A 55321-nucleotide genomic window follows, 5' to 3' on the forward strand; every position below is an offset into this window, starting at 1 on the left:
TCTTAGGTCTGACCTTGTTGATGCAAAAGTTTGACGCAAAAACTAGACATAAACTGATAAAAGAAAGGTTCTGTGACGTTGATGGGCGCCACTGTCAAAAATGGTGCGAGCTTGCTTTTCGACCTTGTACACCCCAGATGTATAAATGCTTGTGAACTGTAAACAAGCGGGGGGAGTTCTCTTGTGAGTCCCCTTGCGCGCGGTAAAATAAACTTGGATAATCAATTCAGTTGACTTCCTTTATTGCAGCTGCCCGGACGGCAGAATTTCCACCACAAACCTAGGCTTGAAAACATATCACAGAGTGAAAAATACCTCTTAACTTACTTTAGAAAAAAACTAAACAAAGCGATGCAAAAAAAACTTCATTTTAAAAAGTTTTTCAACATTTAAAGAACCTGGCATTCCCAGGAGTTCTCCCATTCCAAGTTTACTAAACCAGGCCCAAGCCTTCTTAGCTTCCGAGATCAGACAAAACTGGCGTTCTTAAGCTGGTATGGCCGTAAGCAATCTCTGCTTGAAAATCTTGGACTTTAAACAACCTAGGCTTGAAAACATATCACAGAGTGAAAATACCTCTTAACTTACTTTAGATAAAAACTAACAAAGCGATGCAAAAAAAACTTCATTTTAAAAAGTTTTTTCAACAGTTAAAGCTTACAGCACCTGGTATTCCCAGGAGGTCTCCCATCCAAGTACTAACCAGGCCCAAGCCTTCTTAGCTTCCGAGATCAGACGAGACCGGGCGTTCTTGGGCTGGTATGGCCGTAAGCAATCTCTGCTTGAAAATCTTGGACTTTAAACAACCTAGGCTTGAAAACATATCACAGAGTGAAAATACCTCTTAACTTACTTTAGATAAAAACTAACAAAGCGATGCAAAAAAACTTCATTTTAAAAAGTTTTTCAACAGTTAAAGCTTACAGCACCTGGTATTCCCAGGAGGTCTCCCATCCAAGTACTAACCAGGCCCAAGCCTTCTTAGCTTCCGAGATCAGACGAGACCGGGCGTTCTTGGGCTGGTATGGCCGTAAGCAATCTCTGCTTGAAAATCTTGGACTTTAAACAACCTAGGCTTGAAAACATATCACAGAGTGAAAATACCTCTTAACTTACTTTAGATAAAAACTAACAAAGCGATGCAAAAAAAACTTCATTTTAAAAAGTTTTTCAACAGTTAAAGCTTACAGCACCTGGTATTCCCAGGAGGTCTCCCATCCAAGTACTAACCAGGCCCAAGCCTTCTTAGCTTCCGAGATCAGACGAGACCGGGCGTTCTTGGGCTGGTATGGCCGTAAGCAATCTCTGCTTGAAAATCTTGGACTTTAAACAACCTAGGCTTGAAAACATATCACAGAGTGAAAATACCTCTTAACTTACTTTAGATAAAAACTAACAAAGCGATGCAAAAAAACTTCATTTTAAAAAGTTTTTCAACAGTTAAAGCTTACAGCACCTGGTATTCCCAGGAGGTCTCCCATCCAAGTACTAACCAGGCCCAAGCCTTCTTAGCTTCCGAGATCAGACGAGACCGGGCGTTCTTGGGCTGGTATGGCCGTAAGCAATCTCTGCTTGAAAATCTTGGACTTTAAACAACCTAGGCTTGAAAACATATCACAGAGTGAAAATACCTCTTAACTTACTTTAGATAAAAACTAACAAAGCGATGCAAAAAAACTTCATTTTAAAAAGTTTTTCAACAGTTAAAGCTTACAGCACCTGGTATTCCCAGGAGGTCTCCCATCCAAGTACTAACCAGGCCCAAGCCTTCTTAGCTTCCGAGATCAGACGAGACCGGGCGTTCTTGGGCTGGTATGGCCGTAAGCAATCTCTGCTTGAAAATCTTGGACTTTAAACAACCTAGGCTTGAAAACATATCACAGAGTGAAAATACCTCTTAACTTACTTTAGATAAAAACTAACAAAGCGATGCAAAAAAACTTCATTTTAAAAAGTTTTTCAACAGTTAAAGCTTACAGCACCTGGTATTCCCAGGAGGTCTCCCATCCAAGTACTAACCAGGCCCAAGCCTTCTTAGCTTCCGAGATCAGACGAGACCGGGCGTTCTTGGGCTGGTATGGCCGTAAGCAATCTCTGCTTGAAAATCTTGGACTTTAAACAACCTAGGCTTGAAAACATATCACAGAGTGAAAATACCTCTTAACTTACTTTAGATAAAAACTAACAAAGCGATGCAAAAAAACTTCATTTTAAAAAGTTTTTCAACAGTTAAAGCTTACAGCACCTGGTATTCCCAGGAGGTCTCCCATCCAAGTACTAACCAGGCCCAAGCCTTCTTAGCTTCCGAGATCAGACGAGACCGGGCGTTCTTGGGCTGGTATGGCCGTAAGCAATCTCTGCTTGAAAATCTTGGACTTTAAACAACCTAGGCTTGAAAACATATCACAGAGTGAAAATACCTCTTAACTTACTTTAGATAAAAACTAACAAAGCGATGCAAAAAAACTTCATTTTAAAAAGTTTTTCAACAGTTAAAGCTTACAGCACCTGGTATTCCCAGGAGGTCTCCCATCCAAGTACTAACCAGGCCCAAGCCTTCTTAGCTTCCGAGATCAGACGAGACCGGGCGTTCTTGGGCTGGTATGGCCGTAAGCAATCTCTGCTTGAAAATCTTGGACTTTAAACAACCTAGGCTTGAAAACATATCACAGAGTGAAAATACCTCTTAACTTACTTTAGATAAAAACTAACAAAGCGATGCAAAAAAACTTCATTTTAAAAAGTTTTTCAACAGTTAAAGCTTACAGCACCTGGTATTCCCAGGAGGTCTCCCATCCAAGTACTAACCAGGCCCAAGCCTTCTTAGCTTCCGAGATCAGACGAGACCGGGCGTTCTTGGGCTGGTATGGCCGTAAGCAATCTCTGCTTGAAAATCTTGGACTTTAAACAACCTAGGCTTGAAAACATATCACAGAGTGAAAATACCTCTTAACTTACTTTAGATAAAAACTAACAAAGCGATGCAAAAAAACTTCATTTTAAAAAGTTTTTCAACAGTTAAAGCTTACAGCACCTGGTATTCCCAGGAGGTCTCCCATCCAAGTACTAACCAGGCCCAAGCCTTCTTAGCTTCCGAGATCAGACGAGACCGGGCGTTCTTGGGCTGGTATGGCCGTAAGCAATCTCTGCTTGAAAATCTTGGACTTTAAACAACCTAGGCTTGAAAACATATCACAGAGTGAAAATACCTCTTAACTTACTTTAGATAAAAACTAACAAAGCGATGCAAAAAAACTTCATTTTAAAAAGTTTTTCAACAGTTAAAGCTTACAGCACCTGGTATTCCCAGGAGGTCTCCCATCCAAGTACTAACCAGGCCCAAGCCTTCTTAGCTTCCGAGATCAGACGAGACCGGGCGTTCTTGGGCTGGTATGGCCGTAAGCAATCTCTGCTTGAAAATCTTGGACTTTAAACAACCTAGGCTTGAAAACATATCACAGAGTGAAAATACCTCTTAACTTACTTTAGATAAAAACTAACAAAGCGATGCAAAAAAACTTCATTTTAAAAAGTTTTTCAACAGTTAAAGCTTACAGCACCTGGTATTCCCAGGAGGTCTCCCATCCAAGTACTAACCAGGCCCAAGCCTTCTTAGCTTCCGAGATCAGACGAGACCGGGCGTTCTTGGGCTGGTATGGCCGTAAGCAATCTCTGCTTGAAAATCTTGGACTTTAAACAACCTAGGCTTGAAAACATATCACAGAGTGAAAATACCTCTTAACTTACTTTAGATAAAAACTAACAAAGCGATGCAAAAAAACTTCATTTTAAAAAGTTTTTCAACAGTTAAAGCTTACAGCACCTGGTATTCCCAGGAGGTCTCCCATCCAAGTACTAACCAGGCCCAAGCCTTCTTAGCTTCCGAGATCAGACGAGACCGGGCGTTCTTGGGCTGGTATGGCCGTAAGCAATCTCTGCTTGAAAATCTTGGACTTTAAACAACCTAGGCTTGAAAACATATCACAGAGTGAAAATACCTCTTAACTTACTTTAGATAAAAACTAACAAAGCGATGCAAAAAAACTTCATTTTAAAAAGTTTTTCAACAGTTAAAGCTTACAGCACCTGGTATTCCCAGGAGGTCTCCCATCCAAGTACTAACCAGGCCCAAGCCTTCTTAGCTTCCGAGATCAGACGAGACCGGGCGTTCTTGGGCTGGTATGGCCGTAAGCAATCTCTGCTTGAAAATCTTGGACTTTAAACAACCTAGGCTTGAAAACATATCACAGAGTGAAAATACCTCTTAACTTACTTTAGATAAAAACTAACAAAGCGATGCAAAAAAACTTCATTTTAAAAAGTTTTTCAACAGTTAAAGCTTACAGCACCTGGTATTCCCAGGAGGTCTCCCATCCAAGTACTAACCAGGCCCAAGCCTTCTTAGCTTCCGAGATCAGACGAGACCGGGCGTTCTTGGGCTGGTATGGCCGTAAGCAATCTCTGCTTGAAAATCTTGGACTTTAAACAACCTAGGCTTGAAAACATATCACAGAGTGAAAATACCTCTTAACTTACTTTAGATAAAAACTAACAAAGCGATGCAAAAAAACTTCATTTTAAAAAGTTTTTCAACAGTTAAAGCTTACAGCACCTGGTATTCCCAGGAGGTCTCCCATCCAAGTACTAACCAGGCCCAAGCCTTCTTAGCTTCCGAGATCAGACGAGACCGGGCGTTCTTGGGCTGGTATGGCCGTAAGCAATCTCTGCTTGAAAATCTTGGACTTTAAACAACCTAGGCTTGAAAACATATCACAGAGTGAAAATACCTCTTAACTTACTTTAGATAAAAACTAACAAAGCGATGCAAAAAAACTTCATTTTAAAAAGTTTTTCAACAGTTAAAGCTTACAGCACCTGGTATTCCCAGGAGGTCTCCCATCCAAGTACTAACCAGGCCCAAGCCTTCTTAGCTTCCGAGATCAGACGAGACCGGGCGTTCTTGGGCTGGTATGGCCGTAAGCAATCTCTGCTTGAAAATCTTGGACTTTAAACAACCTAGGCTTGAAAACATATCACAGAGTGAAAATACCTCTTAACTTACTTTAGATAAAAACTAACAAAGCGATGCAAAAAAACTTCATTTTAAAAAGTTTTTCAACAGTTAAAGCTTACAGCACCTGGTATTCCCAGGAGGTCTCCCATCCAAGTACTAACCAGGCCCAAGCCTTCTTAGCTTCCGAGATCAGACGAGACCGGGCGTTCTTGGGCTGGTATGGCCGTAAGCAATCTCTGCTTGAAAATCTTGGACTTTAAACAACCTAGGCTTGAAAACATATCACAGAGTGAAAATACCTCTTAACTTACTTTAGATAAAAAACTAACAAAGCGATGCAAAAAAACTTCATTTTAAAAAGTTTTTCAACAGTTAAAGCTTACAGCACCTGGTATTCCCAGGAGGTCTCCCATCCAAGTACTAACCAGGCCCAAGCCTTCTTAGCTTCCGAGATCAGACGAGACCGGGCGTTCTTGGGCTGGTATGGCCGTAAGCAATCTCTGCTTGAAAATCTTGGACTTTAAACAACCTAGGCTTGAAAACATATCACAGAGTGAAAATACCTCTTAAACTGACTTTAGAAAAAAACCTAACAAAGCCATGCAAAAAAACTTCTATTTTAAAAGTTTTTAAACAGTTACTTAACAGCACCTGGTATTTCCCGGATGGGTTCCCATCCAAGTCCTAACCAGTCCAGCCTTCTTAGCTGCCAGGATCAGGAAGGACCCGGGCCGTTCTCCGGGCTGTGGTATGGCCGTAAGCAATCTTCTGCTTTACTTTACTTTACTTTACTTTATTTGGGCAGACGCTTTTATCCCAAAGGACTTACTAATGGGAAGACACCAGCAATTCTCGTTCGATTTCTATAGAAATATCAAGTATACAAACTAAGAGCCCTGATAAGGCTTAGACTTGTCATTGTAAGAACATGCTCGGAGAGTGTGGGTGCTAGACTAAGAAAATTATAATGTATTTATACATTTTGTATTTTGTTGTTAAATGTGTATGCATGTGTATGTGTTAAATTTGTCTGTAATATTTTTGGAATAAGAGGGTTTTCACCTTCTTCTTAAAAGTGGTGATAGTCTCGGCTAGTCGTGTGGAGGAGGGTAGGTTGTTCCACCAGCCAGGGACAACAACGGAGAACAGACATGATTGGAATCGGAGACCCCGTGAAGAAGGAATTTTTAGTCTCCTTTCGTTTGCCGATCTGAGAGAGCGTGTAGGAGTGTATCTAGGTAGTAGTGTGTTGATGTAGGAGGGCGCAGTTCCATTTACAGCCCTGTAGGCAAGCATCAAGGATTTGAACTCAATGCGAGCAGCTACCGGGAGCCAGTGGAGGGAGGTAAGGAGAGGTGTAACATGGGTGTATTTTTGGCTGATTGAAGATGAGGCGGGCTGCCATATTTTGGACCATCTGGAGTGGTTTATGGTGACTGCAGAGGCTCCAGCCAGGAGAGAGTTACAGTAGTCGAGTTTGGAGATGACCATTGCCTGGACGAGGAGCTGCGTAGCCTGTTGTGAGAGAAAAGGCCGAATCTTGCGAATGTTGTAGAGAAACCTAGACTAACAAGAGTGAAAATGTTACTTTCAAAAAAAGCGAGATCAAAAAATCATTTATAAAAGTTTTCACAGTTGCTAAAGCACCTGGTATTCCAGGAGGTCTCCCATCATAAAGTACTAACCAGGCCCACAAGTTTCTTAGCTCCGAGACAGACGAAACCGGGCAGTTCTTGGGTAGGTAAAGCCGGCGTAAGCAATCTCTGCTTGAAAATCCCCCTTGGACTTAACAACCTAGCTTGAAAACATTCACAGGGTGAAAATACCTCTTAACTTACTTTAGAAAAAAACTAACAAAGCCATGCAAAAAAAACTTCATTTTAAAAAGTTTTTCAACAGTTAAAGCTTACAGCACCTGGGCAAGTCCCAGGAGGTCTCCCATCCAAGTACTAACCAGGCCAAAGCCTTCTTAGCTTCCGAGATCAGACGAGACCGGGCGTTATCTTGGGCTGGTATGGCGTAAGCAATCTACTGCTTGAAAATCTTGGACTTTAAACAACCTAGCTTGAAAACATATCACAGAGTGAAAATACCTCTTAACTTACTTTAGAAAAAAACTAACAAAGCGATGCAAAAAAACTTCATTTTAAAAAGTTTTTCAACAGTTAAAGCTTACAGCACCTGGCATTCCCAGGAGGTCTCCCATCCAAGTACTAACCAGGCCCTAAGCCTTCTTAGCTTCCGAGATCAGACGAGACCGGGCGTTCTTGGGCTGGTATGGCCGTAAGCAATCTCTGCTTGAAAATCTTGGACTTTAAACAACCCTAGGCTTGAAAACATATCACAGAGTGAAAATACCTCTTAACTTACTTTAGAAAAAAACTAACAAAGCGATGCAAAAAAAACTTCATTTTAAAAGTTTTGCAACAGTTAAAGCTTACAGCACCTGGCATTCCCAGGAGGTCTCCCATCCAAGTACTAACCAGGCCCAAGCCTTCTTAGCTTCTGAGATCAGACGAGACCGGGCGTTCTTGGGGCTGGGTATGGCCAAATAAGCAATTTCTGCTTGAAAATCTTGACTTTTAAACAACCTAGGCTTTGAAAACATATCACAGAGTGAAAATATCTCCTTAACTTTACTTTAGAAAAAAACTAACAAAGCGATGCAAAAAAAATCATTTTTAATAAAGTTTTTTTCAACAGTTAAAGCACCTGGCATTGCCAGGAAGTCTCCCATCCAAGTACTAACCAGGCCCAAGCCTTCGTAGCTTCCAGGATCAGACGAGACCAGTCGTTCTTGGGCTGGTATGGCCGTAAGCAATCTCTGCTGTAAAATCTTGGACTTTAAACAACCTAGGCTGCCTTGAAACATATCACAGAGTGAAAAATACCTCTTAAACCTACTTTAGAAAAAAACTAACAAAGCGATGTGCAAAAAACTCATTTAAAAAGTTTTTTCAACAGTTAAAGCTTAACAGCACCTGGGCATTCCAAGGAGGTCTCCCATCCAAGTACTAACCAGCCCAAGCCTTCTTAGCTCCGAGATCAGACGAGACCGGGCGTTCTTGGGCTGGTATGGCCGTAAGCAATCTCTGCTTGAAAATCTTGGACTTTAAACAACCCTAGGCTTGAAAACATATCACAGAGTGAAAATACCTCTTAACTTACTTTAGAAAAAACTAACAAAGCGATGCAAAAAAACTTCATTTTAAAAAGTTTTTCAACAGTTAAAGCTTACAGCACCTGGTATTCCCAGGAGGTCTCCCATCCAAGTACTAACCAGGCCCAAGCCTTCTTAGCTTCCGAGATCAGACGAGACCAGGCGTTCTCGGGCTGGTATGGCCGTAAGCAATCTCTGCTTGAAAATCTTGGACTTTAAACAACCTAGGCTTGAAAACATATCACAGAGTGAAAATACCTCTTAACTTAGTTTAGAAAAAACTAACAAAGCGATGCAAAAAAACTTCATTTTAAAAAGTTTTTCAACAGTTAAAGCTTACAGCACCTGGCATTCCAAGGAGGTCTCCCATCCAAGTACTAACCAGGCCAAGCCTTCTCAGCTTCCGAGATCAGATGAGACAGGGCGTTCTTTGGGCTGGTATGGCCCGTAAGCAATCTCTGCTTAAAAATCTTGGACTTTAAACAACCTAGGCTGAAAACATATCACAGAGTGAAAATACCTCTTAACTTACTTTAGAAAAAAACTAACAAAGCGATGCAAAAAAACTTCATTTTAAAAAGATTTTCAACAGTTAACGCTTACAGCACCTGGCAGTCCCAGGAGGTCTCCCATCCAAGTACTAACCAGGCCCAAGCCTTCTTAGCTTCCAGGATCAGACGAGACCAGGCGTTCTTGGGGTGGTATGGCCGTAAGCAATCTCTGCTTGAAAATCTTGGACTTTAAACAACCTAGGCTTAGAAAAATATCACAGAGTGATAATACCTCTTAACTTACTTTAGAAAAAAACTAACAAAGCGATGCAAAAAAACTTCATTTTAAAAGTTTTTCAACAGTTAAAGTACGCACCTGGCTATTCCCAGGAGGTCTCCCATCCAAGTCCTAACCAGGCCCAAGCCTTCTTAGCTTCCGAGATCAGACGAGACCGGGCGTACTTGGGCTGGTACGGCCGTAAGCAATCTCTGCTTGAAAATCTTGGACTTTAAACAACCTAGGCTTGAAAACATATCACAGAGTGAAAATACCTCTTAACTTACTTTAGAAAAAAACTAACAAAGCGATGCAAAAACACTTCATTTAAAAAGTTTTTCAACAGTTAAAGCTTACAGCACCTGGCATTCCCAGGAGGTCTCCCATCCAAGTTCTAACCAGGCCCAAGCCTTCTTAGCTTCCGAGATCAGACGAGACCGGGCGTTCTTGGGCTGGTATGGCCGTAAGCCATCTCTGCTTGAAAATCTTGGACTTTTAAACAACCTAGGGCTTGAAAACATATCACAGAGTGAAATACCTCTTAACTTACTTTTAGAAAAAAAACTAACAAAGCGATGCCAAAAAAACTTCATTTTAAAAGTTTTCAACAGTTTTAAAGCTTACAGCACCTGGTATTCCCAGGAGGTCTCCCATCCAAGTACTAACAGGCCCAAGCCTTCTTAGCTTCTGAGATCCAGATTATATCAGATTTGCATTTAGGCATCTAGACGTGGTGAAAACAATTTTCTGAAGTCCAAACCGGTCATTAGAATTTGGGTAAAAGAATATTTAAGTTGTTTTGGACGAGACACAGTTGGAGTTTTTAGAAACTGGTGATCTACTGTCATGCACAACCATATGTAGGGTTTACCAGGTCTGAAAAAGAGAAAAGATCCGGTTAGCAACAGTTGTGTAGACAAAAAGCCTTGTTTATGTCACAGGATATAGGGCAGACTCAAAATGTCAGAACAACCAATGTATGTGGACAGTGTTGGGGAGTGACGGAATGCATGTACCGTTTAAATGAGTGATAATCCGAATACAGTTACTTTGCTAAAATAAATGTATACACGGCTGTCTGATCAGCGCTGCCACCAGGACGACCATCTGCCCGTTCCAGAGCAAGCACAAGTGTGCGTAATAGTGCGCGTAACAGTGCTAAACGTTACCACAAAACATTCCATTTTCTCCAAGTACAGTATGAGTGCGAGGAATAATTAATTCATGCATTTTTATAATAATTTTTTTATAATTATCTCGGTATTGTTCACTGATAAGACCTGATAAGACCTCATTATTTAGTAAACTTAGTGTTTGTTTTTTTGTAAGCATTAGAAAAGCAGCACCTCATATGTTTATGCCAATTGTTAGCCAATTATTGGATTTTTTGGGGGGATTTAAGTTTTTCAACCAAACAGTTCAGCACTGACACCTTAGAGGGTTCTTGTAAATGGCCATGAAGTAATGTTGCTGGGTTGCATTAAAACATATATTGTCTTGTGTTTAAAAAGATATGTGGTGGTTGTCATATGTTGTCATTGTCACATCAAGTTTTAAATATCTGATTTGTATTGAAGGATCTTTAGTATTTTCAAGTTATTTGTGGAAGAGTAATATTGACAGTAAATGCCAAAAAGTATATTTAATTTTTTTTTTTATTCTACTTTATTAACTAGAAAACTGAAGACTGGAGAATTATCAAAACAATTTAACATTCTGTTGGTAGGGTCAAAATGTGGTGTAATCATTATGTAAGCATGGATGCATCCAACCCTGGATCTAGTGGTTCAGGCTGGTGTTGGTCTCTCAGGGGGGGGGGGCTGTCCATGTAACTACTGATTGTAAGTCACTCTGGATAAGGCTTTCTGATAAATACCATAGATGTACACATAAATTAGTATTGCTGCTGACATGTCCATTCCCTTATTACCACAGTGTATGGCTACTTGATGGCTACTTAAATACAGCATAATACACCAAGTCACAAAGCTCAAACTATCTCAGTCTAGTTACTTGAACATGACATTGAGTTCGCTGTACTCTACATTCACCAGGACTCAATCCAAACAGAACACCTTCGGATATTGGCTTCGGATATCATAGACAACCAGCAGACAAATCTGCCGCAGCTACATGATGCTATCATGTCTGTATGGCTCAATATATCTGAGGAATATTTCCACACCTTTTTGAGGCTATGCCATGAAGAATAAGGTGGTTCTAAAGGCATAAGGTGGTCCACCCGAGTACTAACGAGGTCTACCTAATAATATGACCAGCGAGAATCAATCATACAGATAGAAAATCTGCGAACAATGAAGCACTTCAGCATCAGAAGGATAAAAAATACAAATATACTGTAGAAAAAATATACAAATAAATAAACTTTAAATTCTTTGATATTATAGCCCTAAAGTTGCATGCCCCCTCCCTAAAAATCGCACCCCTTGATACGATTTCAGAAAATATGAAATTGTTAACATGAGAAATTTATTTGAAGTTACTTGATAATAATATTAAAAACCATGTCTAAAATATATATATGTCTGATGTGAACTATATTAAAAAGTGGTTAGAAAGTGAGTAGGTATATATTTTCAATATTATCATTACATAATCCATAGTGGAAAAACATGATTAAAAAGAATGTTGAAAAGTTTTTTCAATGTTCATAAATATATCAGTTTGATAAACAGAAGTCTGTGTGAGGTTCATTAAATAGAAATTATAGTTTGTTAACGTTTTTGTGCGGCATATCTTCTGAAAACCAAAGATGAGACACCTTTGGAGAACGGTTTGTTCATAAAACATTGTTACGATTAGTTTTTGTGTGGCATATCATCTGGAAACCATAGATGAGACACCTTTGGAGAAGGTTTGTTCATAAATCAGCATTATGATTAGTTTTATTTTGGCATGGAAAAGTCTGTTTGTGTGTGTGTGTGTGCGAACAGGTTATGTCCTGTGTCAATGGTGTGATGCTTCCTACATACCATTATGTGATGTATCTTTTGGAAAATGACTGATGGGATACCATATTCAGTAAGTATATTAACAGTGTTTGCATTGTATTAAAATTAGTATTGTGTTTAGTATGTGTTTAACACTGAAACAATAGGTTGAGTAAATCCTTGAGTGAAAAACAAGGTTTCTGTTTTAAAAGATAGTCTAAGGGTGTGTGAACTGTGGGTCTGTGTCATTGATATGAGGGGTTCGTAAACCACCAACAATGGTCATTTTTGCAAACATCAGTTTCAAGCGAGCACTAAATAGTAGTTGGTTATCTGCTGGGTGGTGAAGATCTTGTTACTGCCAATGAGGAGCGGTCACAAGCTGGGATGGTTTCAGAAGAAATTAACATTGTTAATAAATGTAGGATTTTTTTTTTTCTGAAAAGAATCTTGAAAAAAATATTTCATGTTCATAAATATATCAGTTTGATAAACAAAAGTCTGTGTATGGTTCAACTAAATAAAAATTAGAGTTTATTAACGTTTTGTGTGTCATATCATCTGAAAACCATAAATGAAATACCTCTGGCTTGTTCATAAAACAGCGTGACGATTAGTTTATTATTATTTTAATAAGTTATTTTAGCAAGGAAAAGAAAAAGTATGTTGTGTGGGTGTGTGTGTGTGTGTGTGTGTGTGTGTGTGTGTGTGTCAATCATACAAATAGTAAATATACGAACAGTGAAGCCCTTCAGCATAAGAAGGTTAAAAAAATAACTGAAACTTTAAATTCTTGATATTATAGCCCTAAAAGTCACAACCCCCCTCTCTAAAAATCACACCTCTTGATACGATTTTAGAAAATATGAAATTGTTAACATGAGAAATTTATTTGAAGTTACTTGATAATAATAATAAAAAATCATGTCTAAAATATATATATATCTGATGTGAACTACAACAACTACAAAAAGTGGTTAGAAGTGTGTAGGTATATTTTTCAATATTAAATGTTAGGTTTATCTGTCAGTCTAACATTTACTAAACAAAGAGAAGAAAGACACAAAGCATTTGAGTCCATTTTACTTGCAAGGAGAGCGAATGGAAGTCACGCCTTACAACAGGCCTCCAAAAGCTCAGGCGTCCTTCATCGCATCTCCTTCTTTTATTTGGTAGGTTCATTAGGGTTCACATAAAATCACACCATATTAGTTAATAATTGTGTATTACACGTAGTCTTATGAATTGATCTTGGGTCGAGTCATGGTGACATTCTTCAGGTGATTGGACTCTGGTTCATCATAGTCTGCTTGTTGTTGGTCCTCAGGTCGCGGTCATGCTGTCCTGCAAGCTTAAAACCTTTGCTCTGAGATTTGTTAATGATTAAGAGTTGTCAGTAATATTCCAAGGATTAATACATATTCGTGCTTAAAGGATATGAATAAAAGAAGTAATTACATGATAACATATATACATTTTTCCAACAATTATCATTACATAATCCAAAGTGAAAAAAAAAACAACATGATTAAAAAGAATTGTGGTTTTCAACGTTTTAAAGTAGGATTTGAGAGTTTTTTTTTCATGTTCATAAATATATCAGTTTGATAAACAGAAGTCTGTGTGTGGTTCAATTAAATAGAAATTATAGTTTGTTAACGTTTCTGTGAGAAAGGTTTGTTCATAAAACAGTGTTATGATTAGTTTTATTTTAGCAAGAAAAAGAAAAAGTCTGTGTGTGTGTGTGTGTGTGTGTGTGTGTGTGCGTGCCAGTGATGTGATGCCTCCTACATACCATTGTGTTATGTATCTTTTGGAAAAACGACTGAATGTGTTGTATATTTAAAATAAGTATTGTGTTTAAACTTGTTTTTCTTTAACTAGAAATCCTTTTAAACCATATATCATTAAAATATGGTTTTAAAAATAGTCTAAGTGTGTGTGTGTGTGTGTGTGTGTGTGTGTGTGTGTGTGTCAATATGAGACTCTGCAAGGTGTCGGGGAAGAATGTGAGATGAAACCGGGAAGGGAAGTGCGGTGGGGAAAGGGATGGCTTTGGGAGAAATGGGGTCATAAGCCATTAGCAATGGCCATAGTTGTAAACAAGTGATAAGACATCTGTTTTAAAAGTTAGTCTAAGTGTATATGACATCTGTAATGTGACACAAGGGAGAGAGCGATAGAGTGGGGCGAGAAGGTTCTGTGATGCTTCCTACATACAAAATGGGATTCTACCATATTCAGTCAGTATATGAATAGCGTATGCGTTTGTATTTTTAAAATAAGTTTGTGTAAGTATTGTGTTTAAACGTGTTAAACACTGAAACAGTAGGTTGAGTAAAACCATACACTTAAAAATAAGGTTTCTGTTTTAAAAGTAGAGGTATACCGGTTTATGACCTCTCCCACAACAGCCATAGTTTGTAAACTAGTGATATGACATCTGTTTTTTTAAAAGCTTGTATAAGTGATTATATGACATCTAAGACTGTGAGAGGATGCGCTGGGTGTCCAAGGGTGAGAGAGGGGAGAGGGAAGGAGGTCATAAATTACGCGCTGGGTGTCCGGTGGAGAAGGGGAGAAGGTAGAAGGGTAGGAGGTCATAAATAACGCGCTGGGTGTCCGGTGGAGAAGGGGAGAAGGTAGAAGGGTAGGTGGTCATAAATCATGCGCTTTTTCCTTATGCTGATATGTCATCAATCATTTTTGACATAAAGTATATTTTAATCGCTACTTATACAGATACATATTTATGTTATTTTTTTGTGATGCTATTACCTTCTGCTTCTGTCACTTTCTGCCGTGACAAGTGCAATTTCCCACTTGTGGGACTAATAAAGGTTTATCTTATCTTATCTTGCACTGGGACTGCTGTACAGGACCTCAATTTCGTCGTGCTGTAGTACTAAGTATGATTGTGCAATGACAATAACGTCTTTAAACTTAAATTTTCTCTGGCATTAGATTGAACAATGAAAGTCTCAGAAACGTCAATTTGCACATGTCAATAAATGTTTTTGTTCGGACTCAATCGATTAAAAGTGATTAGTCACTAATAGGGCTTGCCATGATGCATATTTAAAACTATTTTCAATTTGTTACTTTTAAAAGCTATTTAAAATACAGAGACTTTTCCCGTCCACGTCGAATGGTGTAATATCATGCAAGTTAAAGGGAATAAATTGGATAATGAATCCAATGAGTGTATGCAAATTTTTCGACCAATGGTCTCCATGGCAACAGGTCAGTAACGGTCAGTCCGATTAATCAACGTGCTCCACTTCCACAACTCTGGTCGACCCGAAGCGGTTTACCTGCGCCAACAAAGCGAGACTGCGAGCGGGTCTGCAGATCCTCCCCGACGTTGAGGTAAACCAGACTGTGATTTGTTCTGGAACTGTCTCTGGAACGTACTCAGCTCTTAGTGATGGCACACAGCTTCACGGTTAGAACTCTGTCAGGTTCTACAAGTGAAAGTGAAGTGATTGTCATTGTGAAACACCGCAGCACAGCACACGGTGAAACGTGTCCTCTGTATTTAACCGTCACCCTTGTGAGCAGTGGGCACCATCACAGGCGCCCAGGGAGCAGCTTGTGGGGACCGTGCTTTGAACCAGGGGACCTTGGTGGTTCGGCATCCACACCTGCAACCTTCCGATTACGGGGCCACACTTGGACCGTGTCGCCATATCGTATTACAGCTAAAAAACTCAATGTTGCAGGTGAGAACTTAAACAGACCAATCAGGACATGAGAAGAATCATGTCTAGCTGCCCTAAATAGATCTTTCATACAAGACACAGTTAGAAATGATGATGAGCACTTTATTACACCGCGTCATATTTACAATTACGGCATTTGGCAGAGCGACTTACAACGTGCTTTCAAGTTACCATTGATGAAGAGATCAATTCCGGTTCACTAGGACCCCCAACTATGAATACAATCTTTTTATTCATTCTGTTGTAGATTCTGTACACAAGTTTGACAAGAAGAAGGTTACAAGTTCATCTAAATATTCTCTAAAGAAGTACTGGAGGCTCGGAGTATACGAGGTGCAGTGCGAGGTGTAATAAGGGCTGTGAGGTAGGATGGTGCTACTCCATGTTTGGCTTTGTAGGCCAGCATCAGTATTTAGAACCTGATGCGTGCAGCTACTGGGAGCCGGTGGAGGGAACGTAGCAGAGGGGCGGTGTGGAGAACTTGGGAAGGTTGAACATCAGTCGTGCTGCTGCGTCCTGTATGAGTTGTAGAGGTCGGATGGTACATAGAGGTAGATTATTTTTTACTGCCACTTTCACTTTTTAATCATTATTATTGGTGTGTTTTACACTTGGCCAACACACTCGCGTCTGAACCAGAAGAGCACCAAGTTCCAGGTTCAAACCCCATCGTGTCCCTCTGTCCCCAGGGGGACTGTCCCGTCACTACTGAATGTAAATGTGTTGTTACGGAACACGTAAAATAATATAGTTGTATATAATCCAAGTGAAATATAGTACATGGTGAACTATACAACATGGTTTTTAATGTTTGTCTTGTGTTTTGGACGTGTGAAGCTCAAGAAAGTCAAAGGAGATTTCATTCATCTTTTCTATATAGATTCTTTATTTGCATTTTGTAATAACGCTCATGTTACGCTCGCCTTTGCGATGTCCGCATAGCTGCGTCCTGTTCACCAGCCTCCCAGATCAACCTGGACAGCCTGGTTCTTGTACTGTTTTCTTTTCTCCACGTCTCCTTGTGAAGCTTCTCGAAGATGCTCCAGTGCTGCTCTCATGTACGCGGTCTGCACGAGTTGCCCACACAGTTCCTTCTCCCTTCTGAGGAGGACCTTCAGGGCTTCCTCAATCTCCTGCCTCTTGCTTGTATTGTTTAAGTCCTGGAAACGTTTTTCCAGTTCGTTCCTGGTAGATGTTTCTTCAAGGAGCACTTTTTCAAGTTCTTCTCGTGCTCTGTGCTCATGGTCACGTTCGGCTGTCATCATCTCAAGTTCCTTTTTCATTTGCTGGAGCGTCTCCTCGTGGAGACTGTCTTTGCTCTCCAGCTGATGACGGAACTTTGTCTCTGTCTCCAGGAGAAGCCTCTCTGCCTCTTTCCTGCTTTCTCTTTTTGCTTCAAGCTCTTTTTCAGCTTTCTCTCTCCTGCTCTGCTCATCTGTCATTTGACTTCTCAGCGTTTCCTGCTCCTTCTTCTCGTTCTGCAGCGTCTCTTCATAAAGAGCCTGCATGCTCCCCAGCTGCGTATGGAGCTGTGTCTCCATCTCCATCTGCTTTCCAGTTTCTCTCACGTTACAGAAACGCCTTTCTGCTTCTTCTCTGTTGTGTCTCTCCACGTTCAACTGTGCTTCAAGCTCCTCACATTGCAGCCGTTCCAGATCTTGTTCTTCTCTCAGTCTTTCTTTTACTTCATTCTCAGCCTCCTGGATGGCAATTTGCCTCAGCTCTTCACGCCAAGCCAGGCTGTTCTGTGTCGTGTCACGAATAGCCATCTCCAGATTGTTATTAGAGGCCATGAACATCTCCTCCACTTCTTTACGATGACCGGGATCCCTTTCCAGGAATGTCTCCGTCACCGCCTCGAGTGTGCCGAGCTGTTCCCCGAACACCTCAACCTGACCCATCTGAGCTGATTTCAGATCGGTCATTTTGGGCTCAACGGAAACGTCCTTCTTGAAGAAGCGACGCTTGGTCCACCTAACAAACTTCTTCCACGCCTTCCACGCCTTCATTTCTCTACCTCTATACTGAACTCTCGTAAATCTGAAATGATTAAGCTCTTCACGGCTCACCTCTTAAATAGAGCGAAGCTGATGATGTCACTTTTTTTTCAGCCAATCAGATGGAGGAACAAGATCTTAAGAACATTGTGATTGGCTGGTTTCACTCAGCTGATTACGCTACAGAACAAGAGCTCAGAAACATTGTGATTGGCTGAAAAAAATTATATCAGCCAATCACATTAATTCTGGGCTCTTGTTCTTGCTGAAAAAAAAGTGCCTCTCTGGACAGTGAATCAGGAGGAAACCCACACCGAGACAGAAGAACATGTAAACTCCACACACACAAGGTGCTGTCAACGCTATTTGTCCCAAATCAAATTACTGCCACTTTCACTTTTTAATCATTATTATTGGTGTGTTTTACACTTGGCTAACACGCTCGCGTCTGAACCGGAAGAGCACAAAGTTCCAGGTTCAAACCCCACTTACTACCATCGTGTCCCTGAGCGGGACGCTTAACCCTGACTGTGTCCCCCGGGCATACCTGTCAAGTATCCCGTTTTGGCCCGTTCATTCCCGCCGTCCTCCCGTATTAGTATTTTCCCGTAAATCTCCCGTATTTTAATCTGCGTTATTTAAAAAAAATAATCAGAGTTGTGTCGCTAATCTCGCGATAAGTGCCGCCTGCAGTAGCTACTACAGGTACTGAAGGTGGCAGTTCTCGCGAGATTAGCGCGTGAGGTCAGATGACGAGATGATGAGTGACGACGCGGGAAAAAAGAAGAAGAAACAGACAGATGATGGACGCCAGGACAGAGAAGGGAAGGCGCTCCTGGGTGCACCACGTCCCGCACATCCTGACTCAGGTCCGTCCTTCGTATTTAACCGTCACCTCGGACCTTCTAGAACCCGCCGCTGATACTGCGGTTCGTCCAAGGCCGCTGCGTGTGGGTGAACCCGGCGGAGAAACCGGCGGCGGAACCTGATGAAGATGAAGAGGAGGAGCCGGAACGGGAGGAAGGACCCGCCCTCTTCACCTCGCTGTCTGAAGACGCAGGTGAGCGTGCGAGATGCCGCCGGTCCGCCTCCTCCTCCGTAACCACGGTAACGCGCCACGTTTCTGCGTTTGGTGTAGAAATCGACCGGCTGCCACCGTGGAGCTCCCGGCTGTCCTCCGCCCTCGTCCCCCGCTTCGCCGCAGGCCGGGGGCGTCGCCCGTCATCACCGCGTCCCGGTCTCCCCGCAGGAAGTTCGAGAACGTTTACATCGGCTGGGGCGTGAAGAGCGACGCGGCCTTCTCGCCGGCGCTGCCCCCCGACCCCCAGCGCGAGTTCCCCGGCGGGCCGGAGGTGACCGAGGAGGCGGACCCCACGCCGCAGGAGGACGAGGACGAAGACTGACGTTCACATGAAAACTTTTACTAGCGACCGAAACACAAGATTGACGTTCATGCCGAAGTTTAGTTAACGCACGGTAAATAAACGGTGAAGACACACGAGACACATGACACTAACACATTTCTGTAGTTTTCACAGCATTATTACTGTATAATGAACAAATCCGTACTGTAGAACCTGTATACAGCATGTTGCTGTAGATTTGCAAAGCATCATGGTTTAAATTCCTAGGCGGCTGTTGTTTTACAGTAAAACCATATTGCTGTATATCATAATACAATAATTTTGAGCAGGAATTTTCATATTTCTCATCTTTCAGTTATTCGGAACACAGAAATCATATTTCTAGGATATATTTCATGAAGCCAGAGGACGACCCAGCGTTTTTAATTTTACATCCTCAATATTAAGAAATGAAGTACTGATGGCCAACTTCGCATTATTTTCATGAAAGAAGATCCTCGTCCTTTGACTTCAGAAAGGTAAATCAACTCAATGTTTTTTGCTACAGTACGTGTATTAGCTTAACCTAGTGTAGCGGTCCTTCTTCTGCGTTGTGTAATTTTTTTATTTCTTTTCTTGAACCGTAATTGACGAGCTGACACCCAAGAAATTTTCCGTGCAAAGTGTATTCTGTATAAAAGCAAGGTCACGCCAGAACATCGCGTCACAACTCGCGTCTCTCTGCACCTCTCTCTCTCACAGCTCATGCCATGTGTCTAAGAGAACTAAACCGGGTCTCCAACCCACTAACCCAAGGGCACGGCCGCATCCAACCACTTTTCGGGGGTGATCAAAGTTTTAGAACCCACATAACTTTTTATAATAATCATAAATTGAACAAACAAAAATACAGAAACATATTTGACATAACCAGAAACATTAACACATTTTAACATTCTACAATTAAACAAACACCCGGATTATCATTATAATTCCCTTACCCACATCAGAATACAGGTAAACAAAATAAAAGTCTTTAGAAAATAAGAAAATAAAAGACACAAAAAAAGAAGAAATACATTTATAAATCTAGTGTAACCATTTAACTCCGGCACACTAGCACTAATTTAGCTAAATGTTAATTTTTTCAAGTATTGCTTGTCGGTCTGTTAGCTAGCTACAGCTAATTAGCTTGACAATTGTTTTCTTCTTCGCTAGCAACCGTTGGTATGGTCAACGGAAACCGACCTAGGCGACACAGGACACTGCAACAGGTAAGACGCTGCATTTTTGGACTTTGATCATCTAACCTGAGGAGTGTCATTTCCAACTAGTGAATACATTTTGACACATTATTGATTTTGGCTTTACATGTTTAAGTCTGTCACATACTTTTTTTTCAGGATATGAATCTGTAGCAAACACCAGCCAAACAGTCAGTTCAACTACATACTGTAATCAGTATGTCTTTCAAATGCAAAGAATGATATTTCTTTGCAGGGACAATCCTCAGTTATATTATAAATAACCAATTTGTTATTTTTATATTTTTACCCATATATTGGTACTTGCTGATCCATTAGTGTAATACATCAACAGATCTGTTCCTTTCCTGTTGTGAGAACAAGAGCTTTACTGGAGTGTATTGCTCTAACATTCTTGAAATTAAATTGCCCATAGGTGTGAGCGTGAATGTTTGTATGCATCTGTATGTCATCTTTGTAATCACCAACTTGTCCAGGGTGTACCCTGCCTCTTTCCCAATGACAGCTAGAAATGGCTCCAGCTCTTCTGTGATGTTTAAATTGACACTGGAAAATGTATGGATAAATACAGATACATTTTGAGATGCACTACAAAGCTACAAATTTGCTGTGAAGGATATCTGAAACCAACATTTGTCCTCAACACTCTGGTGGAACAATTTTCTGCTTTAGCACTGCCAATATATTTCCCCTATATGTTGAATATGGGTCCGGACAGCTGCTGAGTAGTGAAACAAAGTAGAAAATAGTTCTGCATTCTATGGTATATTAGAGAATCGGAAGTAGCACAAAGTATTCACAAAATTACAAGTGTGAGAGGTTAATGTACCAAACTTCAATAATTTATTACCCTCACATGGATCAGCAAATATCACTATATTGGACCAAATCTTTGTAAGTTTTTTCTCCTGGGGTAATATATGGCATCTTATGAATTTACAGATTTATTGTCAGGATAAATCCTGAGCAAAGCAAGTGTTCTTCCAAGGTCCAGCTGAGCAGAAGGACTGGCAGGATGGTGCAACGAAAAAATGAATCCCTCAATCCACACGTGGCATCGTTTATCAGAGGCTTTATCGAGTATGACTGGCAGAACAATTGATATCAGGTGAGACTGTTAATTTATATTTATTTAAACTTTGCAGAAATAAAATACTCTACAGCAGGGATAGACAACCTTGATCCTCCAGGTTCTACCCACTGATTGACTGAACACACCTGATCCAGGCATTCAGAAGCTGTAAGTGCAGTGATGGTTGGAAAATGAGCAGGAGGACAGTGGCCCTCAAGGACCAGGGTTGGCTACACCTATTCACTGTACAGGGCAGTGTCTTACAGATGCCCTCTTGTTTGTGTGTTTCTATATGTAAAACTGTGCATGTGTGTGTAGTGTATTTTACTAGGCTACTGCACCTTCATGTAGTAATAGAAACATTTCCAAACGTTTCCAATGGGAAGTAGGGAGTCTCAAAAAATTGTCATAGAGCCAATAGTGTGGATTAATGCTGCCTTTGCATTTCTACTCTACATTAGTAACTTATGCCTCTTTGTCCTTCCACTTCAGGGAAGAAGATTCCAGCCCTAGAAGACATATTCAGTATAGGAAGAAACGGCGCAGGAATCATATATGTCATTGGGACCAGTAAAGTCAGTCTTGAACAGTTTATTGGTTGAATATTGAAATGTTTTCGTACAAATGCATTTTTCTACAATTCTTCTTTTAACTGAACATTTTACTTACTTGGAATTTTTGTATTTGTAAAAAAACAAACAAACAAAAAACAAAACCTGAAATATGTGATAGTTGTCTATATGGTGATGCTTTTGTGTGTTTTATTGTTAATTTTATTATATTATCAATTAACTTTACAGGATACAGTGACTGCACATACAAACCAATGTCTGAAAAGGGAAATGTAAAAAGTACAAAAAAGTATTTTTTTTTAATTATCTGTATAAGCATTGAAGTGTTACAAAATAATTCTTGGCCTTGGTGTTTAAATTGGTTTACCTGAAGAGAAAGGGTTGTTTGGGAAAATAGTGTTTTTTACAAAGTAAAACTTTTTGTAAACTGCTTTAAAAAAATAAATGAAATGTTTTACGACAAAAAACGCATCTTCATTGTATTGTATGGTATAATTTTTATTTTATAACAATATTTTATAAATTACTTATTATAACAAATAATGCAGTCATGCACATTGCAGTAGCCTAATATGTGCTGTAATGAAATGTACAGCACTTTATTACTGTGATTGCAAATACAGTCTGTGCTTACTACTGTAACAATGATTACAGTATTCAGATTATTGCTGTAATAACAATTACAGTATTTTGAAGGTACTGTGATTCAATTTACAGTAATGGGCATGAACTCCCCCGACCTGCTGCTGCTGGTGGAGAATTGTCCTAAAGGAGCCGAGACGCTGGTCACCCGCTGCCTGCACATCCTCACCGATAAAGGTCCGTTCTATTTGTGCCCGCCGTTCGTAACGAGTGTTACCATCAAGACGAGAGTCCGAACGTGTGTGTTCCTCCTCAGTGTCCCCCTCTCCAGAGCTGGTGGAGAGGGTCCGGGATCTCTATCACAAGCGGGTTCCTGATGTCCGCTTCCTCATTCCCGTCATCAACGGCCTGGAGAAGGTGGGTTGCGTTGATGCAGTCAGTGTGTGAGTGCGTGTGATACCAAGTCATGATCTTGTCCTGGTGATTCAGGCTCTACCCAAGCTCATCAAGCTGAACCCCATCGTGGTGAAGGAGGTCTTCAACCGGCTCCTCGGCACCCAGCACAGTAAGCTGGCGTTTCGTCCTGCTGTCCCCAGCATCTTCTGTGCAGCTCGGCGCTGAGATGTGTGTGTTCCTGCAGGTGAAGGCAGCTCCTCCATGTCTCCGCTGACCCCCGGCGAGCTGCTCATCGCCCTCCACAACATCGACTCCACCAAGTGCGACAACGTTTCCAGGACTTAAACAGTACAAGCAAGAGGCAGGAGATTGAGGAAACCCTGAAGGTCCTCCTCAGAAGGGAGAAGGAACTGTGTGGGCAACTCGAGCAGACAGCGGACATGAGAGCAGCACTGGAGCATCTTCGAGAAGCTTCACAAGGAGACGTGGAGAAAAGAAAACAGTACAAGAACCAGGCTGGCCAGGTTCATCAGGGAGGCTGGCGAACAGGACGCAGCTATGCGGACATCGCAAAGGCGAGCGTAACATGAGCGTTATTACAAAATGCAAATACGCCAAATAAAGAATCTATAAAGAAAAGATGAATGAAATCTCCTTTGACTTTCTTGAGCTTCACACGTCCAAAACACAAGACAAACATTAAAAACCATGTTGTATAGTTCACCATGTACTATATTTCACTTGGATTATATACAACTATATTATTTTACGTGTTCCGTAACAACACATTTACATTCAGTAGTGACGGGGACAGTCCCCCTGGGGACAGAGGGACACGATGGTAGTAAGTGGGGTTTGAACCTGGAACTTGGTGCTCTTCTGGTTCAGACGCGAGTGTGTTGGCCAAGTGTAAAACACACCAATAATAATGATTAAAAAGTGAAAGTAGCAGTAAACAAGAATCTACCTCTATGTACCATCCGACCTCTACAACTCATACAGGACGCAGCAGCACGACTGATGTTCAACCTTCCCAAGTTCTCCACACCGCCCCTCTGCTACGTTCCCTCCACCGGCTCCCAGTAGCTGCACCCATCAGGTTCTAAATACTGATGCTGGCCTACAAAGCCAAACATGGAGTAGCACCATCCTACCTCACAGCCCTTATTACACCTCGCACTGCACCTGGTATACTCCGAGCCTCCAGTACTGCTCGCCTGGTCCCCCCATCTCTGAAGGTAAAAAGAAAGACACAGTAGGATATTTCAGTCAATAAAGAATCTATAAAGAAAAAATGAATGAAATCTCCTTTGCCTTTCTTGAGTTTCACACGTCTTGTCGTGTAGATTCTACCACTCCCACGACGTGTTACACTGGTGAAGCGACAATAGGATCTGATTCCGGTCAGAGAATCAGGAGCCTGGAGGCCAGCTTATCAATTATCTTATTTATTAACGAAGTATGTGTGTGTCTGTGTGTGTGTGTGTGTGTGTGTGTGTGTGGTCTACAAGAAACACAGAAAGCATACATAAGCAAACACTCCACAGAACATGATATGATACACAACACTGATTAATAACACTGCTTACAGTAATCTAACATGAAACAGACAATACAATCCTACATAAGCAGCTAACCAGCACTAGAACATTTTACCTAGAATATAAATATAGGCAGCTAAAACACAGGAAAATTATTGAACCCCGTTAGCTTAGCGCTAATAGCAGGCGGAAATTAGCATAAGAATTAAATAATTCCCAAACATTACAAACTCTCTCTCTGCATATAAAACAGTATGAAAGGATAAACGAATCGAACACACGAGTGTGAACAACACTCCTCAGCACTTACTTTCCGTCATGAACGCACACATTTACATGTGAAAAATACGATGGCTCATTAGGTGTCACACTCTAACCGGACCAGATAGAAACAACTAAACAAATCTGGGTCTTTCTGACACGTCTAAAACACAAGACAAACATTAAAAATAATTTTATATCACGGTACAAATGATCTAATAATAAAATGTAGAATCAAAGTTGTACTGGTATCCGATTGGCCCATTTGTGTAGGGGGCGTGTCCATGTTCACACTAATGACGTGCAAAACAAATGTTTTTACTGACTGTGTACTATATTTCACTTGGAATATATACAACTATATTATTTTACTTGTTCCGTAACAACACATTTACATTCAGTAGTGACGGGGACAGTCCCCCTGGGGACAGAGGGACACGATGGTAGTAAGTGGGGTTTGAACCTGGAACTTTGTGCTCTTCCGGTTCAGACGCGAGCGTGTCAGCCAAGTGTAAAACACACCAATAATAATGATTAAAAAGTGAAAGTGGCAGTAATTTGATTTGGGACAAATAGCGTTGACAGCACCTTGTGTGTGTGGAGTTTACATGTTCTTCTGTCTCGGTGTGGGTTTCCTCCTGATTCACTGTCCAGAGAGGCACTTTTTTTTCAGCAAGAACAAGAGCCCAGAATTAATGTGATTGGCTGATATAATTTTTTTCAGCCAATCACAATGTTTCTGAGCTCTTGTTCTGTAGCGTAATCAGCTGAGTGAAACCAGCCAATCACAATGTTCTTAAGATCTTGTTCCTCCATCTGATTGGCTGAAAAAAAAGTGACATCATCAGCTTCGCTCTATTTAAGAGGTGAGCCGTGAAGAACTAAATCATTTCAGATTTACGAGAGTTCAGTATAGAGGTAGAGAAATGAAGGCGTGGAAGAAGTTTGTTAGGTGGACCAAGCGTCGCTTCTTCAAGAAGGACGTTTCCGTTGAGCCCAAAATGACCGATCTGAAATCAGCTCAGATGGGTCAGGTTGAGGTGTTCGGGGAACAGCTCGGCACACTCGAGGCGGTGATGGAGACATTCCTGGAAAGGGATCCCGGTCATCGTAAAGAAGTGGAGGAGATGTTCATGGCCTCTAATAATAATCTGGAGATGGCTATTCGTGACACGACACAGAACAGCCTGGCTTGGCGTGAAGAGCTGAGGCAAATTGCCATCCAGGAGGCTGAGAATGAAGTAAAAGAAAGACTGAGAGAAGAACAAGATCTGGAACGGCTGCAATGTGAGGAGCTTGAAGCACAGCTGAACGTGGAGAGACACAACAGAGAAGAAGCAGAAAGGCGTTTCTGTAACGTGAGAGAAACTGGAAAGCAGATGGAGATGGAGACACAGCTCCATACGCAGCTGGGGAGCATGCAGGCTCTTTATGAAGAGACGCTGCAGAACGAGAAGAAGGAGCAGGAAACGCTGAGAAGTCAAATGACAGATGAGCAGAGCAGGAGAGAGAAAGCTGAAAAAGAGCTTGAAGCAAAAAGAGAAAGCAGGAAAGAGGCAGAGAGGCTTCTCCTGGAGACAGAGACAAAGTTCCGTCATCAGCTGGAGAGCAAAGACAGCCTCCACGAGGAGACGCTCCAGCAAATGAAAAAGGAACTCGAGATGATGACAGCCGAACGTGACCATGAGCACAGAGCACGAGAAGAACTTGAAAAAGTGCTCCTTGAAGAAACATCTACCAGGAACGAACTGGAAAAACGTTTCCAGGACTTAAACAATACAAGCAAGAGGCAGGAGATTGAGGAAACCCTGAAGGTCCTCCTCAGAAGGGAGAAGGAACTGTGTGGGCAACTCGAGCAGACAGTGGACATGAGAGCAGCACTGGAGCATCTTCGAGAAGCTTCACAAGGAGACGTGGAGAAAAGAAAACAGTACAAGAACAAGGCTGTCCAGATTGATCAGGGAGGCTGTGAAATGGTGATAATCACCACTTGGTCTGAGGCCTAATAAAGTCCTGGCTTACATCATACGCCATTTGGCTTTGAAACAAATAAATCTGGAGAAATATCTAATAAAGCAAATACTTGTTTTACAGCACAGTTAGTCTTAATGTTCGATGTATCTTCCGATAATAAAGAAGCATGGCTGCTACTAACAATCATTTTAATAATCAATTAATCTGTCGATTATTTTTTATAAATTATGAATAAATAAAAGCATTCATTTCCAACCCTTTATTCAAAAACAGAATCTTTAGAAAATGCACGAATATAATGATAATTAAACACCAAAACATAACACCAAAAACATGCATATGTATGCTTTACTTGATCTGGCAAATATAGACTTTTTAAAATAAAGTGCCACCTGAGCTGCCGGAACAACAAATAATTTATGAAAAGAAATACAATACATATCAGAAAATTGAACAGGATTTGTTTGAATGACAGAACTTGTCTCATTGTACATTTTACCTCTGTTTGTCACGACCACGGGCTGACGGGGGAAGGAAGCGCAGAGACGGGACATCTGGGCAAATGGGATTTATTAATACACACAAAAGAAAAAGGCACGAGGGACAAAACAAAGGAAGCCAAGAAAAACAAACCAACAGGCGTGTGGCGGTTGCCAGGAACTGAAATCAAAGTTCAGGATCCACATCGATGCATCAGTGTCGGTTCCTTCTAACAGGGCTCCAACCACGGATGCCTACCCAGCAGCACCTGTCCATGGTTAGAGCCCTGCTGTCAGGCTGAGTGCTGCCAGCTGGGGCTCCTGCTGCACCCAGACGTGGCACCGTTACTCTCCAACATGTGTTTACCATGTAAAATCCAGAACTGGAACCAGACAGTTATGGAGCTAATATTATGACCAAACTATTTGAATGTGAATTGTGTAAATTTGAATTAAAAGGAGCTAATATTATGACAAAACTATTTGAATGTGAATTGTGTAAATTTGAATTATCAAAACTGAATTTGAAATTATTTTACTTGAATATTAGAGCTAATATTATGACAAAACTATTTGAATGTGAATTGTGTAAATTTGAATTATTAAAATTGAATTTGAAATTATTTTACTTGAATATTAGAGCTAATATTATGACAAAACTATTTGAATGTGAATTGTGTAAATCTGAATTATCAAAATTCAATTTTCTAAATTCAATTTTCTAAAATTCAATTTTCTAAATTCAGTTTTCTAAAATTCAAACCCAGAAATTCAGATCGTACAGAAAGTAGGTCAGAGGTCATTCACAGGGAGGCGTAGATGATCTCCGAAAAGTCGAGCGAAGCATTTTGGTCAATTACAGAGCTGCTCAGGAGGTGACCATTCTTCTGCGTGATCATGAATCGCCCAGAGGTAAGTGATTTTTAAGCATTTATGGTTTATCATTATATATTGTGTTAGCGTTCCCAGCGTGTGAAACATTATCTGAGCGGTCTCTGGTGTTTGTATATTTGATAAAAGGGATTAGCATACCACCGTGTCTATATAGAACGCGAACACGCCGCAATAACTTTTAAGTGACAAGGCGGCCGTTGTAAAGAGCTTAGAAATAGAACAGAGAATCCGTTTGCTGTTGGGAATTTCGCATTCAGTGTAGACATTATCCCTGATTTTAATCATCAGGTTCTACTGTCTTCTGTCATGACGCGTCACACCGCTCGTGTCCTGTGTTAATACAATAACTCCGTTAGTGCTTCATTTATTTCCTTGATTGGAATCCACATCAGATCCAACTTGGATATAAGGTCACTCGATGATGATTGTAAGCTGTGTTTTGAGTTGAAGACTTTAACATTGTGAATAATCATTTAGATATATGTGTAGCTTGCAGGCACGATTAAAGTAGCTATATCGTTCATTTTCGCTTATATCATACAAATAAAACAAATATATAAATGTTATTAGTAGAGATGCACCGATCGAGCCAAGGAATTGGCCAATATTCCTCATGATCAGACTATATTATTTAGGTAAACAACATTTTAGACGTTTCCCGAATATCAACACTACTGCAACGAGGCAAGTGACTGTCTTTATGAACGGGTTACTGAATCATTGGCTTATTTAATGATTCAGTAACCAATTCAATTTATGTCCTACTAACGATATTGTTTTTAGATACACATCATTAGTTTGTAGCTATATATAAAAATAAATATAAAAATATATATATTTTGCTTAAACTGTTTTTACAGGACAGCGAAGTTGTCAGATCAGCCAGGCACTTGTTGTCTTTGCTGACCTCAAGCAGTGCAGCTGGTCCCAGTCAGTGTATTTTTTTTGTGTATTTTTATTTATTATTGTGGAAAGGATAGATAGTAAGGATAGTGTGGTAAAGGAAATCCCTGTTATGTATATGTATTTGTGCATACATAGTTTTATTAAAATACTTTCATTAAATTAATTTCATAATTCAGCCTCCATAGGCAGCACACTGTTCAGCAGAGGGCCACCATTCAAACTGAGATGACCAGGTTTTGCAACCACATTTTTTTTAATACTGACATAAGCCATCATGATATTATTTGATGGTTATTATTTTGGTTTTTGTTTTGCCAACAGATCTTTTCCCGGGCTTTTCAGCAAAGGACGGGGTAAAAGGCGAATGCTGTCAATGCCCCCTAGCAAACCCGCAAAAATATTGCCTGTTAACTTTTATCTGCTTCCTCACCAATATGAGCGAACACCTGAGGAGAGTGAGCAACTGGTACATATGCAAGCTGGGTTGGGTAAAAGACAATGCAAATGGTTGAAAATGCAACTTATGATGAAGTAAGTATGTGTGACGTCTCTCCTGTATCTTTTAAAATGATCTTTTTCTAATGTAACAGAGCTTAATTCATTAGTAACTCTGTATGTGGAACATGGGTGCTAAGGTGCTCTTAAGCACATTGCTATAATGTAACACTATAAGCTTTTTGTACCAGTGTTGCACTGGTAACTGTTGGGCATTTAATTTTTACATGGTTTGCTATACTGACAGTGTTATTTACATTGTAAGGTATGTGCCCAACTGAAGGAGCTGATTTCAGGATGTAAAGGGGGGTTGGCTTGTCTATAAGTCTTCAGGTAATCATCAGGAACATAGTGATACATTGCAATGAAAATAAATAAATAAGTAAAATCAAATACATTTCTGAATTTTTACATTATCACTAATACCATATTTCATATTTTATGTAATTAAATACCTTTGTGTCAAGCTTAAAACATGAATCCTGGCATAACAAAATAAAAGGAATGAAATCCAATAATACATTGTGTTTTTCTGTATTTTGTGTAATTTTTCTTAAGGTGGATGGGGCTCCCGGAAGCTTACACTTATCCCACCCGATGAGAGTGGGTACAGTGCCAAACATTTGAAAGCAGCAACCCAGGGTTTCAAAGGAGTTCTTTACGTAACTCCACTCATTCTTTGCATATGTATAATTTTAAAAACACATTAAAAAACTAATAAATGCTTGAAACAACATGAAAGAAAATAATTTACATTATATTGTTTTTGTTTTTATATTGTTCCCTCTAGGAAACTTGCCCCATTTGTCAAAAGAAAATGCCTTTTGATGTGATAAAGATTCATGCAAGTTTTTGCACAGGTGACAGGTAAGGAAAATCGCACAACATATTTTCAGTAAATCTTATTATAATAAAAAAATTTTATTGTTGTTTTTTGTACTTTCTTTGTGCTGTTAAGATTGCCACAGGTCTTCTTCACTTCTTCACTATACAATTGTGAATATTGTGTTTTATGTTCAAATTATGAATGTTCAATTCATTTAGAACTCTTGAAGTTATCTATGCAAAAAGGAATTTTGTTCCGTTATTGCACGTTAATTAAGTTTGTATATTACAGTGTAAGCATGCAACCTCTGGAGTTTAATGTGTCTATGGAAGAACCATCCACATCTGGAGTTTCTGTGTCTGTGACACATACCGGTGATCATTTAAATGCAGATGATGCCACAAGCATTTTTACATTTTTTTTTGGAACTGATAAGCATAATACATTTCTGAGATGTAAAACTGAAATAGAATACACAATTAGCTTCAGCTGAACTGTTAACATGTTGCTTCTTTGTTTTTGTTTTGTTTTCTTTGCAGATTGGAAAACTGAACCAGATAAAAAATAAAGCAGCATCCTTATACACAAAGGAAATAATTCTCCAACATGAGATGAGAAAGCCCCTCTTGATGACCATGGATTTGAGGATGGACAAGGAAGATCAAGACAGAGAACTTGCTGTAAATTGCGGTTATATTCAGGAGTTATGTGAAATCTAATACAGACACCATGTCTACAAATGAAGTTACAGTCCCACAGTTTGCCCTGCATTGTTTGGACTTGTTGTTCAATAATTTTGATGCAGTTCATCTATGCACACGTTCATGTAGTATTGCAGTTTTATTTTTGAGACTTTGGAAACTTCCATGCAATAATGTTACAGTTTTTCTGTCAAATTAATTTAAATTCAGTTCCAGAACTCCATGTGTCTACTCAATGTGTCATTACTCAAGTGACTGGCAAAACTGCACTGCAGCCATGTAAATGTCTATCCCATGGGATTGTGATGGTGATCTTGGATCCACTGTGTCCTTTAGTGCTGCAAGCTGCTCTGCTGTAAGTGGACATTCCACAATAGGAACATTAACACCAACACTTTCACCAGGAGGCAATCAATGAACAGCAATGTTCAGTTCCTGTGTAAACAAAGAACAACATATTTCTGTATAAATCGTGTATAATCTCAGCTGTAATAGTTCCAAATACTAAGTGTTTAAACACCAGTTAAGGAACATTTAATTTTCACAACCCCTGTAATAATGTAAACATGGCTTTAAATTAGCATTAACAAAATACCTCTTCATCTTGGGGATCATCAACTGGATAATGAATTTGACCCAATTCCCAGAGCTGGTTTGGAGACATGTTGTGTTCTGTTCTCGAAGGGTGATTATCCCAACCATCTCGGAAAATGCTCAGATCATCTTGTAGCCGTGGTAGAAATGTGTAGTGGCAACAGAAGAGATGTGTTTGGTCTGCAGTATGAAGGTAGCTGGCTTCCTCAAGATAGTGTAGTACATCACGACTGATCGTACAGCACGACTGATCTTCAACCTTCCCAAATTCTCCCATACCACCCCTCTGCTACGTTCCCTTCACTGGCTCCCAGTAGCTGCACGCATCAGGTTCAAAATACTGATGCTGGCCTACAAAGCCAAACATGGAGCAGCACCATCCTACCTCACAGCCCTTATTACACCTCGCACTGCACCTGGTATACTCCGAGCCTCCAGTACTGCTCGCCTGGTCCCTCCATCTCTGAAGGTACAAGGAAAACATTCATCTAGACTCTTCTCCGTCTTGGCCCCTCGGTGGTGGAATGAACTTCCCCTCGAGGTCAGAACAGCTCAGTCACTGAGCACCTTCAAACGACAGCTCAAGACCTTCCTCTTTAAAGAATATTTAGATTAAATTGTAATTTTCTTGTCAAACTTTGTGTACAGAATCTACAACAGAGTGAATTAAATAGATGTATTCATAGTTGGGGTCCTAGTGAACCGGAATTGATCTCTTCATCGATGGTAACTTGAAAGCACGTTGTAAGTCGCTCTGGATAAGGGCGTCTGCCAAATGCCGTAAATGTAAATGTAAATGTACATCATAGTAGACGCTGGTCACTGCAGTCCACACATCTCTCCAAAGTCGCTCTATTCTACAACATAAGGCATTACGAGAAAAGTCCTAAGCAATCAGTTCGTTCAAACAAGCATTTGGAGAATAAAGCACAAGGTGACATGTCCTCTACATAATACTTTCTTTGTGCTGTTTGCTTAGATTTCATTTACAAATGTTTTTGTAAGTTACTAATTATAACCATTTAATTGTACAGAAAGAGAGCAAATAATTATCAAAGAACATTATCATTGAGTTCAACCACTCTCAAAAACTCCTATTATAATCACTGAAGTGGTTTACACTGTGCAATTTACTGTGCACTTGCACTGTATGCACACATCTGTAATTTGTTGTTTATGATGAGACAACTCGCTAGAGAGCAGCGAGCATGCAACAGCAAAAGTTTCAGTCATGACTCATCTAAATGCCTGATTGATCATTGCATTCATAAAAAAAGAATTGTGTGTGATTGTTTATAATGCGTAACACTGTAAAACGCGTCTGTTGCGCATCACCAGCCAGTGAAGGCAGATTAAAATCTATAGGTCTATACCTGACAGAACAAATAGACTCAGGGACAGTTTTTTTCCCCAAAGCTGTTTCCATACTGAAAACTGTCATATTTGTATAATATTGCATTTATATTATACCCTTGTGCTATCTATACTACCTCTACCATACTGTATGCTGCTCGCCACTTTGGACCAAAGTATGTTTAATCTGATTTATTTGTCTGTATGTGTACTGTAGTTATAGTTTTTAGTACATCACTTATACATTGCGCTCATTGTACTGTGTATAATGGCAATAAAGGCTTTCTATTCTATTCTATTGTATTCTATTCTGTTTTAGTTAATCCGTACCTGGAGTTATTACGTTTACACCTTGTCTAGACAGGACACGAGCGGTGTGACGCGTCATGACAGAAGACAGTAGAACCTGATGATTAAAATCAGGGATAATGTCTACACTGAATGCGAAATTCCCAACAGCAAATGGATTCTAAGCTCTTTACAACGGCCGCTTTGTCACTTAAAGTTATTGCGGCGTGTTCGCGTTCTATATAGACACGGTGGTATGCTAAACCATTTTATCAAATATACAAACACCAGAGACCGCTCAGATAATGTTTCACATGCTGGGAACGCTAACACAATATATAAATATAAACCATAAATTCTTAAAAATCACTTACCTCTGGGCGATTCATGATCACGCAGAAGAATGGTCACCTCCTGAGCAGCTCTGTAATTGGCCAAAATGCTTCGCTCGACTTTTCGGAGATCATCTACGCCTCCCTGTGAATGACCTCTGACCTACTTTCTGTACGATCTGAATTTCTGGGTTTGAATTTTAGAAAACTGAATTTAGAAAATTGAATTTTAGAAAATTGAATTTAGAGAATTGAATTTTGATAATTCAGATTTACACAATTCACATTCAAATAGTTTTGTCATAATATTAGCTCTAATATTCAAGTAAAATAATTTCAAATTCAATTTTAATAATTCAAATTTACACAATTCACATTCAAATAGTTTTGTCATAATATTAGCTCTAATATTCAAGTAAAATAATTTCAAATTCAGTTTTGATAATTCAAATTTACACAATTCACATTCAAATAGTTTTGTCATAATATTAGCTCCATAGACAGTCAGCACAATTAAGACCGGTCAGAGAATTCCGGTCAGAGAATCAGGAGCCTGGAGGCCAGCTTATCAATTATCTTATTTATTAACGAAGTATGTGTGTGTCTGTGTGTGTGTGTGTGTGTGTGTGTGTGGTCTACAAGAAACAGAGAAAGCATACATAAGCAAACACTCCACAGAACATGATATGATACTGATTTAACACTGATATAACACTGATTAATAACACTGCTTACAGTAATCTAACATGAAACAGACAATACAATCCTACATAAGCAGCTAACCAGCACTAGAACATTTTACCTAGAATATAAATATAGGCAGCTAAAACACAGGAAAATTATTGAACCCCGTTAGCTTAGCGCTAATAGCAGGCGGAAATTAGCATAAGAATTAAATAATTCCCAAACATTACAAACTCTCTCTCTGCATATAAAACAGTATGAAAGGATAAACGAATCGAACACACGAGTGTGAACAACACTCCTCAGCACTTACTTTCCGTCATGAACGCACACATTTACATGTGAAAAATACGATGGCTCATTAGGTGTCACACTCTAACCGGACCAGATAGAAACAACTAAACAAATCTGGGTCTTTCTGACACGTCTAAAACACAAGACAAACATTAAAAATAATTTTATATCACGGTACAAATGATCTAATAATAAAATGTAGAATCAAAGTTGTACTGGTATCCGATTGGCCCATTTGTGTAGGGGGCGTGTCCATGTTCACACTAATGACGTGCAAAACAAATGTTTTTACTGACTGTGTACTATATTTCACTTGGAATATATACAACTATATTATTTTACTTGTTCCGTAACAACACATTCAGTAGTGACGGGGACAGTCCCCCTGGGGACAGAGGGACACGATGGTAGTAAGTGGGGTTTGAACCTGGAACTTTGTGCTCTTCCGGTTCAGACGCGAGCGTGTTAGCCAAGTGTAAAACACACCAATAATAATGATTAAAAAGTGAAAGTGGCAGTAATTTGATTTGGGACAAATAGCGTTGACAGCACCTTGTGTGTGTGGAGTTTACATGTTCTTCTGTCTCGGTGTGGGTTTCCTCCTGATTCACTGTCCAGAGAGGCACTTTTTTTTCAGCAAGAACAAGAGCCCAGAATTAATGTGATTGGCTGATATAATTTTTTTCAGCCAATCACAATGTTTCTGAGCTCTTGTTCTGTAGCGTAATCAGCTGAGTGAAACCAGCCAATCACAATGTTCTTAAGATCTTGTTCCTCCATCTGATTGGCTGAAAAAAAAGTGACATCATCAGCTTCGCTCTATTTAAGAGGTGAGCTGTGAAGAACTAAATTATTTCAGATTTACGAGAGTTCAGTATAGAGGTAGAGAAATGAAGGCGTGGAAGAAGTTTGTTAGGTGGACCAAGCGTCGCTTCTTCAAGAAGGACGTTTCCGTTGAGCCCAAAATGACCGATCTGAAATCAGCTCAGATGGGTCAGGTTGAGGTGTTCGGGGAACAGCTCGGCACACTCGAGGCGGTGACGGAGACATTCCTGGAAAGGGATCCCGGTCATCGTAAAGAAGTGGAGGAGATGTTCATGGCCTCTAATAACAATCTGGAGATGGCTATTCGTGACACGACACAGAACAGCCTGGCTTGGCGTGAAGAGCTGAGGCAAATTGCCATCCAGGAGGCTGAGAATGAAGTAAAAGAAAGACTGAGAGAAGAACAAGATCTGGAACGGCTGCAATGTGAGGAGCTTGAAGCACAGCTGAACGTGGAGAGACACAACAGAGAAGAAGCAGAAAGGCGTTTCTGTAACGTGAGAGAAACTGGAAAGCAGATGGAGATGGAGACACAGCTCCATACGCAGCTGGGGAGCATGCAGGCTCTTTATGAAGAGACGCTGCAGAACGAGAAGAAGGAGCAGGAAACGCTGAGAAGTCAAATGACAGATGAGCAGAGCAGGAGAGAGAAAGCTGAAAAAGAGCTTGAAGCAAAAAGAGAAAGCAGGAAAGAGGCAGAGAGGCTTCTCCTGGAGACAGAGACAAAGTTCCGTCATCAGCTGGAGAGCAAAGACAGTCTCCACGAGGAGACGCTCCAGCAAATGAAAAAGGAACTCGAGATGATGACAGCCGAACGTGACCATGAGCACAGAGCACGAGAAGAACTTGAAAAAGTGCTCCTTGAAGAAACATCTACCAGGAACGAACTGGAAAAACGTTTCCAGGACTTAAACAATACAAGCAAGAGGCAGGAGATTGAGGAAACCCTGAAGGTCCTCCTCAGAAGGGAGAAGGAACTGTGTGGGCAACTCGTGCAGACCGCGTACATGAGAGCAGCACTGGAGCATCTTCGAGAAGCTTCACAAGGAGACGTGGAGAAAAGAAAACAGTACAAGAACCAGGCTGTCCAGGTTGATCTGGGAGGCTGGTGAACAGGACGCAGCTATGCGGACATCGCAAAGGCGAGCGTAACATGAGCGTTATTACAAAATGCAAATACGCCAAATAAAGAATCTATATAGAAAAGATGAATGAAATCTCCTTTGACTTTCTTGAGCTTCACACGTCCAAAACACAAGACAAACATTAAAAACCATGTTGTATAGTTCACTATGTACTATATTTCACTTGGATTATATACAACTATATTATTTTACGTGTTCCGTAACAACACATTTACATTCAGTAGTGACGGGGACAGTCCCCCTGGGGACAGAGGGACACGATGGTAGTAAGTGGGGTTTGAACCTGGAACTTGGTGCTCTTCTGGTTCAGACGTGAGTGTGTTGGCCAAGTGTAAAACACACCAATAATAATGATTAAAAAGTGAAAGTGACAGTAAACAAGAATCTACCTCTATGTACCATCCGACCTCTACAACTCATACAGGACGCAGCAGCACGACTGATGTTCAACCTTCCCAAGTTCTCCACACCGCCCCTCTGCTACGTTCCCTCCACCGGCTCCCAGTAGCTGCACGCATCAGGTTCTAAATACTGATGCTGGCCTACAAAGCCAAACATGGAGTAGCACCATCCTACCTCACAGCCCTTATTACACCTCGCACTGCACCTGGTATACTCCGAGCCTCCAGTACTGCTCGCCTGGTCCCTCCATCTCTGAAGGTAAAAGGAAGACCCTCATCTAGACTCTTCTCCGTCTTGGCCCCTCGGTGGTGGAATGAACTTCCAGCTCAGTCACTGAGCACCTTCACATGGCAGCTCAAGACCTTCCTCTTTAGAGAAGATTTAGATGAACTTGTAACCTTCTTCTCGTCTGACTTCTGTATAGAAACTAGAACAGAGTGAATAAAAAGATTGTATTCATAGTTGGGGTCCTAGTGAACCGGAATTGATCTCTTCATCCATGGTAACTTGAAAGCACGTTGTAAGTGGCTCTGGATACGGCCGTCTGCCAAATGCCTTAAATGTAAATAATGAATAAGTTCGGCTTTATAAAAAAAGGAGGCCGCTTACATTTACATTTAAGGCGTTTGGCAGACGTCCTTAACCAGAGCGACTTACAACATGCTTCCATGTTACCATGGATGAAGTGGTCAGTTCTGGTTCACTAGGACCCCCAACTATGAATACAATCTTTTTATTCACTCTGTTGTAGAATCTGTACAGAAGACAAGAAGAAGGTCACAAGTTCATCTAAATCTTCTCTACACAGGAAGGTCTTGAGCTGCCGTTTGAAGGTGCTCAGTGACTGAGCTGTTCTGACCTAAAGGGGAAGTTCATTCCACCACCGAGGGGCCAAAACGGAGAAGAGTCTAGATGAGTGGAAAGCTGACCTGATTGTGTTGAAGATGAGGGTCATCATCTCCTTGCTGTTCCTGCTGTTCTCCACATTTAGAGCTCTTTCTCTGAACCAGAGCAACCCTCTAAATACAAAAAAAGAAATTCCTGTGCAGGACATCAACGCTGGGCTGCAGTACCTGAGGAACATGGTCCGCTACCTGCGGGACACGATGCTGGCTCAGGAAGTCCAGTTGGACAACGTGAAGACCAACCTAAAGGACCCTAAAGACATGGTGCTGGATCTGAGGCTGGATTTCAAAGTTCTGGAGAGAGAAAACGCTGGTAATCACATCTTCTAAATGTGCAATATTAATTCAACAACACTGAGGCCAGTATGAACATCATTCACAGACTTTAATGTTGGTATTTAGCTCATTTACATTTACATTATTACATTATTTAGCTCAAGATGTGGAGATAAAGACCATGAAGGATGAAGTGGAGAACATGAAGAAGGAGAATGCAGGTGCATAAATGACATTTGACAAATATTATAGTGTAAAATATACTATACAAATAGTATTATTTAATCACACATAGTATTAATTCCATGTAATTACTGTATAAATAACATAAACAGTGAATTATTATTCATTGGTTATGATTAGTTTAGGTTATAATAACAGTACATTAATTCAATTCTCTACATGTAATAGAGTGCATGAGTAGATATAATTTAGAATAACAGACATCTGTATTATTTTGTATATAAGCGCAAGATGCTGTCCTGTCAGACGTACAGAAAGACCTGGAGAATCTGAAGATGGAAAATGCAGGTAATGCAGAACAGACAGTCCAACGTTCACATCCAAGCTGCTTACAAGAGTGACCATTGAATTTTTTACAGTAATTCTGAGCATGGGAACAATCAGCGACATCTCATCAATATACATTGTTATACATCCATACATACAGTCATGTACATTCATATACCGCCATAAACTATTATATACAGCCATATAAATGAACTGTTATATGCAACCATATTCATCCATAAACTATTATATACCGCCATAAACTGCCATATAAATGAACTGTTATATGCAACCATATTCATCCATAAACTATTATATACTGCCATAAACTGCCATATACAGCCATATAAATTAACTGTTATATGCGACCATCCTGTCATAAAAACTCTTTAATCTCCTATAGAAATAAGCCATACCATAATCTACCATAAAGTACTGAATTATCACTTCATTATTGCAGCACTTGTGGCAGAGCTGACGGCTCTAAAGATCCAAATGGATGACAATGAGCAGAACGTGGAGAACCTGACTCATCAGAATGCAGGTGCTGGATTGAAATGATCTCTAATCATATTTTCTTGGTGAAGATTTGGCTCATTTTTTGCGTTCCACCTACATCAGAACAAGCAGCAGAGCTGAAAGCTGTCAAGAACCAAGTAGAAGATCTGCAGCAGAAGAACTCAGGTATCATGTGATGAACTCATTAACCAAGTTTACGTACCAGCATAGTGGGGGTCTTCATTCTGTTCAGATATTTATGAATTTGTGTTGTAGAATAAGCAGAAATGCAAAAAGGAGACGGAGAAGTCCACTGGTTCTAGTAAAGCTCACGTAGGAACTGACTGTGGTTTTAATATTTTCTGCTCTGAATGCAGAGATTGGAGGACTGAAGACCAGACTAACATCAGTTGAGACCAAAGTGGAGAAACTGAACAACATGAATGCAGGTAAATGACATTATTATTGGTATATACTGAATACATATTGTAATCGTGATGAAAGATCGGTTTATTTGTACATACACAGCGCTGTACAGGAACCAGCAGAGGATCATGTTGCTGGGGGAGTACGACATGGACCACCACGTCTCCTACCTGGTCGGCGGCGTGACTCTGCAGCTGGAGGCGGGAGACTGGGTTAACCTGTGTCTTCCTGGAAACCAGCGACTTAACAACGATGAGAGTAATCACTGCATCTTCAGCGGATTCCTGCTCTTCACCCTGTGAAATGGTGATAATCATCACTTGGTCTGATGCCTAATAAAGTCCTGGCTTACATCATACGCCATTTGGCTTTGAAACAAATAAATCTGGAGAAATATCTAATAAAGCAAATACTTGTTTTACAGCACAGTTAGTCTTAATGTTCGATGTATCTTCCGATAATAAAGAAGCATGGCTGCTACTAACAATCATTTTAATAATCAATTAATCTGTCGATTATTTTTTATAAATTATGAATAAATAAAAGCATTCATTTCCAACCCTTTATTCAAAAACAGAATCTTTAGAAAATGCACGAATATAATGATAATTAAACACCAAAACATAACACCAAAAACATGCATATGTATGCATTACTTGATCTGGCAAATATAGACTTTTTAAAATAAAGTGCCACCTGAGCTGCCGGAACAACAAATAATTTATGAAAAGAAATACAATACATATCAGAAAATTGAACAGGATTTGTTTGAATGACAGAACTTGTCTCATTGTACATTTTACCTCTGTTTGTCACGACCACGGGCTGACGGGGGAAGGAAGCGCAGAGACGGGACATCTGGGCAAATGGGATTTATTAATACGCACAAAAGAAAAAGGCAGGAGGGACAAAACAAAGGAAGCCAAGAAAAACAAACCAACAGGCGTGTGGCGGTTGCCAGGAACTGAAATCAAAGTTCAGGATCCACATCGATGCATCAGTGTCGGTTCCTTCTAACAGGGCTCCAACCACGGATGCCTACCCAGCAGCACCTGTCCATGGTTAGAGCCCTGCTGTCAGGCTGAGTGCTGCCAGCTGGGGCTCCTGCTGCACCCAGACGTGGCACCGTTACTCTCCAACATGTGTTTACCATGTAAAATCCAGAACTGGAACCAGACAGTCAGCACAATTCAGACCAAGCACTCTGTCAATCTTATGCTTCACAAGTTATTTGTGTGCATCTGGACTTTCTCTCACGTCTCAACATTACCTTGAGCTGATTAAATACAGAGATTCTGGGATTCTGCTGCCAAGCAGATTTATAATGATTTATAATACCCTTATTACACCTCGCACTGCACCTGGTATACAATGAGCCTCCAGTACTGCTCGCCTGGTCCCTCCATCTCTGAAGGTAAAAGGAAGACACAGTAAGATATTTCGGTAAATAAAGAATCTATAAAGAAAAAATGAATGAAATCTCCTTTGCCTTTCTTGAGTTTCACACGTCTTGTCGTGTAGATTCTACCACTCCCACGACGTGTTACACTGGTGAAGCGACAATAGGATCTGATTCCTGGAGGCTGGAGCCTGGAGGCCAGCTTATCAATTATCTTATTTATTAACGAAGTATGTGTGTGTGTGTGTGTGTGTGTGTGTGTGTGTGTGTGGTCTACAAGAAACAGAGAAAGCATACATAAGCAAACACTCCACAGAACATGATATGATACACAACACTGATTAATAACACTGCTTATAGTAATCTAACATGAAACAGACAATACAATCCTACATAAGCAGAAGTGGAAAAGGGAAATAACTGACAAAACTGATTTAAAAAACAACAAAAGTCAGAAGTAAAAAAGTGGAAAACTGACAAAACTGACATGTTTTTTTTCGACTTAATCGATTTTTTCAATTTTTCGCTTCTGACTTTTGTAATTTTTTATCATTTTTTAACCATTTTACTTCGGACTTTTGTTTTTTTTTCGACTTTGTAGATTTTTGAGCATTTTACAATTCCTACTTAGGTGAATTAGTGGAAAAAATGACAAAGTAAAAAAAAACAAAAGTCAGAAGTGAAAAAGTGGAAAAACTGAAAAAACTGACATGTTTTTTTTTCGAGTTTGTCATTTTTTTCACTTTTTTTACTTCTGACTTTTGTCCTTTTTTGTCATTTTTTTTTAACCTTTTTACTTCGGAATTTTATTTTTTTTTTTTTCAACTTCGTAGATTTTTGAGCATTTTACAATTCCTACTTAGGTGAATTAGCGGAAAAAATGACAAAGTTATGAAACAAAAGTCAGAAGTGAAAAAGGGAAATAACTGACAAAACTGATTTAAAAAACAACAAAAGTCAGAAGTAAAAAAGTGGAAAACTGACAAAACTGACATGTTTTTTTTCGACTTAATCAATTTTTTCAATTTTTCGCTTCTGACTTTTGTAATTTTTTATCATTTTTTTAACCTTTTTACTTCAGACTTTTGTTTTTTTTTCGACTTTGTAGATTTTTGAGCATTTTACAATTCCAACTTAGGTGAATAAGTGGAAAAAATGACAAAGTAAAAAAAAAAAAAGTCAGAAGTGAAAAAGGGTAACTGACAAAACTGATTTAAAAAACAACAAAAGTCAAAAGTAAAAAAGTGGAAAAACTGACAAAACTGACATGTTTTTTTCCACTTTGTCATTTTTTTCACTTTTTCGCTTCAGACTTTTTTATTTTTTTAATCATTTTTTTTAACCTTGTTACTTCAGACTTTTTTTTTTTTTCGACTTTGTAGATTTTTGAGCATTTTAAAATTCCTACTTAGGTGAATAAGTGGAAAAAATGACAAAGTTAAAAAAACAAAAGTGAGAAGTGAAAAAGGGAAATAACTGACAAAACTGATTTAAAAAACAACAAAAGTCAGAAGTAAAAAAGTGAAAAAACTCACAAAACTGAATGTTTTTTTTCGAGTTTGTCATTTTTTTCACTTTTTTTACCTCTGACTTTTGTCCTTTTTTGTCATTTTTTTTTAACCTTTTTACTTCGGAATTTTTTTTTTTTTTCGACTTCGTAGTTTTTTGAGCATTTTACAATTCCTACTTAGGTGAATTAGCGGAAAAAATGACAAAGTTATGAAACAAAAGTCAGAAGTGAAAAAGGGAAATAACTGACAAAACTGATTTAAAAAACAACAAAAGTCAGAAGTAAAAAAGTGGAAAACTGACAAAACTGAAATGTTTTTTTTTTGACTTAATCAATTTTTTCAATTTTTCGCTTCTGACTTTTGTAATTTTTTATCATTTTTTAACCTTTTTACTTCGGACTTTTGTTTTTTTTTCGACTTTGTAGATTTTTGAGCATTTTACAATTCCAACTTAGTTGATTAAGTGGAAAAAATGACAAAGTAAAAAAAAACAAAAGTCAGAAGTGAAAAAGGGTAATAACTGACAAAACTGATATAAAAAACAACAAAAGTCAGAAGTAAAAAAGTGGAAAAACTGACAAAACTGACACGTTTTTTTTCGACTTCATCACTTTTTTCACTTTTTCGCTTCTGAATTTTGTTATTTTTTTGTCATTTTTTAAAACCGTTTTACTTCTGACTTTTGTTTTTTTTTCGACTTTGTAGATTTTTGAGCATTTTACAATTCCTACTTAGGTGAAAAAGTGGAAAAAATGACAAAGGAAAAAAAAAAAATCAGAAGTGAAAAAGGGTAACTGACAAAACTGATTTAAAAAACAACAAAAGTCAAAAGTAAAAAAGTGGAAAAACTGACAAAACTGACATGTTTTTTTCCACTTTGTCATTTTTTTCACTTTTTCGCTTCAGACTTTTTTATTTTTTTAATCATTTTTTTTAACCTTGTTACTTCAGACTTTTTTTTTTTTTCGACTTTGTAGATTTTTGAGCATTTTAAAATTCCTACTTAGGTGAATAAGTGGAAAAAATGACAAAGTTAAAAAAACAAAAGTGAGAAGTGAAAAAGGGAAATAACTGACAAAACTGATTTAAAAAACAACAAAAGTCAGAAGTAAAAAAGTGAAAAAACTCACAAAACTGAATGTTTTTTTTCGAGTTTGTCATTTTTTTCACTTTTTTTACCTCTGACTTTTGTCCTTTTTTGTCATTTTTTTTAACCTTTTTACTTCGGAATTTTTTTTTTTTTTCGACTTCGTAGTTTTTTGAGCATTTTACAATTCCTACTTAGGTGAATTAGCGGAAAAAATGACAAAGTTATGAAACAAAAGTCAGAAGTGAAAAAGGGAAATAACTGACAAAACTGATTTAAAAAACAACAAAAGTCAGAAGTAAAAAAGTGGAAAACCGACAAAACTGACATGGTTTTTTTCGACTTAATCAATTTTTTCAATTTTTCGCTTCTGACTTTTGTAATTTTTTATCATTTTTTTAACCTTTTTACTTCAGACTTTTGTTTTTTTTTTCGACTTTGTAGATTTTTGAGCATTTTACAATTCCAACTTAGGTGAATAAGTGGAAAAAATGACAAAGTAAAAAAAAACAAAAGTCAGAAGTGAAAAAGGGTAACTGACAAAACTGATTTAAAAAACAACAAAAGTCAGAAGTAAAAAAGTGGAAAAACTGACAAAACTGACATGTTTTTTTCCACTTTGTCATTTTTTTCACTTTTTCGCTTCAGACTTTTTTATTTTTTTAATCATTTTTTTTAACCTTGTTACTTCAGACTTTTTTTTTTTCGACTTTGTAGATTTTTGAGCATTTTAAAATTCCTACTTAGGTGAATAAGTGGAAAAAATGACAAAGTTAAAAAAACAAAAGTGAGAAGTGAAATAGGGAAATAACTGACAAAACTGATTTAAAAAACAACAAAAGTCAGAAGTAAAAAAGTGAAAAAACTCACAAAACTGAATGTTTTTTTTCGAGTTTGTCATTTTTTTCACTTTTTTACTTCTGACTTTTGTCCTTTTTTGTCATTTTTTTTAACCTTTTTACTTCGGAATGTTTTTTTTTTTTTTCGACTTTGTAGATTTTTGAGCATTTTACAATTCCTACTTAGGTGAATTAGTGGAAAAAATGACAAAGTTAAAAAACAAAAGTCAGAAGTTAAAAAGGGAAATAACTGACAAAACTGATTTAAAAAACAACAAAAGTCAGAAGTAAAAAAGTGGAAAACTGACAAAACTGAAATGTTTTTTTTTGACTTAATCAATTTTTTCAATTTTTCGCTTCTGACTTTTGTAATTTTTTATCATTTTTTAACCTTTTTACTTCGGACTTTTGTTTTTTTTTCGACTTTGTAGATTTTTGAGCATTTTACAATTCCAACTTAGTTGATTAAGTGGAAAAAATGACAAAGTAAAAAAAAACAAAAGTCAGAAGTGAAAAAGGGTAATAACTGACAAAACTGATATAAAAAACAACAAAAGTCAGAAGTAAAAAAGTGAAAAAACTCACAAAACTGACACGTTTTTTTTCGACTTCATCACTTTTTTCACTTTTTCGCTTCTGAATTTTGTTATTTTTTGTCATTTTTTAAAACCGTTTTACTTCTGACTTTTGTTTTTTTTTTCGACTTTGTAGATTTTTGAGCATTTTACAATTCCTACTTAGGTGAAAAAGTGGAAAAAATGACAAAGGAAAAAAAAAAAATCAGAAGTGAAAAAGAGTAATAACTGACAAAACTGATTTAAAAAACAACAAAAGTCAGAAGTAAAAAAGTGGAAAAACTGACAAAACTGACATGTTTTTTTCCACTTTGTCATTTTTTTCACTTTTTCGCTTCAGACTTTTTTATTTTTTTAATCATTTTTTTTAACCTTGTTACTTCAGACTTTTTTTTTTTCGACTTTGTAGATTTTTGAGCATTTTAAAATTCCTACTTAGGTGAATAAGTGGAAAAAATGACAAAGTTAAAAAAACAAAAGTGAGAAGTGAAAAAGGGAAATAACTGACAAAACTGATTTAAAAAACAACAAAAGTCAGAAGTAAAAAAGTGAAAAAACTCACAAAACTGAATGTTTTTTTTCGAGTTTGTCATTTTTTTCACTTTTTTTACCTCTGACTTTTGTCCTTTTTTGTCATTTTTTTTTAACCTTTTTACTTCGGAATTTTTTTTTTTTTTTCGACTTCGTAGTTTTTTGAGCATTTTACAATTCCTACTTAGGTGAATTAGCGGAAAAAATGACAAAGTTATGAAACAAAAGTCAGAAGTGAAAAAGGGAAATAACTGACAAAACTGATTTAAAAAACAACAAAAGTCAGAAGTAAAAAAGTGGAAAACTGACAAAACTGACATGGTTTTTTTCGACTTAATCAATTTTTTCAATTTTTCGCTTCTGACTTTTGTAATTTTTTATCATTTTTTTAACCTTTTTACTTCAGACTTTTGTTTTTTTTTTCGACTTTGTAGATTTTTGAGCATTTTACAATTCCAACTTAGGTGAATAAGTGGAAAAAATGACAAAGTAAAAAAAAACAAAAGTCAGAAGTGAAAAAGGGTAACTGACAAAACTGATTTAAAAAACAACAAAAGTCAGAAGTAAAAAAGTGGAAAAACTGACAAAACTGACATGTTTTTTTCCACTTTGTCATTTTTTTCACTTTTTCGCTTCAGACTTTTTTATTTTTTTAATCATTTTTTTAACCTTGTTACTTCAGACTTTTTTTTTTTCGACTTTGTAGATTTTTGAGCATTTTAAAATTCCTACTTAGGTGAATAAGTGGAAAAAATGACAAAGTTAAAAAAACAAAAGTGAGAAGTGAAATAGGGAAATAACTGACAAAACTGATTTAAAAAACAACAAAAGTCAGAAGTAAAAAAGTGAAAAAACTCACAAAACTGAATGTTTTTTTTCGAGTTTGTCATTTTTTTCACTTTTTTACTTCTGACTTTTGTCCTTTTTTGTCATTTTTTTTAACCTTTTTACTTCGGAATGTTTTTTTTTTTTTTCGACTTTGTAGATTTTTGAGCATTTTACAATTCCTACTTAGGTGAATTAGTGGAAAAAATGACAAAGTTAAAAAACAAAAGTCAGAAGTTAAAAAGGGAAATAACTGACAAAACTGATTTAAAAAACAACAAAAGTCAGAAGTAAAAAAGTGGAAAACTGACAAAACTGAAATGTTTTTTTTTTGACTTAATCAATTTTTTCAATTTTTCGCTTCTGACTTTTGTAATTTTTTATCATTTTTTAACCTTTTTACTTCGGACTTTTGTTTTTTTTTCGACTTTGTAGATTTTTGAGCATTTTACAATTCCAACTTAGTTGATTAAGTGGAAAAAATGACAAAGTAAAAAAAAACAAAAGTCAGAAGTGAAAAAGGGTAATAACTGACAAAACTGATATAAAAAACAACAAAAGTCAGAAGTAAAAAAGTGGAAAAACTGACAAAACTGACACGTTTTTTTTCGACTTCATCACTTTTTTCACTTTTTCGCTTCTGAATTTTGTTATTTTTTGTCATTTTTTAAAACCGTTTTACTTCTGACTTTTGTTTTTTTTTCGACTTTGTAGATTTTTGAGCATTTTACAATTCCTACTTAGGTGAAAAAGTGGAAAAAATGACAAAGGAAAAAAAAAAATCAGAAGTGAAAAAGAGTAATAACTGACAAAACTGATTTAAAAAACAACAAAAGACAGAAGTAAAAAAGTGGAAAAACTGACAAAACTGACATGTTTTTTTCCACTTTGTCATTTTTTTCACTTTTTCGCTTCAGACTTTTTTATTTTTTTAATCATTTTTTTTAACCTTGTTACTTCAGACTTTTTTTTTTTCGACTTTGTAGATTTTTGAGCATTTTAAAATTCCTACTTAGGTGAATAAGTGGAAAAAATGACAAAGTTAAAAAAACAAAAGTGAGAAGTGAAAAAGGGAAATAACTGACAAAACTGATTTAAAAAACAACAAAAGTCAGAAGTAAAAAAGTGAAAAAACTCACAAAACTGAATGTTTTTTTTCGAGTTTGTCATTTTTTTCACTTTTTTTACCTCTGACTTTTGTCCTTTTTTGTCATTTTTTTTTAACCTTTTTACTTCGGAATTTTTTTTTTTTTTTTCGACTTCGTAGTTTTTTGAGCATTTTACAATTCCTACTTAGGTGAATTAGCGGAAAAAATGACAAAGTTATGAAACAAAAGTCAGAAGTGAAAAAGGGAAATAACTGACAAAACTGATTTAAAAAACAACAAAAGTCAGAAGTAAAAAAGTGGAAAACTGACAAAACTGACATGGTTTTTTTCGACTTAATCAATTTTTTCAATTTTTCGCTTCTGACTTTTGTAATTTTTTATCATTTTTTTAACCTTTTTACTTCAGACTTTTGTTTTTTTTTTCGACTTTGTAGATTTTTGAGCATTTTACAATTCCAACTTAGGTGAATAAGTGGAAAAAATGACAAAGTAAAAAAAAACAAAAGTCAGAAGTGAAAAAGGGTAACTGACAAAACTGATATAAAAACAACAAAAGTCAGAAGTAAAAAAGTGGAAAAACTGACACAACTGACGTTTTTTTTCGACTGTCATTTTTTTCACTTTTTTGCTTCTGAATTTTGTTATTTTTTGTCATTTTTTAAAACCGTTTTACTTCTGACTTTTGTTTTTTTTTTCGACTTTGTAGATTTTTGAGCATTTTACAATTCCTACTTAAGTGAAAAAGTGGAAAAAATGACAAAGTAAAAAAAAAAAAAATCAGAAGTGAAAAAGAGTAATAACTGACAAAACTGATATAAAACACAACAAAAGTCAGAAGTAAAAAAGTGGAAAAACTGACAAAACTGACATGTTTTTTTTCGACTTCATCAGTTTTTTCACTTTTTCGCTTCTGAATTTTGTTATTTTTTGTCATTTTTTAAAACCGTTTTACTTCTGACTTTTTTTTTTTTTCGACTTTGTAGATTTTTGAGCATTTTACAATTCCTACTTAGATGAATTAGTGGAAAAAATTACAAAGTTAAAAAAACAGAAGTCAGAAGTGAAAACGGGAAATAACTGACAAAACTGATTTAAAAAACAACAAAAGTCAGAATTAAAAAAAGTGGAAAAACTGACAAAACTGACATGTTTTTTTTCGACTATGTCATTTTTTAAAATTTTTCTCTTCTGACTTTTGTCCTTTTTTGTCATTTTTTTAACCTTTTTACTTCGGACTTTTTTTTTTTTTTTTCGACTTTGTAGATTTTTGAGCATTTTACAATTCCTGACAAAGTTAAAAATAACATAAGTCAGAAGTGAAAAAGGAAATAACTGACAAACCTGATTTAAAAAACAACAAAAGTCAGAGTAAAAAAGTGGAAAAACTGACAAAACTGACATGTTTTTTTTCGACTTAATCAATTTATTCAATTTTTCGCTTCTGACTTTTGTCATTTTTTGTCATTTTTTTAACCTTTTTAATTCGAATTTTTTTTTTTTTCGACTTTTTTAGATTTTTGAGCATTTTACAATTCTTACTTAGGTGAATAAGTGGAAAAAATGACAAAGTTAGAAAAACAAAAGTCAGAAGTAAAAAAGTAAAAAAACTCACAAAACTGACATGTTTTTTTTCGACTTTGTCTTTTTTTTCACTTTTTCGCTTCTGACTTGTCATTTTTTGTCATTTTTTTTAACCTTTTTACTTCAGACTTTTTTTTTTTTCGACTTTGTAGATTTTTGAGCATTTTAAAATTCCTACTTAGGTGAACTAGTGGAAAAAATGACAAAGTTAAAAAAAAAACAAAAGTCAGAAGTGAAAAAGGGAAAAAACTGACAAAACTGAATTAAAAAACAACAAAAGTCAGAAGTGAAAAAGGGAAATAACTGACAAAACTGATTTAAAAAACAACAAAAGTCAGAAGTAAAAAAGTGGAAAAACTGACAAAACTGACATGTTTTTTTTTCGACTTAATCATTTTTTTTTACTTTTTTGCTTCTGAATTTTGTCAATTTTTGTCATTTTTTTTAACCTTTTTACTTCAGACTTTTTTTTTTTTTTGACTTTGTAGATTTTTGAGCATTTTACAATTCAAACTTAGGTGAATAAGTGGAAAAAATGACAAAGTAAAAAAAAAACAAAAGTCAGAAGTGAAAAAGGGTAATAACTGACAAAACTGATTTAAAAAAAAACAACAAAAGTCAGAATAAAAAAGTGAAAAAACTCACAAAACTGACATGTTTTTTTTCAACTTTGTCATTTTTTTCACTTTTTCGCTTCTGACTTTTGTCATTTTTTGTAATTTGTTTAACCTTTTTACTTCATACTTTTTTTTTTTTTCGACTTTGTAGATTTTTGAGCATTTTACAATTCCTACTTAGGTGAATTAGTGGAAAAAATGACAAAGTTAAAAAAACAAAAGTCAGAAGTGAAAAAGGGAAATAACTGACAAAACTGATTTAAAAAACAACAAAAGTCAGAAGTAAAAAAGTAGAAAAACTGACAAAACTGACATGTTTTTTTCGACTTAATCACTTTTTTTTTTCACTTTTTCGCTTCTGACTTTTGTCCTTTTTTGTCATTTTTTTAACCTTTTTACTTCGGAATTTTTTTATTTTTTTTCGACTTTGTAGATTTTTGAGCATTTTACAATTCCTACTTAGGTGAATTAGTGGAAAAAATGACAAAGTAAAAAAAAAAGTCAGAAGTGAAAGAGAGTAATAACTGACAAAACTGATTTAAAAAACAACAAAAGTCAGAAGTAAAAAAGTGGAAAACTGACAAAACTGACATGTTTTTATTCGACTTAATCAATTTTTTCAATTTTTCGCTTCTGACTTTTGTAATTTTTTATCATTTTTTAACCTTTTTACTTCGGACTTTTGTTTTTTTTCGACTTTGTAGATTTTTGAGCATTTTACAATTCCAACTTAGGTGAATAAGTGGACAAAATGACAAAGTTAAAAAAACAAAAGTCAGAAGTGAAAAAGGGAAATAACTGACATAACTGATTTAAAAAACAACAAAAGTCAGAAGTAAAAAAGTGAAAAAACTCATAAAACTGACATGTTTTTTTCGACTGTCATTTTTTTCACTTTTTCGTTTCTGACTTTTGTCATTTTTTGTCATTTTTTTTAAACCTTTTTACTTCATACTTTTTTTTTCGACTTTGTAGATTGTTGAGCATTTTAAAATTCCTACTTAGGTGAATAAGTGGAAAAAATGACAAAGTAAAAAAAAAAAAATCAGAAGTGAAAAAGAGTAATAACTGACAAAACTGATTTAAAAAACAAAAAAAGTCAGAAGTAAAAAAGTGGAAAAACTGACAAAACTGACATGTTTTTTTTCGACTTAATCATTTTTTTTACTTTTTGCTTCTGAATTTTGTCAATTTTTGTCATTTTTTTTTAACTTTTTTACTTCAGACTTTTTTTTTTTTGACTTTGTAGATTTTTGAGCATTTTACAATTCAAACTTAGGTGAATAAGTGGAAAAAATGACAAAGTAAAAAAAAATACAAGTCAGAAGTGAAAAAGGGAAATAACTGACAAAACTGATTTAAAAAACAACAAAAGTCAGAAGTCAAAAAGTAGAAAAACTGACAAAACTGACATGTTTTTTTCGACTTAATCACTTTTTTTTCACTTTTTCGCTTCTGACTTTTGTCCTTTTTTGTCATTTTATTAACCTTTTTACTTCGAAATTTTTTTATTTTTTTTCGACTTTGTAGATTTTTGAGCATTTTACAATTCCTACTTAGGTGAATTAGTGGAAAAAATGACAAAGTAAAAAAAAAAAAGTCAGAAGTGCAAAAGAGTAATAACTGACAAAACTGATTTAAAAAACAACAAAAGTCAGAAGTAAAAAATGGAAAACTGACAAAACTGACATGTTTTTATTTGACTTAATCAATTTTTTCAATTTTTCGCTTCTGACTTTTGTAATTTTTTATCATTTTTTAACCTTTTTACTTCGCACTTTTGTTTTTTTTTCGACTTTGTAGATTTTTGAGCATTTTACAATTCCAACTTAGGTGAATAAGTGGAAAAAATGACAAAGTAAAAAAAACATAAGTCAGAAGTGAAAAAGGGTAATAACTGACAAAACTGATATAAAAAACAACAAAAGTCAGAAGTAAAAAAGTGGAAAAACTGACAAAACTGACATGTTTTTTTTTGACTGTCATTTTTTTTCACTTTTTTGCTTCTGAATTTTGTTATTTTTTGTCATTTTTTAAAACCGTTTTACTTCTGACTTTTGTTTTTTTTTCGACTTTGTAAATTTTTGAGCATTTTACAATTCCTACTCAAGTGAAAAAGTGGAAAAAATGACAAAGTAAAAAAAAAAAATCAGAAGTGAAAAAGAGTAATAACTGACAAAACTGATTTAAAAAACAACAAAAGTCAGAAGTAAAAAAGTGGAAAAACTGACAAAACTGACATGTTTTTTTCCACTTTGTCATTTTTTTCACTTTTTCGCTTCAGACTTTTTATTTTTTTAATCATTTTTTTTTTCCTTGTTACTTCAGACTTTTTTTTTTTTTTCAACTTTGTAGATTGTTGAGCATTTTAAAATTCATACTTAGGTGAATAAGTGGACAAAATGACAAAGTTAAAAAAACAAAAGTCAGAAGTGAAAAAGGGAAATAACTGACATAACTGATTTAAAAAACAACAAAAGTCAGAAGTAAAAAAGTGAAAAAACTCATAAAACTGACATGTTTTTTTCGACTGTCATTTTTTTCACTTTTTCGTTTCTGACTTTTGTCATTTTTTGTCATTTTTTTTAAACCTTTTTACTTCATACTTTTTTTTTTTCGACTTTGTAGATTGTTGAGCATTTTAAAATTCCTACTTAGGTGAATAAGTGGAAAAAATGACACAGTAAAAAAAAAAATCAGAAGTGAAAAAGAGTAATAACTGACAAAACTGATTTAAAAAACAACAAAAGTCAGAAGTAAAAAAGTGGAAAAACTGACAAGACTGACATGTTTTTTTTCGACTTAATCATTTTTTTTACTTTTTTGCTTCTGAATTTTGTCAATTTTTGTCATTTTTTTTTACTTTTTTACTTCAGACTTTTTTTTTTTGACTTTGTAGATTTTTGAGCATTTTACAATTCAAACTTAGGTGAATAAGTGGAAAAAATGACAAAGTAAAAAAAAAAACAAAAGTCAGAAGTGAAAAAGGGTAATAACTGACAAAACTGATTAAAAAAAAAAACAACAAAAGTCAGAATAAAAAAGTGAAAAAACTCACAAAACTGACATGTTTTTTTTCAACTTTGTCATTTTTTTCACTTTTTCGCTTCTGACTTTTGTCATTTTTTGTAATTTTTTTAACCTTTTTACTTCATACTTTTTTTTTTTCGACTTTGTAGATTTTTGAGCATTTTACAATTCCAACTTAGGTGAATAAGTGGAAAAAATGACAAAGTAAAAAAAAACAAAAGTCAGAAGTGAAAAAGGGTAATAACTGACAAAACTGATATAAAAAACAACAAAAGTCAGAAGTAAAAAAGTGGAAAAACTGACAAAACTGACATGTTTTTTTTCGACTTTGTAGATTTTAGAGCATTTTACAATTCCAACTTAGGTGAATTAGTGGAAAAAATGACAAAGTTAAAAACAAACAAAAGTCAGAAGTGAAAAAGGGAAATAACTGACAAAACTGATTTAAAAAAAAACAAAAGTCTGAAATAAAAAAAGTGGAAAAACTGACACAACTGACATGTTTTTTTTCGACTGTCATTTTTTTTTCACTTTTTTGCTTCTGACTTTTGTCATTTTTTTCATTTTTTTTTACCTTTTTACTTCGGACTTTTGTTTTTTTTTCCGAATTTGTAGATTTTTGAGCATTTTACAATTCCTACTTAGGTGAATTAAGCGGAAAAAATGACAAAGTTATGAAACAAAAGTCAGAAGTGAAAAAGGGAAATAACTGACAAAACTGATTTAAAAAACAACAAAAGTCAGAAGTAAAAAAGTGGAAAACTGACAAAACTGACATGTTTTTTTTCGACTTAATCAATTTTCCAATTTTTCGCTTCTGACTTTTGTAATTTTTTATCATTTTTTAACCTTTTTAATTCAGACTTTTGTTTTTTTTTTCGACTTTGTAGATTTTTGAGCATTTTACAATTCCAACTTAGGTGAATAAGTGGAAAAAATGACAAAGTAAAAAAAAAAAAAAAGTCAGAAGTGAAAAAGGGTAACTGACAAAACTGATTTAAAAAACAACAAAAGTCAAAAGTAAAAAAGTGGAAAAACTGACAAAACTGACATGTTTTTTTCCACTTTGTCATTTTTTTCACTTTTCGCTTCAGACTTTTTATTTTTTTAATCTTTTTTTTAACCTTGTTACTTCAGACTTTTTTTTTTTCGACTTTGTAGATTTTTGAGCATTTTAAAATTCCTACTTAGGTGAATAAGTGGAAAAAATGACAAAGTTAAAAAACAAAAGTCAGAAGTGAAAAAGGGAAATAACTGACAAAACTGATTTAAAAAACAACAAAAGTCAGAAGTAAAAAAGTGAAAAAACTCACAAAACTGAATGTTTTTTTTCGAGTTGTCATTTTTTCCACTTTTTTTACCTCTGACTTTTGTCCTTTTTTGTCATTTTTTTTTAACCTTTTTACTTCGGAATTTTTTTTTTTTTTCGACTTCGTAGTTTTTTGAGCATTTTACAATCCTACTTAGGTGAATTAGCGGAAAAAATGACAAAGTTATGAAACAAAAGTCAGAAGTGAAAAAGGGAAATAACTGACAAAACTGATTTAAAAAACAACAAAAGTCAGAAGTAAAAAAGTGGAAAACTGACAAAACTGAAATGTTTTTTTTTTGACTTAATCAATTTTTTCAATTTTTCGCTTCTGACTTTTGTAATTTTTTATCATTTTTTAACCTTTTTACTTCGGACTTTTGTTTTTTTTTCGACTTTGTAGATTTTTGAGCATTTTACAATTCCAACTTAGTTGATTAAGTGGAAAAAAATGACAAAGTAAAAAAAAACAAAAGTCAGAAGTGAAAAAGGGTAATAACTGACAAAACTGATATAAAAAACAACAAAAGTCAGAAGTAAAAAAGTGGAAAAACTGACAAAACTGACACTTTTTTTTTTCGACTTCATCAATTTTTTTCACTTTTTCGCTTCTGAATTTTGTTATTTTTTGTCATTTTTTAAAACCGTTTTACTTCTGACTTTTGTTTTTTTTTCGACTTGTAGATTTTTGAGCATTTTACAATTCCTACTTAGGTGAAAAAGTGGAAAAAATGACAAAGGAAAAAAAAAAAAAGTCAGAAGTGAAAAAGGGATAACTGACAAAACTGATTTAAAAAACAACAAAAGTCAGAAGTAAAAAAAGTGGAAAAACTGACAAAACTGACATGTTTTTTTCGACTTTGTCATTTTTTCACTTGTTTCGCTTCATGACTTTTGTATTTTTTAATCATTTTTTTAACCTTTTACTTCAGACTTTTTTTTTTTTTCGACTTTGTAGATTTTTGAGCATTTTAAAAATTCCAACTTAGTTGAATAAGTGGAAAAAATGACAAAGTTAAAAAAAAACAAGGCAGAAGTGAAAAAGGGAAATAACTGACAAAACTGATTTAAAAAACAACAAAAGTCAGAAGTAAAAAAAGTGGAAAAAACTCACAAAACTGACTGTTTTTTTTTCGACTTTGTCATTTTTTTCACTTTTTCACCTCTGACTTTTGTCCTTTTTTGTCATTTTTTTTTAACCTTTTTACTTCGGAATTTTTTTTTTTTCGACTTAGTAGTTTTTGAGCATTTTACAATTCCTACTTAGGTTGAATTAGCGGAAAAAAATGACAAAGTTATGAAACAAAAGTCAGAAGTGAAAAAGGGAAATAACTGACAAAACTGATTTAAAAAACAACAAAAGTCAGAAGTAAAAAAGTGGAAAACCGACAAAACTGACATGGTTTTTTTCGACTTAATCAATTTTTTCAATTTTCGCTTCTGACTTTTGAATTTTT

At 36.7% G+C, this 55321-nt stretch overlaps 1 protein-coding gene, 22 non-coding genes and 6 pseudogenes across 23 annotated transcripts; 1 reads left to right on the top strand and 28 right to left on the bottom strand.

The window, feature by feature from the left end:
- Positions 1–654: 654 nt before the first annotated feature.
- On the bottom strand, positions 655–773 carry LOC114776723 (5S ribosomal RNA). Its single transcript, XR_003745659.1, has one exon. It is a non-coding gene; the product is annotated as a 5S ribosomal RNA (ribosomal RNA).
- A 144-nt stretch (positions 774–917) lies between these two features.
- LOC114776734 (5S ribosomal RNA) lies at positions 918–1036 on the bottom strand. Its single transcript, XR_003745670.1, has one exon. It is a non-coding gene; the product is annotated as a 5S ribosomal RNA (ribosomal RNA).
- Positions 1037–1181: 145 nt separating this feature from the next.
- On the bottom strand, positions 1182–1300 carry LOC114776745 (5S ribosomal RNA). Its single transcript, XR_003745678.1, has one exon. It is a non-coding gene; the product is annotated as a 5S ribosomal RNA (ribosomal RNA).
- Positions 1301–1444: 144 nt separating this feature from the next.
- On the bottom strand, positions 1445–1563 carry LOC114776749 (5S ribosomal RNA). The gene has a single exon (XR_003745679.1). It is a non-coding gene; the product is annotated as a 5S ribosomal RNA (ribosomal RNA).
- Positions 1564–1707: 144 nt separating this feature from the next.
- Positions 1708–1826, bottom strand: LOC114776750 (5S ribosomal RNA). Its single transcript, XR_003745680.1, has one exon. It is a non-coding gene; the product is annotated as a 5S ribosomal RNA (ribosomal RNA).
- Positions 1827–1970: 144 nt separating this feature from the next.
- LOC114776724 (5S ribosomal RNA) lies at positions 1971–2089 on the bottom strand. The gene has a single exon (XR_003745660.1). It is a non-coding gene; the product is annotated as a 5S ribosomal RNA (ribosomal RNA).
- Positions 2090–2233: 144 nt separating this feature from the next.
- Positions 2234–2352, bottom strand: LOC114776725 (5S ribosomal RNA). The gene has a single exon (XR_003745661.1). It is a non-coding gene; the product is annotated as a 5S ribosomal RNA (ribosomal RNA).
- A 144-nt stretch (positions 2353–2496) lies between these two features.
- Positions 2497–2615, bottom strand: LOC114776726 (5S ribosomal RNA). The gene has a single exon (XR_003745662.1). It is a non-coding gene; the product is annotated as a 5S ribosomal RNA (ribosomal RNA).
- Positions 2616–2759: 144 nt separating this feature from the next.
- LOC114776727 (5S ribosomal RNA) lies at positions 2760–2878 on the bottom strand. The gene has a single exon (XR_003745663.1). It is a non-coding gene; the product is annotated as a 5S ribosomal RNA (ribosomal RNA).
- Positions 2879–3022: 144 nt separating this feature from the next.
- On the bottom strand, positions 3023–3141 carry LOC114776728 (5S ribosomal RNA). Its single transcript, XR_003745664.1, has one exon. It is a non-coding gene; the product is annotated as a 5S ribosomal RNA (ribosomal RNA).
- Positions 3142–3285: 144 nt separating this feature from the next.
- On the bottom strand, positions 3286–3404 carry LOC114776729 (5S ribosomal RNA). Its single transcript, XR_003745665.1, has one exon. It is a non-coding gene; the product is annotated as a 5S ribosomal RNA (ribosomal RNA).
- Positions 3405–3548: 144 nt separating this feature from the next.
- Positions 3549–3667, bottom strand: LOC114776730 (5S ribosomal RNA). The gene has a single exon (XR_003745666.1). It is a non-coding gene; the product is annotated as a 5S ribosomal RNA (ribosomal RNA).
- Positions 3668–3811: 144 nt separating this feature from the next.
- Positions 3812–3930, bottom strand: LOC114776731 (5S ribosomal RNA). Its single transcript, XR_003745667.1, has one exon. It is a non-coding gene; the product is annotated as a 5S ribosomal RNA (ribosomal RNA).
- A 144-nt stretch (positions 3931–4074) lies between these two features.
- Positions 4075–4193, bottom strand: LOC114776732 (5S ribosomal RNA). Its single transcript, XR_003745668.1, has one exon. It is a non-coding gene; the product is annotated as a 5S ribosomal RNA (ribosomal RNA).
- Positions 4194–4337: 144 nt separating this feature from the next.
- LOC114776733 (5S ribosomal RNA) lies at positions 4338–4456 on the bottom strand. The gene has a single exon (XR_003745669.1). It is a non-coding gene; the product is annotated as a 5S ribosomal RNA (ribosomal RNA).
- A 144-nt stretch (positions 4457–4600) lies between these two features.
- Positions 4601–4719, bottom strand: LOC114776735 (5S ribosomal RNA). Its single transcript, XR_003745671.1, has one exon. It is a non-coding gene; the product is annotated as a 5S ribosomal RNA (ribosomal RNA).
- A 144-nt stretch (positions 4720–4863) lies between these two features.
- On the bottom strand, positions 4864–4982 carry LOC114776736 (5S ribosomal RNA). The gene has a single exon (XR_003745672.1). It is a non-coding gene; the product is annotated as a 5S ribosomal RNA (ribosomal RNA).
- Positions 4983–5126: 144 nt separating this feature from the next.
- LOC114776737 (5S ribosomal RNA) lies at positions 5127–5245 on the bottom strand. Its single transcript, XR_003745673.1, has one exon. It is a non-coding gene; the product is annotated as a 5S ribosomal RNA (ribosomal RNA).
- Positions 5246–5390: 145 nt separating this feature from the next.
- On the bottom strand, positions 5391–5509 carry LOC114776738 (5S ribosomal RNA). Its single transcript, XR_003745674.1, has one exon. It is a non-coding gene; the product is annotated as a 5S ribosomal RNA (ribosomal RNA).
- Positions 5510–6917: 1408 nt separating this feature from the next.
- Positions 6918–7039, bottom strand: LOC114776744 (uncharacterized; annotated as a pseudogene).
- A 144-nt stretch (positions 7040–7183) lies between these two features.
- Positions 7184–7303, bottom strand: LOC114776740 (5S ribosomal RNA). The gene has a single exon (XR_003745676.1). It is a non-coding gene; the product is annotated as a 5S ribosomal RNA (ribosomal RNA).
- A 145-nt stretch (positions 7304–7448) lies between these two features.
- Positions 7449–7569, bottom strand: LOC114776743 (uncharacterized; annotated as a pseudogene).
- Positions 7570–7983: 414 nt separating this feature from the next.
- LOC114776748 (uncharacterized) lies at positions 7984–8101 on the bottom strand (annotated as a pseudogene).
- Positions 8102–8245: 144 nt separating this feature from the next.
- Positions 8246–8364, bottom strand: LOC114776739 (5S ribosomal RNA). The gene has a single exon (XR_003745675.1). It is a non-coding gene; the product is annotated as a 5S ribosomal RNA (ribosomal RNA).
- Positions 8365–8507: 143 nt separating this feature from the next.
- Positions 8508–8627, bottom strand: LOC114776746 (uncharacterized; annotated as a pseudogene).
- Positions 8628–8770: 143 nt separating this feature from the next.
- Positions 8771–8889, bottom strand: LOC114776742 (uncharacterized; annotated as a pseudogene).
- Positions 8890–9030: 141 nt separating this feature from the next.
- Positions 9031–9149, bottom strand: LOC114776747 (uncharacterized; annotated as a pseudogene).
- Positions 9150–9292: 143 nt separating this feature from the next.
- On the bottom strand, positions 9293–9411 carry LOC114776741 (5S ribosomal RNA). The gene has a single exon (XR_003745677.1). It is a non-coding gene; the product is annotated as a 5S ribosomal RNA (ribosomal RNA).
- Positions 9412–22584: 13173 nt separating this feature from the next.
- LOC114776722 (symplekin-like) lies at positions 22585–23276 on the top strand. Its single transcript, XM_028966837.1, has 4 exons — positions 22585–22683; positions 22763–22863; positions 22936–23011; positions 23087–23276. Exons 1-4 carry the CDS (start codon positions 22590–22592, stop codon positions 23185–23187), a joined length of 372 nt encoding a protein of 123 aa, XP_028822670.1. The 5' UTR covers positions 22585–22589; the 3' UTR covers positions 23188–23276.
- Positions 23277–55321: the final 32045 nt, after the last annotated feature.

Source organism: Denticeps clupeoides, unplaced genomic scaffold (assembly GCF_900700375.1).
Source record: "Denticeps clupeoides unplaced genomic scaffold, fDenClu1.1, whole genome shotgun sequence".
Classification (NCBI taxonomy): domain Eukaryota; kingdom Metazoa; phylum Chordata; class Actinopteri; order Clupeiformes; family Denticipitidae; genus Denticeps; species Denticeps clupeoides.

What these genes read in the sequence shown, in the direction of transcription:
- LOC114776722 (XM_028966837.1), top strand. Translation starts at nt 22,590, where the DNA reads ATGAACTCCCCCGACCTGCTGCTGCTGGTGGAGAATTGTCCTAAAGGA. An exon ending in GCACATCCTCACCGATAAAG is followed by an intron (nt 22,684 to 22,762) that starts GTCCGTTCTATT and finishes GTTCCTCCTCAG; the next exon opens with TGTCCCCCTCTCCAGAGCTG. An exon ending in TCATCAACGGCCTGGAGAAG is followed by an intron (nt 22,864 to 22,935) that starts GTGGGTTGCGTT and finishes CTGGTGATTCAG; the next exon opens with GCTCTACCCAAGCTCATCAA.